The sequence below is a fragment of the Arachis ipaensis genome, chromosome B10 (assembly GCF_059453495.1).
Source record: "Arachis ipaensis isolate K30076 ecotype BB chromosome B10, ASM5945349v1, whole genome shotgun sequence".
Taxonomy (NCBI): Eukaryota; Viridiplantae; Streptophyta; class Magnoliopsida; order Fabales; family Fabaceae; genus Arachis; species Arachis ipaensis.
In genome coordinates this window covers 20744145-20816233 of record NC_142435.1, presented here as the reverse complement: position 1 = coordinate 20816233, position 72089 = coordinate 20744145, and the positions used below count along the sequence as shown (strand labels likewise).

Here is a 72089-nt window from a genome sequence, read left to right as displayed (position 1 = left end):
CATGACCTGCTAGTCTCTCTAGCATCTGGTCTATGAATGGTAAAGGAAAATGATCCTTTCTGGTGGCTGTATTGAGCCTTCTGTAGTCAATACACATGCGCCACCCTGTAACTGTTCTTGTAGGAACCAGTTCATTTTTTTCATTATGAATCACTGTCATGCCTCCCTTTTTTGGGACGACTTGAACAGGGCTCACCCAGGGGCTATCAGAAATGGGATAAATAATCCCAGCCTCTAGTAATTTGGTGACCTCTTTCTGCACCACTTCCTTCATGGCTGGATTTAGCCTCCTCTGTGGTTGAACCACTGGTTTGGCATTATCCTCCAGTAGGATTTTGTGCATGCATCTAGCTGGGCTTATGCCCTTAAGGTCACCTATGGACCACCCAAGAGCTGTCTTGTGTGTCCTTAGCACTTGAATAAGTGCTTCCTCTTCCTGTGAATTTAAAGCAGAGCTTATGATCACTGGAAAAGTGTCACCTTCTCCCAGAAATGCATATTTCAAGGATGGTGGTAGTGGCTTGAGCTCGGGTTTAGGAGGTTTTTCCTCTTTCAAAAGAAAGTTCAGAGGCTCTTTCATGTCCTCTGAATCCTCCAAATCAGGCTGAACATCTTTAAGGATGTCTTCCAACTCTGATTCGAGACTCTCAGCCATGTTGATCTCTTCTACCAAAGAGTCAATGAGATCAACTTTCATGCAGTCTGTTGATGTGTCTGGATGCTGCATGGCTTTGACAGCGTTCAACTTAAACTCATCATCATTGACTCTCAGGGTTATTTCCCCCTGTTGGACGTCAATGAGGGATCGTCCAGTTGCTAGGAAGGGTCTTCCTAGAATGAGAGTAGCACTCTTGTGCTCCTCCATTTCCAGCACAACAAAGTCAGTGGGAAAGGCGAATGGCCCAACTCTGATAATCATGTCCTCAATCACGCCTGATGGGTATTTAGTGGAACCATCAGCAAGTTGGAGACATATCCGGGTTGGTTTAACTTCTTCAGTTAAGCCAAGCTTCCTGATAGTGGATGCAGGTATCAGGTTGATGCTTGCCCCAAGATCGCATAAAGCTGTCTTGGTGCAATCACCTTCTAATATGCATGGTATCAGAAAACTCCCAGGGTCTTTAAGCTTTTCAGGAAAGCTTTTCAGGATGACTGCACTGCATTCTTCAGTGAGGAGAACTCTTTCTGTTTCTCTCCACTCCTTTTTATGACTCAAGATCTCTTTCATGAACTTGGCATAAGAAGGTATTTGCTCAAGTGCCTCTGCAAATGGAATCTTTATTTCAAGAGTCCTTAGATAATCTGCAAAGCGAGCAAATTGCTTATCCTGCTCCTCTTTCCGGAGTTTTTGAGGATAAGGTATCTTGGCTTTATATTCCTCAACCTTAGTGGTTAAAGAAGCCTTTTTAGAGGGGTTGTTATCAGCACTTGTGTGTGTCTGATCCCTCACTGGCAATTGAGTGCCAGAGTCAGAAGCTGGAGTGACGTTAGACGCCAGCTCACTGTCTGTTCCTGGCGCCTGAACGCCAGAAATGTACCCATTTTGGGCGTTCAACGCTGGATTCTGCCCCATTTGGGCGTTCAACGCCAGATTCTTGCCCATTTCTGGCGTTGAACGCCAATCCTGCCTTGTTTCTGGCGCTGAACGCCAGTTTTGGGCATGGTCTGGGCGTTCAGCGCCAGCCTTCCACCCATTTTCTGGCGTTTTAGTGCCAGAATTATTTTTCCCTGGGCTCTTACTGTCCTCAGGTGAATCTTTGGTGGGTCGCTCATTTCTTGAATTTTTGATGCCTTGAGGTGGGGTATTTAATGTTTTCCCACTTCTTAATTGAACTGCTTGGCATTCTTCTGCTATTTGCCTTGATAGCTGCTTCTTTGTTTGCTTAAACTGTTCGTCCATATGTATATTAGCTATCCTTGTCTCCTGTAGCCTGTCCTTGAATTCAGCTAGCTGCTTTGTTAGAAAATCCAATTGCTGATTGAATTCAGCAGCTTGTTTTACAGTACTGAATTCAGCAGTTACTGTTTTAACCTCTTCATTCATGGAAGGGTTGCTGCTTAGATACAGATGCTGATTCCTGGCAACTGTATCAATGAGCTCTTGAGCCTCTTCAATTGTCTTTCTCATATGGATAGATCCACCAGCTGAGTAATCTAGAGACATCTGAGCTCCTTCTGCAAGCCCATAGTAGAAGATGTCTAACTGAACCCACTCTGAAAACATTTCAGAGGGGCATTTTCGTAGCATCTCTCTGTATCTCTCCCAGGCATCATAAAGAGATTCATTATCTCCTTGCTTAAAGCCTTGGATGTCCAGCCTTAGTTGTGTCATCCTTTTTGGAGGGAAATACTGATTCAGGAATTTTTCTGTCAGCTGTTTCCATGTTCTTATGCTGGCCTTAGGTTGGTTATTTAACCACCTCTTAGCTTGATCTTTTACAGCAAATGGAAACAGTAATAGTCTGTAGACATCCTGATCTATTTCCTTATCATGTACTGTGTCAGCAATTTGTAAAAATTGTGCCAGAAACTCTGTAGGTTCTTCCTGTGGAAGACTGGAATACTGGCAACTTTGCTGCACCATGATAATGAGCTGAGGATTCAACTCAAAGCTACTAACTCCAATGGAGGGTAGGCATATGCTACTCCCATATGAAGCAGTAGAGGGGTTAGAATATGACCCCAGAGTCCTCCTGGACTGTTCATTTCCACTTATGTCCATGATGGATGTATGGATATAACTTGGACTGATTTATCTTTTTATTTATTTTATTTTATAAGAAGTAAACACCTAAATAAAATAAAATAACTAAAAAGAATTTGAATTTTGAAATTAAATTTTTTTTTTCGTAAAAAAAGATAAAAATAATTAGTAAAAAAAATAGAAATTTTTGAAAAAGAGGGAAGATATTTTCGAAAATTAGAGAGAGAGAGAGTTAGTTAGGTAGTTTTGAAAAAGTTAAGAAACAAACAAAAAGTTAGTTAGTTAGTTGAAACAAATTTTGAAAAGATAAGAAGTTAGGAAGTTAGAAGAGATATTTTGAAAAGATATTTTTTTTGAATTTAGTGAGGAGAGAGAAAAACAATAAGATAGTACAAGATTTAAAATTTTTAGATCTAATGCTCCTTGTTTTCGAAAAATTTGGAGGGAAAACACCAAGGAACACCAAACTTAAAAATTTTAAGATCAAGACACAAGGAAAACTCAAGAACACTTTGAAGACTCACAAGAACACAAGAACATGAAGAAAGAACACCAAACTTAAAATTTTTAGAAAACCAAGCCAAAATTTTCGAAAACCAAAGGGAAATCAACAAGAAAACACCAAACTTTAAGTTTGGCACAAAATTTAATAGAGAAAATATTATTTATGAAAAAGAAGGTTTTGAAAAGAATATAAAAGACTCTAACCCAATTACCAAGAACACAGATTAACGCTCTAGCCAAATGAGTTATGGGACTTTCAAAAATTTTAAGAAAGATTATTTTTGAAAACACCAAACTTAAAGTTTGGCACAGGATTTAATAGAAAAATTATTTTTGAAAAAGGTTTTAAAAATATGATAGCCAATTATCATGAACCTAAACACCACGTTCTAAATAACTGAGCTATAAGTTTAAAGTATTTTAACAAGGGATAAATAATAAAAGACTCTAAACCAAAAAAAGAAAGATTTTTCCTAATCTAAGCAACAAAATAATCCGTCAGTTGTTCAAACACGAACAATCCCCGGCAACGGCGCCAAAAACTTGGTGCACGAATTTTGTTACTCTCTTACAATTTCGCACACATGACTAGCAAGTGCACTGGGTCGTCCAAGTAATACCTTACGTGAGTAAGGGTCGAATCCCACGGAGATTGTTGGTTTGAAGCAATCTATGGTTATCTTGTAAATCTTAGTCAGGAAGTCAATTATGTTTATCAATTGAATTGTGAATAACCAGTAGAGCATAAATTAAAAGTTACTTGTTGTGCAGTAATGGAGAATATGTTGGAGTTTTGGAGATGCTTTGTCTTCTGAATCTCTGCTTTCCTCTGTCTTCTTGTTCACGCACGCTCGTCCCCCTATGGCAAGCTGTGTGTTGGTGGATCACCGTTGTCAATGGCTACCTTCCATCCTTCCAGTGAAAACTACGCTCACGTGCTCTGTCACAGCACGGCTAATCACCGGTTGGTTCTCGATCCGGTTGGAATAGGATTTACTATCCTTTTGCATCTGTCACTAACGCCCAGCCTTCAGGAGTTTGAAGCTCGTCACAGTCATTCAATCCTTGAATCCTACTTGGAATACCACAGACAAGGTTTAGACTTTCCGGATTCTCATGAATGCTGCCATCAGTTCTAGCTTATACCACGGAGATTCTGATTAAAGAATCTAAGAGATACTCATTCAATCGGATATAGAACGGAGGTGGTTGTCAGGCACACGTTCATGGTTTGAGGAAGGTGATGAATGTCACTGATCATCACCTTCATCACAGTTAAGCGCGAATGAACATCTTAGATAGGAACAAGCGTGTTTGAATAGAAAGACAGAAATACTTGCATTAATTCATCGAGACACAGCAGAGCTCCTCACCCCCAACAATGGGGTTTAGAGACTCATGCCGTCAGAGAATACAAAGTTTAGATCTGAAATGTCATGAGATACAAAATAAGTCTCTAAAAGTTGTTTAAATACTAAACTAGTAGCCTAGGGTTACAAAATATGAGTGGACTATGATGGATGATGCAGAGGTCCACTTCTGGGGCCCACTTGGTGTGTGTTGGGGCTGAGATTTAAGTGAGTCACGTGCAGAGGCCATTTGTGGAGTTGAACGCCAGTATTTATGCCAGTTTGGGCGTTCAACTCCAGTTTTTGATCCTTTTCTGGCGCTGGACGCCAGAATTGGGCAGAGAACTGGCGTTGAACGCCAGTTTACGTCATCTATCCTTGTGCAAAGTATGGACTATTATATATTTCTGGAAAGCCCTGGATGTCTACTTTCCAACGCAATTGGAAGCGCGCCATTTCGAGTTCTGTAGCTCCAGAAAATCCACTTTGAGTGCAGGGAGGTTAGAATCCAACAGCATCAGCAGTCCTTTTTCAACCTCTGAATCTGATTTCTGCTCAAGTCCCTCAATTTCAGCCAGAAAATACCTGAAATCACAGAAAAATATACAAACTCATAGTAAAGTCCAAAAATGTGAATTTAACATAAAAACTAATAAAAACATCCCTAAAAGTAACTAGATCCTACTAAAAACATACTAAAAACAATGCCAAAAAGCGTATAAATTATCCGCTCATCAGTCATCGGTGCATATGTGGTGTTCCATTGTAGCACTATCACGTGCACTTTACTTACGGATCTTGATGAAGTATTAATCTCTTAATTAGAAGTTTTGAGGAATTAACAAAATCTTAAAAATAAGTTCTTTTAAAATAATGAAATTGGTGAATAAAATCAATCAAGCATCAAACATTGTCACTTTGCACATTTTCTATTGTTGTTTTGAAACTTTTCTATAAGCTTAATACCAAGAACCAAATTTAAAAGTATAAGAAGTTCTAAGAAATCAATTTGATAATTAAATATTTTATCGAATTTCAAAGAATATATTATAAAGAGGATATTAACTCTTTTTATAATGCTTAATAATTTAATTTTATAAGGTTAATTGTTACATTATAACCATCATTCTACTATTAAAGGAGAATGTTACAACCTTGACTATATATAAATTTAAAAGCATCATATATATAAAGAGAGATCACATAAGAGAAGCTCATAACATCATAACCTTATAATATATACACTATTCCAAATACGTGCACTAAGATATGATCTCTAACTTAGTTTCTCTTGTGACCCATGCTAATTAGAGTGTCGGAGTCCTTGCAGGAACACCCTCCACTATCGGGACATTAAGAATTCGGAATAGGAGGATGGCATCAATATCGTTTCTCCAACCTACTCTCTACAATTTTGTTCAGGTAACTCCTAAATTCGGAAGAGCAAACATACTTTTAAATAATGGCACCATATATGGAGACACATCGCTTGTCACATTCTCTTCATTCTAAATTCTACTCCAAGATCAGTTTAACACAACACATGTTCACAAGATGAACAATATAGACAAAAGAATAGAAAATACATGGTCACAATAGACAAGTATTTAATCACGTAATATAAAAGTTTCACAAAAAAGATGAAAAGGTATACAAATTTCAATTTGTGATCATACACTATAAAGAAAACAGGAAATAGCGGCGGTTCTGGAAGTGATTTGCGGCGGTTTTAAGCCGCCGGAAAACGAAATTCCAGCGGTTTGTTAAGCGTCGCCGATTAGGGGGTAGTTATATGATTTTGCGGCGGTTCTCAGGAACTGCTGTCACAACCACCGCAAAACCGAGAAATAGCGTCGCAATGTTTAGCGGCGGTTTGAAACCGCCGCGATTTGGACAACAGTGATCCGCGCAAAATGACCGGCGGTTTGAAACCGCTGCTGTTTAATGGTTACGGTTTTGTTCAAATTTAATTACCGGCAGTTTGAAAACGTTGCTGTTTAACGGCCAATGTTTTTTGAAATGTAACTGGCTTAAACCGCCGCTATCTCCTAACCTAAATTTTCAAATTTCTAACGGCTAGTTCACAACCGCCACTATTTTTCGGTTGAATGGCCGCAAAAATACTATATTGTACACTGGCAATCCACTCTGTTTTTTATTTTAATGTACATTCTTTCTTCATTTTTTTAATCCTTCTTAATATTAGTAAGTTAAATTATTTTATATCCCGAAAAATAAATTCAAGGTAAACAGCAATAGCAAAACCATTAATTTAATTAACATAATTATCTGAATATCAACAAAGTGTACTCCTTACTAAGAGTTGCATAATCAACAACATAAAAGTGCATATCTGAAAGAAGAAAAGGTTCCATAATCCTAAGATCTACTTTCTATTCTGTCCCTCCAACGTACTCATCCATGCGGCGACGTCTGATGGTAGCTTCCTACCTTGCCCTTGAAGTAGACAAATCAAAGCACTCTCCATTGCCTGTATCCTGACCTTCCCAGCTGCTACTTCATCCTCCACTGCCTGTCTTTTTGTCTTCTCGGCTGCTACTTCATCCTCCACTTCCTGTCTTTTTGTCTTCCCAGCTGCTTCTATTACTATACGCTTCAAAGACTTATAATTGCTAAACCAATTAAATAGTCGATGATTTGGAGGCTTAGTAACAACTTAAAAGTTGTGAAGAAAAAATTTTTTTTCTCAAATTTACTACAAAAAAAAAATACAACTTGACACCCAAAGATCAAAATTTACAAAGTCGGAAGACGAAAACCCGTTCTCTAGCTACTAATGAAAAAAATGTTGAAAATCCTAATTCAGTTCCTTAAAGCCAAACCACATTCATACTTACACGTAACGATGTAATTTATTTTATTGAAATTTTTAGAGCATATTATTTTAAAAAAATAATATAAAATTTGTGGTAGAAATAAAGGAATAATCCAAATTAAAAATTTTCATCATTCAATTGTTTAAACAATTGCTTTAGATTGAAAAAAAAAATTATTTAGATAGATTGCACTTAAATGAAAAAATTTATCAAGTAATTATTTTAAGAGAAATAATTTCTTTATTTTAAACTCAGCATTTTCATGCATAATAAATTTAATAATTATTGATTTTGACAACTTGAATTTATTTTGATATGTCTTTATTGGAATCTTGAAAATTCGGACACTCAATACTACAAGCTACGAGTTGGGGTATCTACCACGGAAAGTCCATGAAACCGAATAAAAAAATTCAAGAAAAAATTACTTCGACATTCAAGGAATAAAAATGTCGACTCTTGATCCTAAAATCACAATATGAAAACTTTGATTAAAAAATCTAACTCCCAAACTCATAAATCGAGGTGGTAACCTACGATTGATAGAAGTTATAGTCAAAGTTCATATTTTATAAAAAAAATAAGCAAAATTAAAAGTTCCACCGTAAAGGATGAGACACTTGAGTTGAGATCTGAAATTCAAAAAATCTTTCTCGAAAGAAAGATATACCGATTTTGGAGGTCTATTTTGGAATATTTTTATAAGCTCGATACCAAGAACCCATGTTTAAGAGTATAAGAAGTTCTAAGAAACCGATTTGATGATTAAGTATTTTCTCGGATACCAAATAATATGTTACAAAGAGGATACTAACTCCTCGTAACTCATTTTAATTTCTAATAACTCAATTTTATGAGGTTAATTATTACATTATTACCATCATTCTACTATTAAAGGAGAACGTTACAACCTTAACTATATATAGGCCTAAGAGCATCATATGAAAAGAGACCACAATAAGGCATCAAGCATCTTATGATGAGAGTAGCTCATGAAAAGAGCAACCTACATAAGAGAAGCTGATAACCTCATAACCTTATAATATATGCATGCACTATTCCAAATACGTGCACTAAGGTATGATCTCTAACTTAGTTTCTCCTGTGACTCATGCTAACTAGAGCGTCAGAGTCCTTGCACGAACACCCCTCACCATCGGGACATTAGGAACTCGGAATAGGAGGATGGTGACAACATCGTGGCTCCAACCAACTCTCCACCACAAGAAAAACGTTGAGTACTGCCGGTAATTTGTTTATTGTCAGAATGCATTTCACGGTATAAACGGCGCCAAAAAATATTTACCGGCTGATTATTTCGTCCGACGCTAATTACTGGCGGATTTTGCGTCGAATTTTGCAACTAATACGACAAAAATAACTGGTTGGTTATCATCAGATTTTTCCGACAATAATTTTGGCACCAAATTATGTTTTTTGGCACGCATTTATCGTTGGATTATTCCGCCAGTAAATCCGACGGTATGAAATTATTTTTTTGCACAATTAGAAGTCAAATTAAAAAAATTTTCTACAAAATTAGTGCACAAATTCTAAATACCAGAAATCAACTAGGGATTTTATTAAATATCAAGGGTTTGAAAAAAATAAAAAGTCAAAGAAATAAAATACAATGTAATAGGCATAAAATAAATTAAATCCCTAAACCCTACGGATCCCGTTAATCGTCGTTATCGCCGGCTCCCCCCTGTTGTGGCGGCGGACTAGGTGACGATGTCGGTGATCCACTAGCAGCACCGCCACTAGTACCAGTAGCGCTGCTGCCTCCAGCGCACATATGCTCATTGTATACCGCTATCTGGTCTCGCAAACACTCTAACCGCTCCAGCTTCTTCGTCAACTCCACCCTTATGGCAACGGTGTCTCCTACGTGTGCAAGAAGTTTATTGTACCTCTCCTCAGATTGCTGAACTTGTTGGTGAAGCTCCTATGTGAGCTTCTGCACCTCCTCCCTCAAATCGACAACTTCCTCGGGATCGGCAGGACTACTGGCAGAGGCAGAGGCAGATGAAGCAGCCAATATGGAGGTGCAGAGGCTGCTGGCGAAGAACGACCCCAACTTGAAGACACGATTCTTGTAGGGCTCAGAGGCGGTCTCACGTCAAACCCTATCAGGATCTACGACTGAGGCATCTGAGCCGGGATCGTCCCCACTAGGCTGAGATTATTGGGTCGCGGCCTCCAATCCCTGCGTGTAGTCCTCCTATGTAACACACGTTGTTATTAGGATGATAGTTAATTGACTTTAAATCGAATACATTTGAAACTTAAAATTAATTGAAACTCTTATAATGAGTTACAAACTGCTCATCATCAAATTTCTCCTTAGTGGAGGGGCATCTGGTTGAGACACATTAGAGAATCACCCACCGCGGTCTCTGTCACTGGAGTTGGAGGGAGTGTAGTAGAAGGAGCCACATAGTTGGCGTTTAGGACTATGATAAACTACTAATCCGGTGGACCCGCCTGTGACATCACAGGGGTCGATGGGGTACCGGTAGAAATCCTCCCTCAACCACGACCATGAGACTGACTCGTGACACCTCTGTTACCTGTCGTCATGTCTACAAAGAGAATACCAATTAACACTAATCAGCATATATACAACATAAATTCTTCAACATTTATATTATTTCAAAAATATTTGGCATAACTTCCCCTAAAATTGGATACATATCCACTTCTACGGTTCCCACAAATCCAACCAAACTAAATTCACAACATCAGTAAAAACTCAATTAAATTCACAATATTTCTAACAGAATATATTAACTTGTTTTTACTATTGTATAAATTTATAAGGGCATCATATATATTGATATTTAAATCTCAAAGAATGTCATTGTATGTAACGTTAATCATTATACATTTATTTAAAAATATAGGGAATTAAGTTAAATTTCACCAAGATTTAAAAAATGAGTGTTAATTGTTGCCTAAAATAAATTATTTCTTCAATAACTATACATATGAACTAGAATAATCCTAAAAATAATGCACTTACATTGACATAGTAAATGTGTACAACCTACTACTTTAAATATAACCTATCTTAACAACTTAAATCCTCTAGTTAAAACTAAAAATTAAATTTAACTCGAGCATAATACTAATTATCAACTAAAACACACATTAGACATAGAGACATATAATCAAGCACTTGGCGTTCAAAAGCATCAAACAACAAGGCAAGAAGAACTATATATAAACTAACAGCAATTCTAATTTGAGAAGTCCTAATCATAATCTAAATCATCTAACTAGCAAAAAATAATAATAACCAATTTCTCTTACTAACTAGAAATTAACATATCACTAAATCCTAAATTAACTAAAATAGAGAAAAAAAGTGATCATAGAACCTGAGCTTTGAACAGAGCAAGAAGAACTTAGAGAACGGAGATGCAGTGGCAGCTTCTGGTGGAGCTGCTGCACAAGTGGTTACCGTCAGTGTTAAGGTTGCTGACGACGAGACAAACAGAAAAGGAGAGAAGGTTTTGCGAATGACGCTGGGTTGCGAAGGGGAGAGAATGAAAAAAGGGGCTGGAGGGAGGGTTAGAGAGAGAGAGAGAGAGAGAGAGAGTAGAGAGAGAGGGATTCGAAATGAACGGGAAGAGGATTCGCGCTTTGAATTTTAAGGCTAGTTACCATCGGATTTACTCGCGGATAAATTCGACAATAACGTTTTGCGAGTGACCAAAATGCTGCGTCACACTAAATTGAGTTACTGTCGAATTTATCTGCCAATAAATCCGATAATTACTAATCCGCGCCAAGTTTTCTATTTTCCCTCTAATTATTACTAACGATATTATCGTCGGAATAGCGAATCCGACGGTAAAAATTTGACATGGCAAAATAGTTCTCATTTTTGCCTGTAAATCCGACGGTAACACGCAACACTAAATTTGTTGATAAATTTGACAATACTTAATATTTTTTTTGTAGTGTTCTACAATCTTATTCAGATAACTCTTAAATTCAAAAGGGTAAAAATACTTGTGAACACTTGTAAAACTAACTTTGCATAAAAGTTATATAAAGGTACTCTCAAATTGATAACTCTATCTTTTATCTGTTAAAATTTAAATTTTCTTCCTAAAATACTTGTAATTCATAATAACCTTCAACCAAAATAATCTTGAAAATCAAAATACTAGAAACATGAACCAAATATATTTTATACTTGTTCATCTAGAAGGCTTCGTGCAAGCATCGACCCTCACCTTCGACACCAACGAGGCCTAGTCAACAGATCAAGTCAGCCTTTCGAGGCCAGTAACACCATCACGCTTCCTATATATCAAGAGAGACACCGACAATGTTACTTTTATTAATTTCGAGTGATTATAGATATAAAAAAAATATTTATTAATTGTTATTAAAATTAAATAATATTAAATAATATAAGTTTGATTTTTCTTAACATTATCGGATTGATATATATAATTTTTTTTTAAAAAAAAATTCATAGATAATTATATCAATATGTCGGTTACAAGCTTGCAACAGCATGGGCTTTGCAAACAATGTAGATATGTCAAGAGGAGATGACGATAAGCTTGAAGCGAAGAGGAATTGAAGTAGCAAATAGATGGAAAGAAAGAATGATGGGAGAACAGAAGAACGAATAACAATAGTATAAACTGGAACGGAAGGGTAAAAGGGGCTATTTTGGAAAAAAAGATATAATAATAAAAACAAACTTTATCATTTTCATTTACGTCAATAACTTGTTTTATATACCGGTAGGGCTGGCAATGGGTAGAGTAGGGTAGGGTTTGGACTCTACCCTAACCCTACCCGCGGGTTGAAAATTTTATTAAAACTCTACCCTACTCTATTTGCGGATTGAAAATCTCTCAACCTTAACTCTACCCGCATCCTAAAGTTCTAAATCCTACCCTACCCTACCCTACCCGCAGAAATATTAAATTTTTTTAAAGTAAATATAAAATTCAATCATTTCAAATTGTATACATATTAATAACATAAAAAATAAAAAATTAATATTTTAAATTACTAAATTAACTAACTAATTTAGTAGTTGTTCACTTATTGTAAGTCATTACATAAGGGAGGTTGTGGATTTAACTCTCACTTCCTTCACTATATACCTAATTTTTAATAAAATATGTGTTATATATGAGGTGCGAGTGCAAGTAGGGTAGGATAGGGTATACCCTAAATCCATACCCTGCCCTACCCACAGGCATACCCGGACCCTACCCTACCCTATCCGCAGCAAGTCGGGTAGCCTATCCTACCCAAACGGGTTGGACCGGATTAGATACCCGCGGGTAGGATATGAATTGCCAGCCCTATATATCGGTTCCACAAATAACAGTAATTTTAGACTACTAATTACTGAACTTATCATTTAAGTAATTGGGTCTAATTAAATTATGACATATATGCACTTTTAATTTTTTCCCTTAGACTGTTTTTATTCTTTTTAATTTTTTTTCCTTCTCATTTTTTATTCTATTTTTATTTTTTTATTTTTTTTCTTTTTTCATCATCATTATTAACATCATTTCCTTCTTCTTATATATGCTTTTTATTTATTTACTTATTTATTTATGTGTATAATTTTAAAAATTTTATGAAAGATAAAAAAAATAAAAAACAAAACACAAAAAATGATGATGATAATAATAATGAAGAAAAAGAATAACATCAAAAAATTTTATATAAAGCACGAAAATTTGTTATGTAAAATACAAAAAAATTGCCACGATTAATATAGAATTTAAATTAGTCTCTATATCAAATTATAAGATAGTTTGTTATTTAAAACTTAGGAGTATACAAATTCAATTTTAAAATAAATTTGGTTAGATAAAATCTTTTATTTTAAAATAAAACATAGAAGATATAAATTTTTTTTATTAATAACAAAAGATGAAAAAGAAGAATATGTTGGGAGGAAGAAAAAAAAGATAAAATATGAAAAAAAAAAGTAAAAGAAGAAGATATGTTGAAAGAAATTTCGGTGTCAGTTAAAAAATTTTGACATTATTTTATTTTTGATAACTTCAAATTGGTTAAGAAATTTCATATGTCATGGTTAAAAAATTTTGTGTCGCGATTAAGAAATTTTAGTGCTACTTTTGTTTCTGATAACTTTTAATTGGTTAAATTTTTTTTTTATCACAATTAAGAAATTTCTGTGTTAAAATTAAAAAATCGTCTGTGTAACCGTCAAAAAGTTCCAATATCATTTTCCTGATAAATTATGCACAATTCAAAACCTTCTCCTTCTTCTTCTTCTTATTTCACCTTGTTATAATTCTTCTTATTATTTCACCCTCTTATTTAACAAGAACTTGTGTCATAGTTAAAATATTTCGGTGCTATTTTTTAGATAAATTCTGCACAATTAAAAATTTTTCTCTTTTTCTTCTTCTTCTTTATCATTATCTTCTTCTCCTTCTTGTTTTACCTTCTCATCATTCTTCTTATTTCACCTTGCTAATAATAATAAAAATAAAAGAAAAGAAAATAAAAATTACACAAAAAATAAGAAATAAAAAATGTTACAATAATATCCGAACGAGAAGAAAAAGGAGAAGAAATAAAAAAATGCAGTAAAAAAAGCAGTAAAAGATCGACAATAAAAAAAATGCGCAAAAAAAAGTGTGTGATTCACTACAAGAAACAATGTAATTATCGACGCCAAAAATCGACGGTCAAATTTTTCGTCGATATTTTTCGACGGCTTTGTCGTCGATAAAATGAAAAAGAGATGATTAGAAATAAAACATTAAAATCGACGACAATGTCGTCTATTATTTTGGTAACTTTCTAACCTTCCAACTCTATCGTCACACTATCGACAAAGGAGTGGTTGAAAATTTTTTTTCTTTAAAATCAACGGATTAGTTGTCTATTTTAATAATTAAAATATCGACAATTTTTACCGTCGATAAATTTAGATGATAGAGATCTCCTTTCTAATATGGATAAACGGTATAGATTTATTACATAAAATAGACGAATGAAATGTTGATTTTTATTTTACCTAAAATCGACGAAAGAGCCGTCGATTTTTATGAACAAAAATATCACTCCCGCGTTTGCCTTCCCACGTCCCTTATTTCACTCATTTCCCCAAAATTTAACCCTAAACTTTCATAGAATCAGAGTTCAGACTTCAGAGTGAGGCTTCTTCTTCTCCTCCAATGCTTGAGAATAGAGACCAGAGGCGAAATTACAGTCACGTAGAGAGGCAGAGTGAGGCTTCTTCTTCTCCTCGTTTGGTAACTACTTACTTCTGCTTCTTCTTCTTCTTCTTGATTTTCATGTTTCTCTTGAGTTGAATCGTCATTTTGATTTCTTTTCGCTTTTGTAATCGCGGTAGTTTTTCTGTGAGTTTTTGTGAAAATCTGTGTGTTTATGTGTTGCTGTTGTAATACCCTAACTACCAAAGTTCACACTTCCGGCTGCGCGACTCTGATAGCTCGGACATTACGACGACACTTATACTACTTAATACTAAAATATGAGCCTGTTTAAAACTTTAAACCACAATACCGCTCCCAAAAATACTTTCGTTCGATAACGTACCTCCATAAATACCATTCAACTTACAACAACCCATAAAGAGTACATCCATATATATACATAAATATATACAGATAATATTACAAACATAATCCAATACGATTCCTATCCCTCTTACAGATTATATCAAGATAAAGGCGAGGGTGCAGTAAATCATAACTAAAACAATACAGAGCATCACAACAATAATTAAATAAGCTCTTCGTAACTTCTGCGCCCAAATCCTGAAAGGGGAAAAAATGTAGGGGGGTGAGAACATCATCCTCGAAAGGGTTCTCAGTAGAGGGTTTTTGGGAATTACTGTAATAGGACACATGAAGATAACCGCACCAGTGATTCATAACCGTCTTATGCCTCTTTTCAAAAACAACGGTTTACAATAGAAGTAAAGTCGGAAATCTTTTCGGAAAGAAGAACCGTTAAATTCTCAAAGACCCAAAAGCCTTTCAAAACGGTTATCTATACTGAAACAAAATAGCCTTTCATATCTTATTCCAAACCAGCAACACAAAAACGAAATCAACCATCGGTTCATCTCATTCCAACCACGGCCCTAGGCCCAAACAATCCAACCATCAACCAATCACCACAGTCCAACAGAGTCCCAGTAGCAAACACAAATAGGAAGATGCAAGCACAAACAAACAGTTATTACAAGTGGAACGATTAGCAATTAATCACATAGGCAAACCAAGTATAATATGCACACCCAAACAATGTCACATAAATGCACATGATGCATGCCTGTCCCTAGTGGCTGATGATATCATCTGTCGGTTATAGAGCCAACCCGACAAGTCCTGGTAGCTAACCATTGGACTGTCCCTCTGTCGTGCATCCCCAACTCGAGTTATACTCATCATAAACTTGATCATAATCATGATCCATATCCATCACCCTCACTGGTGAATATTTATCCATCACCGTCACTGGTGAATATTTATGGGGGCGAGCTCATCCGGGGCTTTCACAGTGCCCGGCCACACTTACGACATAGGGTCAACAGAGTATCAAGTCTCAACCTGGAGCACGTGGTGGCTAGCCACTGCTACTACCCAGGGAAACTCGTATCTCAGATAGTGGAAGTGCAACATTCACATTTATCAATGATTCAGCATAAACATGCAATCAATCTCATCCATGGATCAACATCCATCTCAGCCATCCGGCTCACGGTTCATTCCAGAACCAACCAATATTCATATCATACACAGCCATTCCGGCTCACGGTTCAATCCAGAACCAATCAATATTGATAATCACACACAGCCATTACGGCTCACGGTTCAATCCAAAACCAGTCAATATTCATAATCATACATAGCCATTCCGGCTCATAATAAAACAGCACTTCCACCATTCAAAATCATCAGATTTATGAAATCAGCATTTAAGCCATAAATCATTTTCTCAATTCATTTCACTTTGAAATCAAGTTTCAACTCTTTTCAGCCTTGGCTTTAGAAATCTCGTTTCTCAAATCATCTCAGGCTCATAAGCCAAATTTACTCAAAGTGAGTTCCCTTTTTAAAACAAAGCCGCTCTCAGCATCCTCATTCCAAGACTTCCAAAACCATGGGAAGTTAAAGATTCAATTTGGGAACAATCAAAATCACCCATCCCACAATGGGATTTTATAACAAGGTTCCTCGGCAGAGTCCCAAGTCTTTAGGGAAGGTCAACTTATATAAATTCCTTAAAATTCATTGAAACCTTTAAAATCATAGATTCCTGGTTCAAGTAAATAAAACTGAATTTATTATGAAACCGATCATACAAAATCACAAGTTCCAACTCGGTCCAAAAATCAACTCATTTGAAACGGAACCGGTTCATTTGAATCAAACCACTTTCAGGTTTCTTTTTGGAACCCATTTTTCTAACTCTTCCAAAATGCCTCAAACTTGATTACTCAATCAAAAGTCTAAATTCCTTTAAAATCACTAAAAGCTCCTTTTTATATTGAAATCAATATTAGAGCATCATTCTTTCCTTCAGTGATTCAAACTGTACAAATAGTTCGTTTCTAAATAAGCTGAACTCAACGCATAAAGTTCATTAAATAGATTAAGCTTGAAAACATAAATATTCTCTTAATAAATCAATTAATACAATTTCTCAAATCCAACCCTTTTTAAATAACTTTACAAACAAGAGTAGGATTTTGTAGAAATTTCGGCAGCACCTCCCCTAAAACTTGGACTTTTGCCACCCGATTCGGGTCCCAACTAAACCGTTTCTCATTCCTTTTCAACAGCTCAAAACCAGAAATCAATTCAAAACAAGCTAAATCCAACAGTCGCCTCAATGGCATACCTCAAGGAAACCATTTCAAAAATCAACTCAATATCAACCGATTTAACTCATTTGTAAAGCTTTAAAGAATCGGTTCAGCAATAAATCATTTATCAAAACCAGAGCAATTAAAGCAACCCAGGCTGAATTTCAAGAGCATTCTATCTTTCACATCATCAAAATAATTGACTCAATTCAAACCAATCCTCAACGGATTAAACTCATTTCAAATATTTAAAGAATCAACTTCAAACATTACATTTCACAAGCCACACAACAATTCAGCCAGGCCAACATCCATAATCATTCGAGTCAATCAAATAATACATAAGGCAGATACAATCACTAATTACACCATATCTCACATCAGTATCCATATGTAATAATTCCAATAATAAACTGTAGTTTTCGGAAAGCGCCCCTACCTTAGAACGCAATTCCATAACCCAAACGCTTCACAGGAACCTCCTCTCTTAAACCGGGATCACCAACAACCGCAACCTCGGCTCTAAGATACTCCCGCGGTAACCATAGCAACACTAATTGCAGCATATAACAATCAGGAATGACCCCACGTTACCAAAACTCATATTCATTAACCAAACACAACCGAATACTAACGTGAGGCTTTTCGAAACATAAATTACTTACTGAGTTAGCGAAACGAAGCAGCCGCGAACACCGAGCACGACACGCAAGCATCGATATACAACCCTGTGACAAATAACGCTACAACGCCTCAGCCGAAATTATCAGAACAGCGACAAAAGGCTCCTCGAATCAAAACGCTTACCAAGACCGAGGGAGAATGGCTGAACCGAATAGCGACGGTCTCCGAACCGGTTCGGCTGCAGCCCGGCAGCCACCTCAAGCGGCAGCAGGGACCTGAACAACATGCAGCGACAATGATGTTCCCAGAAGCTCAACAGAAAGGAGAACCAGCTTAAAAATCCTTACCGACAAAGCCGTCTAGCGACAGCAATGGCGTTTCCGGCAGCTAGGCGCGGCGGCGCGGTTGACTTCTCCTCCGGGAGTGGCTGTAACGGAAACAACTTCTCCTTCCTCCTTTCACGGTCCCCATGGTGGCAGGAGCTCTGGCAGTGCTAACCTATGCTTGGCGGCAACAGGAACGGCGGCGGTCGAAGTCCAGCCGCAACGGGAACCAGGCACGGCGACGATCCCACCCGCGACGGTGACAGCGACAGCTTCACCTCTTCCGCGCGCTCCCCTTTCTTCTTCGTCTGTGGTGGTGTCTTGCACTTCCTTTCATTCGCATTTCTGTTCTGACGCGGTGCAATAACGGTCGGCGACGACGGCGAGATCTCGTGGCTCCATGGGCGCCGGCGGTGAGGTACGAGCTCCCTCTCTCTCTCTCCGACGCGAGCTCTTCCTCTCTCTTCCCTTCTCCGCGGTCCCTTCCCTTGTTTCCCCCTTTCTGCCCGATCGCTTCCTCTGGTGGCACGGCTAGCAACGACGCCAGTGATGGTATCGACGGTGACCAGCTGGCGGCGACAGTAACCCTCCTGGCCGGCGCACTCTCCTCTGTGGGTGTGTGTGTGCGTTTTGGGGGGAGAAAGGGGTTGGAGGCTTCTGCTGCAGCTCGAGTGTGTGTTGCTAGGCTGAGGGAGGATGAGGCTGCTGCCTCATTTGGGGGAATGAGCTGCGGCGGCTAGGTTTGGGGAATTAGGGTTTCATTATTTTGAAAATTTGGGTTAGGGGTAAAATGGTAATTTCAAATGAAATTGGGAATAATCTAGTAATTGAAACCCAAATTAAATCCAACACTAATTATATATAGAAAATACTATTTGCTCATCAATTTCACAAATTATTTTCCATAAAATGCCCAAATCAAAATAATTAGAAATAATATAATTAAACCCCTTTATTTTTCCAAAGTAGCAGTATTAATATTTAAAATATTACTTATCTAGTCCAAATCATATAAAATCTTTATTATTTCATAACTATCAGCCTTATACCTGAAATATAGAAAATAATCCAATAATTATAAAATTGGATAAAAATCATAACTTATCTCAAGTTCAATAAATCAAAACTTGCCTTAATTATCCTTAATAAAATAATCTCTGAAATTAAGGCTATAAATAACCATATGATTTGAGACTTGATCATAATAAGACTTTTTAAAAGTTCTGGGTCTTACATTCTACCCACCTTATAAAAATTTTCGCCCTCGAAAATTGATACAAAATGAAAGAAATTCCATAACAGTTCACCCTTGGACACATTTAAGGAAGAAGCAAAAATATCTCAAAATATAATCATATATACGATTTTTCAAATACTTTGATTGTCATAAGCATAAGGATGTAAAGGTAGGAGTATGGTTGCAAAGCAAACATTACAAGACAGGCTCAAGGCAAAAAGGTGACATGGTTCGACATGTGGTAGAAGAACGAGGCATCGAAGGCTATAAAACAGGATGGAGTTAAACGACGTGCTCAACATCCGCACACTAATCTCACATCAACCTCAAAGCTTCAACTTTCCAACTCCATCAAGCACTTTACGATCCCCATATCCGGTCATAAGCCTAACGACCTGCAAACCCGTTCGCAAGGAATAAAACACCCACAACTTATAACGTCGCACACCTACCGCTTCAACTTCCATATACACATATCACGTCTTAAAGAACTAACGCATCGCACTACTACGTCTACAAGTCGCACGTGATATCAAAATAATTCTCGAGTCTACTCAGAAGGATACCAGATTTAGAACGGAGAAGCAATTGTCAAGGGTAATACTCATAGATTTAAGGGAATGTATCCAATTCCCAGATAACAAAGACGCTCAAGCAATGAAGTTTGCTAAAAATAGATCAATTGACAACTTCAAAGATAACCCTTGGATCAAAGAAGTTCAATAGGGTCAATAGGAAGAAAACTAGCGCATCCGTTTGAAACAAACTCAAGCTGAGTCGAAGAAGTATGAGGTCTACAGAAGAGAATATCTCAGACCCAAGACAAAGCTCACAGAACTCAAGAGCACGATTACAAATACTTTCGAATACATTATCATGAAAGAGTCGAAAACTTGCAGAAAATCACTTTGCAATTTAGAAGAAAAGCTCAATAGCAAACATTCCTCAAGAGGGCAACAAAAGCAATAACGTGGCCTTGCTCTAATTCAACTTCATGTTGAAGTAGATTATGCAGAGTTTTAGAAAAACAAAATGCACACAAGTTTGACTAATAGCTAAAATATTTCCTCAAATATTTTAGAAAGATAGTTAGGTGCACAACCTGACCAAAAGCAATTCATAAAACTCGGAATAAATTAAATGCTTGTTCAAAAATTTCCAAAGTCCATATTCAAACAAGCGTGTATAACATTCATAGTAAGGACGCAAGAGAAAATTAAGCTCTTTTTAGAAAAGAAATTCCGAGATAAAAATTTGCTTACAATTTGGTAAAGAAAATAAGTGGTGCGTTACAAACAAACCGGTTTCCACTAAACAAGGAAACGTTCCAAAACCTCATTTAAAATAGCGCATGTCAACTTTAAAACAATTTTGTCAAAAATTGAACAATGGTTTCAATCTAAATCAAGCAACGGAAAATAAATTCCGTTTAAAACTTCTCACAAGAGAATTCAAAACTTCTTTAAAAAGTTCAGAACAAGATTCCCAAAAGTGTTCTTAAAATCACCATCTCAGAAGAACATTCAACAAGTTTAAGATGTACTAAAAAGGAGTCAAGCCTTGCAAGAAAGGATCTTAAATTAAAGTAGTTCAAACAAGATCCACTAAACATGAAACATCAAACAAGTTTCAAATTGATCCAAAAGAATACAAAAGTCATAGAAAAAGACAACTCAATCATTTGTAATTTCTCAATGATAAATCTTTGACTAAAAACTCTTGTAGAGATAATGAGAGAATAAACAATGCACTAATTTGAAACAAATCAAACAGACTCATACAAGAATGAGATTCACCAGAGAAGAAAAACCAAGATCAATGGAAACCTTTACAAAATGTAAAAGATTAGTTAAAAACAAAGTCAAGTATGACATTCATAGAGATGGAAGGTTTAATAGAGAATTTAATCCATTCATAAGAAAGAAAGCTATGAGTCCAACATTTTCAAAAGAAACAACAATGGAATAAACCATGTAGTGTGCTAAACCAAACTCAATTCAAAATACGTTAAGTAAAGCTTATCAAACGAAACTCAACCGGGATAAAAGCGAAAAATCCTTTCTTTCCAGAATTTCGGAAAATATCCAAATACACAATCAAATAAAGATGTCCATTGGAACTATAGTAAAATTACTAGAATGTCAAATTTACTTTTAAAGTAAGTGCAATTGCGTAAACCAGTAAAAGTACAGGCAATGTATTAGAAAGAAATAGTTGTTAAACTGTATAAAAAAATTTCAAAGTCTCATATATAGAAAAGTATATATCCAATCAATAGCAATTTTTATAAAAATCTCAAAATTAGCTGTAATTACTGTTAAATAAGAGGAAAAATGAATCAACAAGTCCTCTAAGAATGAACTCGGAACCCGGAGTTAAAAGTCACAGCACATTAAGACAAGTTCAGGGCTACATCAAGGAACACGTGAATCAAGAAGAACTCAAACAGAGGAAGATAGATGCAACAAGGATTCCAAACAAGCCTATGCAATTAAGATCAAACAAGAATGGATATGAATAGAGGAATAAAGTTGAAAAATCAAACTACTTTTCAAAAGGATTAACAACCAAGAACTTCAAGTTAGGATACGAAAGAACATATCGACTCGAACAGAATTCAAGACACACAACTGAATAGCCTCGAGAAATAGTTTTTAGCGTTCCCAAAACCCGTGATTCGCTTTACTCAAAACTCGTATAACATCTATGATAACCCATCAGTGCCTTCATATACATAATCCACTAGTATTAAGCTGGCCAAACTTAATATCAGGAATTATGCAATGCAAGACTAACAGCGTTAATCAATAGACCGTCATGTGCATAAAGCTCTAATTCTCGTTATACGACAAGACATAATACATGACAAACGCTCAGAGTATGCAATTGAAGCATAGTCGGTCCGTTCCTCAGGCTCTACAGGAAGGACTGCTCTGATACCATAATGTAATACCCTAACTACCAAAGTTCACACTTCCGGCTGCGCGACTCTGATAGCTCGGACATTACGACGACACTTATACTACTTAATACTAAAATATGAGCCTGTTTAAAACTTTAAACCACAATACCGCTCCCAAAAATACTTTCGTTCGATAACGTACCTCCATAAATACCATTCAACTTACAACAACCCATAAAGAGTACATCCATATATATACATAAATATATATAGATAATATTACAAACATAATCCAATACGATTCCTATCCCTCTTACAGATTATATCAAGATAAAGGCGAGGGTGCAGTAAATCATAACTAAAACAATACAGAGCATCACAACAATAATTAAATAAGCTCTTCGTAACTTCTGCGCCCAAATCCTGAAAGGGGAAAAAATGTAGGGGGGTGAGAACATCATCCTCGAAAGGGTTCTCAGTAGAGGGTTTTTGGGAATTACTGTAATAGGACACATGAAGATAACCGCACCAGTGATTCATAACCGTCTTATGCCTCTTTTCAAAAACAACGGTTTACAATAGAAGTAAAGTCGGAAATCTTTTCGGAAAGAAGAACCGTTAAATTCTCAAAAACCCAAAAGCCTTTCAAAACGGTTATCTATACTGAAACAAAATAGCCTTTCATATCTTATTCCAAACCAGCAACACAAAAACGAAATCAACCATCGGTTCATCTCATTCCAACCACGGCCCTAGGCCCAAACAATCCAACCATCAACCAATCACCACAGTCCAACAGAGTCCCAGTAGCAAACACAAATAGGAAGATGCAAGCACAAACAAACAGTTATTACAAGTGGAACGATTAGCAATTAATCACATAGGCAAACCAAGTATAATATGCACACCCAAACAATGTCACATAAATGCACATGATGCATGCCTGTCCCTAGTGGCTGATGATATCATCTGTCGGTTATAGAGCCAACCCGACAAGTCCTGGTAGCTAACCATTGGACTGTCCCTCTGTCGTGCATCCCCAACTCGAGTTATACTCATCATAAACTTGATCATAATCATGATCCATATCCATCACCCTCACTGGTGAATATTTATCTATCACCGTCACTGGTGAATATTTATGGGGGCGAGCTCATCCGGGGCTTTCACAGTGCCCGGCCACACTTACGACATAGGGTCAACAGAGTATCAAGTCTCAACCTGGAGCACGTGGTGGCTAGCCACTGCTACTACCCAGGGAAACTCGTATCTCAGATAGTGGAAGTGCAACATTCACATTTATCAATGATTCAGCATAAACATGCAATCAATCTCATCCATGGATCAACATCCATCTCAGCCATCCGGCTCACGGTTCATTCCAGAACCAACCAATATTCATATCATACACAGCCATTCCGGCTCACGGTTCAATCCAGAACCAATCAATATTGATAATCACACACAGCCATTACGGCTCACGGTTCAATCCAAAACCAGTCAATATTCATAATCATACATAGCCATTCCGGCTCATAATAAAACAGCACTTCCACCATTCAAAATCATCAGATTTATGAAATCAGCATTTAAGCCATAAATCATTTTCTCAATTCATTTCACTTTGAAATCAAGTTTCAACTCTTTTCAGCCTTGGCTTTAGAAATCTCGTTTCTCAAATCATCTCAGGCTCATAAGCCAAATTTACTCAAAGTGAGTTCCCTTTTTAAAACAAAGCCGCTCTCAGCATCCTCATTCCAAGACTTCCAAAACCATGGGAAGTTAAAGATTCAATTTGGGAACAATCAAAATCACCCATCCCACAATGGGATTTTATAACAAGGTTCCTCGGCAGAGTCCCAAGTCTTTAGGGAATGTCAACTTATATAAATTCCTTAAAATTCATTGAAACCTTTAAAATCATAGATTCCCGGTTCAAGTAAATAAAACTGAATTTATTATGAAACCGATCATACAAAATCACAAGTTCCAACTCGGTCCAAAAATCAACTCATTTGAAACGGAACCGGTTCATTTGAATCAAACCACTTTCAGGTTTCTTTTTGGAACCCATTTTTCTAACTCTTCCAAAATGCCTCAAACTTGATTACTCAATCAAAAGTCTAAATTCCTTTAAAATCACTAAAAGCTCCTTTTTATATTGAAATCAATATTAGAGCATCATTCTTTCCTTCAGTGATTCAAACTGTACAAATAGTTCGTTTCTAAATAAGCTGAACTCAACGCATAAAGTTCATTAAATAGATTAAGCTTGAAAACATAAATATTCTCTTAATAAATCAATTAATACAATTTCTCAAATCCAACCCTTTTTAAATAACTTTACAAACAAGAGTAGGATTTTGTAGAAATTTCGGCAGCACCTCCCCTAAAACTTGGACTTTTGCCACCCGGTTCGGGTCCCAACTAAACCGTTTCTCATTCCTTTTCAACAGCTCAAAACCAGAAATCAATTCAAAACAAGCTAAATCCAACAGTCGCCTCAATGGCATACCTCAAGGAAACCATTTCAAAAATCAACTCAATATCAACCGATTTAACTCATTTGTAAAGCTTTAAAGAATCGGTTCAGCAATAAATCATTTATCAAAACCAGAGCAATTAAAGCAACCCAGGCTGAATTTCAAGAGCATTCTATCTTTCACATCATCAAAATAATTGACTCAATTCAAACCAATCCTCAACGGATTAAACTCATTTCAAATATTTAAAGAATCAACTTCAAACATTACATTTCACAAGCCACACAACAATTCAGCCAGGCCAACATCCATAATCATTCGAGTCAATCAAATAATACATAAGGCAGATACAATCACTAATTACACCATATCTCACATCAGTATCCATATGTAATAATTCCAATAATAAACTGTAGTTTTCGGAAAGCGCCCCTACCTTAGAACGCAATTCCATAACCCAAACGCTTCACAGGAACCTCCTCTCTTAAACCGGGATCACCAACAACCGCAACCTCGGCTCTAAGATACTCCCGCGGTAACCATAGCAACACTAATTGCAGCATATAACAATCAGGAATGACCCCACGTTACCAAAACTCATATTCATTAACCAAACACAACCGAATACTAACGCGAGGCTTTTCGAAACATAAATTACTTACTGAGTTAGCGAAACGAAGCAGCCGCGAACACCGAGCACGACACGCAAGCATCGATATACAACCCTGTGACAAATAACGCTACAACGCCTCAGCCGAAATTATCAGAACAGCGACAAAAGGCTCCTCGAACCAAAACGCTTACCAAGACCGAGGGAGAATGGCTGAACTGAATAGCGACGGTCTCCGAACCGGTTCGGCTGCAGCCCGGCAGCCACCTCAAGCGGCAGCAGGGACCTGAACAACATGCAGCGACAATGAAGTTCCCAGAAGCTCAACAGAAAGGAGAACCAGCTTAAAAATCCTTACCGACAAAGCCGTCTAGCGACAGCAATGGCGTTTCCGGCAGCTAGGCGCGGCGGCGCGGTTGACTTCTCCTCCGGGAGTGGCTGTAACGGAAACAACTTCTCCTTCCTCCTTTCACGGTCCCCATGGTGGCAGGAGCTCTGGCAGTGCTAACCTATGCTTGGCGGCAACAGGAACGGCGGCGGTCGAAGTCCAGCCGCAACGGGAACCAGGCACGGCGACGATCCCACCCGCGACGGTGACAGCGACAGCTTCACCTCTTCCGCGCGCGCCCCTTTCTTCTTCGTCTGTGGTGGTGTCTTGCACTTCCTTTCATTCGCATTTCTGTTCTGACGCGGTGCAATAACGGTCGGCGACGACGGCGAGATCTCGTGGCTCCATGGGCGCCGGCGGTGAGGTACGAGCTCCCTCTCTCTCTCTCCGACGCGAGCTCTTCCTCTCTCTTCCCTTCTCCGCGGTCCCTTCCCTTGTTTCCCCCTTTCTGCCCGATCGCTTCCTCTGGTGGCACGGCTGGCAACGACGCCAGTGATGGTATCGACGGTGACCAGCTGGCGGCGACAGTAACCCTCCTGGCCGGCGCACTCTCCTCTGTGGGTGTGTGTGTGCGTTTTGGGGGGAGAAAGGGGTTGGAGGCTTCTGCTGCAGCTCGAGTGTGTGTTGCTAGGCTGAGGGAGGATGAGGCTGCTGCCTCATTTGGGGGAATGGGCTGCGGCGGCTAGGTTTGGGGAATTAGGGTTTCATTATTTTGAAAATTTGGGTTAGGGGTAAAATGGTAATTTCAAATGAAATTGGGAATAATCTAGTAATTGAAACCCAAATTAAATCCAACACTAATTATATATAGAAAATACTATTTGCTCATCAATTTCACAAATTATTTTCCATAAAATGCCCAAATCAAAATAATTAGAAATAATATAATTAAACCCCTTTATTTTTCCAAAGTAGCAGTATTAATATTTAAAATATTACTTATCTAGTCCAAATCATATAAAATCTTTATTATTTCATAACTATCAGCCTTATACCTGAAATATAGAAAATAATCCAATAATTATAAAATTGGATAAAAATCATAACTTATCTCAAGTTCAATAAATCAAAACTTGCCTTAATTATCCTTAATAAAATAATCTCTGAAATTAAGGCTATAAATAACCATATGATTTGAGACTTGATCATAATAAGACTTTTCAAAAGTTCTGGGTCTTACAGCTGTTCAAATCAGAGCTGAATTGTTCGAAGATGATGATTGCGAGAATTTTGACTTCGATTTTTTTTTTTAAGGTTTTGGTTAGTTTTGTTTTTGTAGTATATTAAGACACTGATTAAGCTGAATTTTGTGTTTGTTGTGATTTTTGAAGCTCGGTGTTGAATACTGAGACTAATGAGCTGGTTGCTGTTAAGAAGATAGCGAACGCGTTCGATAATCACATGGATGCAAAGCGCACACTCCGTGAGATTAAACTCCTGAGGCATCTGGATCATGAAAACGTGAGTCGGCTGTCCTTTCTCAAGTTTAATATAGTTTAGATATCATATACAGTGACGCTTATCTCTCTGAATTTTGTAGCCAGTTGTTATATATACATTTTTTTTCCAGAGTGATAGCTTATGATTTTTAGAGAAAAGTTACAAAGACACTTAGCAGTGTGAATTTTGTAGCGATTTTTTTTGGCGTGATATTATTTTTAGAGCATTTGGTTTGTCTCCTTGTTTGCACTGTTCCCACTAATGTTTCTTATAATTATGTTATCTTTAGGTGTGAGGATTATGCAATTTGCTTTTTGCTTTCAACCAGAATGGAATCACACAATTACATGGCAAGTGCCAAATCTGTATCTCTTTATTGTATAAGTTCAGGAGTTTCTCAATCTGCCATTGCTGCACTCTTTTGTAAATTCAATTTCGGCCAGAAGCAATTCTCTACTTGCTGTTTTGGTTTCACTCAACCTTGTTTGATTGACAAGTTCAGGTAAGTCAGTGGTGGCATTTCGATTATCCTTATGCTTGTTGATCATATGGATAATCTGGGAATATATGTGACAACTTTGTTATGCCATTTTTTATTTCTGTACCTGAATGAGCTTCTTTTAATCTATTTGGTTAAAGGAAAAAGGTGCAATTCTTTTGGAGAATTCCGGTAGTTTGTACAAGGTGAAATCCGAGATGAAGTATGCCATGAAAAGTTACTACATGGAATACTATTTTGAGACCAACCCTGATGATATTTGACATTTTCCCATTTCTTTTGGCTGTGAGTTGTTTGTAAATTTAGGTTGCAGCTCAGGAGATAGTTGTTGTTTAATGTATTTTGGTTTCTTGTTGTTACAGTAAAAGATGGGGACTGGAATTTTGATTTGCATGATCTGCAGTTATGTTTCGATGTAAAAGAATTCTTGGTATGGTTTAATCCTTATGTTTTATTTTTTCCCCAAAGGATAAGGAATCACCTATTTCTAGGTTATCACTAGGTTATTGCTCCTCAAAGTGCAAGTGGTGTGCTTCTTGATGCACCTGAAGCTAGCAAGCTCTTGAGTGCTGTCGCAATTGCTTTGTCAAATTGTTCAAGGTAACTCTTCTTACTTGTTGTGTAGTGTTTAGTAAGCAATGAAAATCACAATAACTTATGTTCATTGGCATTTTATCTTGGTCTAATTGTAAATGATAACTAGTAACTTCTTGTTCACTGTGATATTTGTTTTTATGGCATGCTTGTTATTTTCACTGGAGAACTTTAAAAAGGGAGCATTTGTTTAAAAAAAATGCTTTTAGTGAGGGACTTTTTCAGCTTTTTTTTTCCTTCAGAAGTTACTCTTTCTAGCTTATAGGAAAGCACTAATTGCCTCTTCTTTCTTTTCATTTTGGAAAGCACTAATAGATTCGGATGTATGCTTTAATTTGTTTAATCTATGGATATATCTGTACAAAACGCTGCCAAACATGCAGATGGTGGCTGAGTAATCCTATTCTACCCAAGCCTGCTTGCAAAAGGGGTTTTAACAAATTAAAAGTACCGGTAGTGCTGCTGTTTAATTTTCTCTATTGCAGGTTTTGATTTGCGTCTGCTTTTCTCATGTCATACACTTTGGCTTATTGAAAAAGAAACACAAAAGCATAAAGCAAAACGAAAATCAGATTCTCATTACATGAAGGCCCAAAGTGCTGGTCGATTTATGATTTATGTGCATTCCAAGATGATGATAGATAAGTTTGGAACTAATTCAGAATATTTTCTTTATATAATCTAATCTTTTAAATGAAGTTGAGAAGGAAATCCATTGACCAACTTTTTATCTGCCCTCAGCTCTCTTTAAATTTTATTTTTATCTCACAATAACTTTAAAGTTGTAATATATGTTTGAAATTGAAGATAGATTTTAATATGCCCTGCTACGACCAAGTGATAAGTATTATTCTTTTGTTTTTGGGCAGTGGATGATGAATACATAATCATTGGATCTGCTAATATCAACGAGAGATCAATGAATGGTGGAAGAGACACTGAAATTGCTATTGGAGCTTATCAACCCTCCTATTTGGCAACCAATAAAAATAGTGCAAGGGGCCAGATCCATCGCTTTCACTTGTCCTTGTGGTACGAGCATCTTGGCATATATAAAGAAACTTTCCTCAACCCTGAACTTGAAGGTTGTATTAGGAGGGTCCATCAACTTGCTCAAAACAATTGGAACAGATATACAGGACAACCATTATGCACTTGTGGCCACCTCCTGCGTTATCCCATTAACATTTCTCTTGATGGAAGTATCACACATGATCCTGAAATATTCCCCGACACCTATGCAAGAATTCGAGGTAGTCAACACTTAGATAGTTGGGTGGTTCGTAATATAAGGTGGGCGGGCACAAAAGCTGAGTTTAGTATTTTGTATTAGATAGTGGTTGAATATTTTGTATTATTAGTGGATTGCAATTTTAACGAATATAAGTCTAAGTTTAGTTATTTATTTTGTCTAGAGTCTTTTATGTTAGAGAATTATTTATTATTTTGATAAGTTTGTAAACTCATTATCTAATATTTAGTATAAATTTTATTTTTATATTTAAAAGTTTATTTGTTTTGTTATTTATACTCTATATAAATTTTATTTCTATATTTATTTGCATTAATTGTTTACTATTTTTCAAATAAAAAAAATAATTAAAACATGTCTATTAAAATCGACGGAATGGTTGTCGCTTTTTAATTTTAAAATAGACAAGAAAAACCAAATATAGACAAAAGAATTGTCGGTATCTAAATAATAAAATCGACGGCAATTGTGTCGATTTTATTGGATCCAATATCGACGGTAATCTTGTCGATTTTAGTAAGCATATTATAAACGAAAACGTTGTCGATTTTATTAAATCAAATATCGATAAAAGTGGCGTCGATTTTATATAATAATATCGACGGCAACATTGTCGATTTTAGTAAGAAGGTAAAATTCTCAAACTCATATTACAGACAGTAAAGCCGTCGATTTTATTAAATTATTATCGACGGCCAGGCAAGCCGTCGATTTTAATAGAATTTTAAAAAATCGACAAGCTTTATAGCGACCACCTCCGCTGTTTATTTTGCCGTCGAAATTTAATATTATCGACGGCTAAGCCGTCGATTTTGCCGTCGATTTTAACGATGTTTCTTGTAGTGATTTATGTGCATGCTGCATGCTTTAATTTTTATCTCTAATATTTTTGAATTTTTTTAAAGTTATTCCTAACGTTTAATTTAATTCAATTTTATTCTTAATATTTGAAATATTAAAATTTTATCTCTATTGTCAATTTTTTATAGTCAACTACTACTCAACTTTTCCTTTTCAATTTTATCATTGATTATTTTCATTCTCTTTAACACACTCTATCTTCATCTTAAATCGTATCTCTAATTTTCTAATTGTAAAACACACAACAGTAATTATAAACCAAAATAAAAAATAGAAAGAAAAAGAAGGGGGAGAATGAAAAAATGAAAGAAGAGAGGAAGCAGAGATGTATACGAAAAAGAAAGAGATGTAAAGTAAGAAGGAGAAAAGAGGATGAGTCGCCGATTAGACAAAGAACTATCGTCGACGCTGTAAATGAGGCAACAGAATGGAGAGAGAGAGAGAGAGAGAGAGAGAGAGAGAGAGAGAGAGAGAGAGAGAGAGAGAGAGAGAAAGGTTTATTGGAGAGAAGAAGGGGAAGGAGACGATGCCGATTGAGCAAGTGAAAGCCGCTGCTATTGCCATTTCTGGTCAGATCGAAAGAGAGGAAGAAAGGGTCAGGCGAGAGAGAGAGAGAGAGAGAGAAAGAATATATATATACCACACGCGATACGGACACAACAAGACACGGATACGACGATACGTTATTTTGATAAAAATATAAGATATGATACGATATGATACGTCATGTAATATAGTAGAATGTATAAATAATAATTAATATTTTATCATTATAGATAATAAATAATAAATTATAATAAAAAATAACATTTAGAAATGTGTGTACATACACGTATCAAAAAATAAAAGAATAGATCAACATGGATATAAACATTCTACACTTATGTATCTAACTTATTGCAAGAGTATCCGTGTCGTATTCGTTATGAACACAGATACATTAAGATTTCAGATGTGTCCCTATTTATTAGATGAGAGTAGTGCTGTTGATGATGTTGCTACTACTTGGAGTCGTCGCCAGAGCCAATGTTGTCACTGTGGCCGAGCTACATTGCCGCCAAGCTCTGCCTCTATTCTACCACCAAGCTCTATACCTCTATTCTACTTGTGATACTCATGTCGTGGTTGTTGTTATCGTCCTTGTATAGCCGTAACCTCTGCCATTTTTTAAGCTATCATGAGTTACTATTGCTACCACTTCTCTCTTTCTCTCTCTCCCCTTCTCTCTCTCTCCCTTAATTTCTAATTCAATCTCTGTTTTGTATTTTTTCTTTTAAAAAAATCTATACGACGTGGATATTGTTTTTTATGATGGCAATGATTTTAGATTTGAAAGATACAGTGTTGATTAGGTTTTGTAGGTGGTGACAGTAGCAATGGAGATGTGTGAATGGTTGTTACTGTTGTTTGTTGGGGAAAGTAATAATAGAGGGGTGATCGTAACGGTGGCAACATAAGAGGGAGAGAGTTTGAGATTTTTAGGATATGAAAAAAAATAAAGAATGATAAAAGTTAAAATTAAAAAAAAATTAACTAACAGTTAACTGTCAAAAAAAATTAACAGTAGAGATAAAATTAAAACTATTTTAAATATCGAAAAAGCTCTACATCCATGTAAAAATTACATGGATGTTATCCAAGTTCTTTTCACTCCACGCCCCACACAGTGGTTTGTGTGACACGCACCTAAAACAAACGTATATAACCTAATCCTTATTTTGCATCACTAACCTTTCTCAACGTAAACCTTTCGATACAACGTCAACCTTCTTCTTCTTCTTCTGTTCTCCTTCTTCTTCTTCAACGTAATTAAATTTGTTGCTTTAATGTATTCGCGTTATTCTTCTCTGCATTATGGATTTGGATTGACTTCAACGTAATTAGCTTCGTCGTTCATCTTCTTCTTCGTTTTCTTCTTCGATCTACACTTCAGAATTGAAACAATGAATGAATCAACTTCAAATCAGTTGAATGAGTGCAATTTGGACAATTCTTCCAAAACGTATCAATTTGATGAGGTTTGGATTATTGAATTTTGAATCTAATTCAATGGAATAAAATTGCTAATTTTATTTGATGACAATTGAATGGACTGAGGTGATCTTTATCTGAATTGAATTGATAATATGTAACTGTGAGTGTGAGTAACTGTGACTAACTATGAGTAATTGTGAGTAACTTTTCGGTTCGGTGAGTACTAAAGAGTTGGTTCACCATGTTCATGTTTTCGGTTTGGTAAGCAGAAATGAGTCTACAAAAAAATTGGACGAATATATTCTGCTTTGTTCGCTAAGCACTATATAATTGTTTCACCATAATTAAGATTTCGGTTCACCATAATTAAGATTTCGGTTCACTATGCAGACCAGCTGTGTTGTGGATGAAATATTGTTCCAAGGGTGGGAATGATTTTCAAGACATTAGAAGAAGCTGGAAAGTTCTACAAACATTATTCCAAACTTACCAGTTTTTCTAACAAAATAAAGAACACGACTCGGGACGGAGACAAGATTAAAAATCAACTAATTGTATGCTCGAGATAGGGGAGGTGGAAATCAAAGATATCTCCAACTTTGAAGACAAACCCTTCAGCTGGGTTAAATTGTCCGGCCAGAATTTACGTACACATAATGAAGGATGTTGATCTTTGGATAATTTTCAAAGTTATTTTGAATCACTCACATCCTTGTTGTCCAAACCAAGCTGAGATGCTCAAACAACACAGGGAGCTTAGCATGTTCGTGCGTCGCACCATCAAAACCCACGAAGAAGCCAAAATCAGACCGAGCAAAACTTACCAATCATTTGTGGCAGCAGCTAGCAGCCACCGTGAACTAGGTTTTATAGAAAAAGACGTAAGGAATTACATTACAAGGGAAGTACAGAATATTTCCAAAGAAGACGATGCCAAAGAATTTGGGAAGTACCTAGTTAGAATGAAAGAGAAGAACCAAAATTTCTTCTTTGAGCTCAACCTTGAAGGCGATCACTGCAATAAACATGCATTCTGGGTTGATGCAAGAAGCAGGGCTGCATTTGATTATTTCAGAGACGTGGTCTCATTTGACACCACCTATAACACAAATAGGTATTCGGTTCATTCAAACATATTTTTGATGTTCAGTGAGTGTATATATTTTGGTTCACCATCTTGTGGTTGTTATTTATGCAGGTACAATTTGGTTTTAGGTTCTTTTGTTAGCGTGAATCACCACGGCCAGTCGACACTCTTGGATGCACGCTGATAAAAAATGAGGACATCTAATCATTCAAATGGCTATTTGAGTGTTGGTTACGTTGCATGGGAGGGAAGGCACCAAAAGGTATTCTTACCGATCAATGCGCATCGATTTAAAGGGAAATTGAGCTGTGCATGCCAACAACAATTCACCGCTGGTGCATCTGGCACATTATGAAGAAGATTCCAAGCAAATTAAATGGCTACAAAGGGCACATCGATATTGAATAAGAGATGAGCCATGTTGTTTGGAACTCTTACATAAAGGACGCATTTGACAAAAACTGGAACGATTTTCTTACAAAGTATGGCCTCGTAGGCAACAAGTGGCTTTCAGGTAATTGAGGTTTAAATTCGAATTATTTTTATGCTCATATTTATTTTTCCCAAAGGATGCACTGTTTTTGGTTCACTAGACCTTATACTTTCGGTTTGGTATGTAGAGCTGTACGAGGATCGCCATATATGGATTCCGGTTTACTTGGATCACCACTTTTGGGCCGAGACGAGAAGCACGCAAAGGAGCGAGAGTATGCATTCATTTTTCAACAAGTTTATCACACGGAATAGCTCCTTGAGACAATTCGTGAAGCAATACGACAATTGCCTAGCAAGCAGAGAGTAAGCAGAGAGAGAATTTGATGCTGCAGATTTTCACACCGTGATACCGTGTGCAACAAAATTAGCAATAGAGGCATAGTTTCAGCATGTATATACCCATGAGAAGTTCAAGGAAGTTCAAGCTCAATTCAGAGGTAAAGTGAAATGTATCACAAGATCAATACATTCCACCTTAGGTTTCACAACATATGAAGTAATAGAGTAGGTTTCCAACTCTAAATTCAATAAGTTTGTCGTCACCTACGACGCAGTATCACGAGATGTAAAGTGCCATTGCTTGCTGTTTGAGTCTAGGGGCATATTGTGCCGCCGTTCCCTAAGTGTCCTAAGCTTTGAGCGAGTGGATAACGTATCACCGAAATACATATTAGAACGTTAGAGCAAGAACATAAAAAGGAGGCATACACACATTAAGAGCAGCCAAGATGAACCTCTACTAGAGCCAAGAAGTAAGAGATTTGACGAATTGGTGTTTCGGTCACACAATATATGTGAATTTCCATCTGAGTCTGAAGAGTTGACCAGAATTTTGCACCGAGCATTTGACAAGGTCATGGCGGAGATGGAAGAATATCAAGGGAGAAGCAAAGGAAAAAGTTTGTTAAACCACGAAGAAGCGACATTAAGCAATGTGAATGACCTTCAAAGCCCACCACGTGTCAAAATAAGAGGTCAGCCCAAGAACAGACTTGGATCAAACCTGGAAAAAAAGATCTCAAATGCCATGAAGAAAATGAAAAAGATAGCTCCAAGTGAGGTAAAATTGACTTGCTTTTGATAAGTTAAAAATTCAAATGTTCATTTTGCTAATACACAATTATGTCTTTTGTAGTTGAACCTTTTAGACTCCAGATCATCGATTCAGTTAAGCTCCACTCTTTACAATACACCAGATATGAATTATCCAAGAGAGGATTTTACAAGTTTTAGCTTTTATTAATGTAAATTTTTGTTCACCCATGAGCAAATTTCGGTTCACCATGGTTATAGCAGGTTTAATTTCTGAATGTTGATAGTCTTTAATGAATAATCCCTTTTTTTGTGAAATTCTATATTGATATATGCAGTTTCTCGATTCATCTAGTGTATTAATTTCTAAGTTGAATAATTAGAATTTGTTTTTTGGTTCAAGGTTCAGAGTTCAGATTTAAGGGTTTAGGGATTAGGGTTTAGGGTTTAAGGTTTAGGGATTAGGGATTAAGGTTTAGGATTTTAGAGTTTAGGGTTTCTGGGTTCAGGGTTCAGTGTACAGGGGTTCAGTGTGTTTCAAACTTTCGGTTCACCCCATGTATTAGTTTCGGTTCACCGTGTACATGGTTGAGGGTTTAGGGTTTAGGTGTCTTGGGTTTAAGGTTCAGGGTTTTAGGGGTTTAGGGTTTACGGTAGGGTTCAGGGTTTAGGGTTTAGCATTCAGGGTTCAGAGTTTAGTGTTCAGGGTTCAGGTTCAGAGTTTAGGGTTTGGGTTCAGGGTTTAGGGTTTAGGGTTTATGTTTTAGGGTTTTAGGGATTTAGGGTTTATGAGTTCAGGGTTCAGTGTTCAGGGTTCTGGTTTTAGTGTTTAGGGTTTAGGGTTCAGCGTTTAGGGGTTCAGTGTGTTTCTACCTTTCGGTTCGGCCGGTGTATTAATTTCGGTTCATTGTGTTTTTGGGGTTCATAATTTTTTGGTAAACACCCTGATTTCTTTCACTGTGAACCTGCGACAAAATAGCAGCTAGGCAGTTCCAACAAGTATATAACAAGACAAGGAGTAATCCATCTTAAATCAGTATATACATTAACATTAGATCTATACATTAATATTACCATTTACATTAATGTTGACATATATACATTCAAAAGAAACAGTGTCTGCTTTTTTAAACAAGTTAAACAAAATATTGTTAATTAGAACCATTCAAACTGTACTGAAAACAAGTTATAAGAAAATATTGTTAATCAGATTCACTTGATGTTTCTGAATCCGTTGAAACAACTTTTTCTTTTTCATGAGCCTCTTTTGTCTTGTTCTTTCTGCCAACGTTATATTGTCGAATTCTGATTCTGATTTGGATTCTGAAAAAGATTCTTCTTCCGAAGAAGAATCCACAACAACAACTTTCTTTTCTTCTTTCTCCCTTTTTATTTTCTCTTTTCCCTCTTTTTGCTTTCTATACAGAAGTCCCTAAAACACAAAATAATTTAGTTAGCAGAGTATTCGAAATGAGGAAATACAAAAACAATCAGGTGAATCAAAACGACCACAAACACTGAACCGAATGCAATTCATGTGATGAATAATACGTGATAAACATTCAATTATCAAGAAAAATATTTCTGCATGCACAATGATTCAAATCAACACATTACCATTGTGTCTGTTGCTTCCTCATAAATCCAGTCGAGCATTATATTCTTTGTCCAATAGGCCACCCACGGTGCCGGGGGAGCATCAAGTCCATCCAAGCGAGGGAACTTGGTTTCATGGAAGTATATCAGCATCAAAACAAAAACACAGCCCTCAATGGATTGTTTTTTCCCCTTTCTCTTGTTTTCGATTCCATTCCTCAAGAAGCTTAGCATATGACTTGCTTAATCCCACTGTCGGATGTTGTCCACACAAAAGATAGGCGGCTTATGGATTGCGGAGGCCATGCTTACCGCCATCCGCAGCAAGAAGCACTTCTGTACGAAGACGACAAAAGTCCTGCGGAATTTTTGCCGGTTCTCCTCCCCTTCAACACTCATATTTAGGACAAACTTTGTCAAAGTCGCCAATGTAACACAATTGAGGCTGTCAAATATTGCCTTGTCTTCCTCATTCAGTTTGCGATAGTCAACTTTTTTAGGAAAACGATCCCCTACAATATTTTAATAGCAACAAATGAGCCAAAAAGGTTCAGTTTAAATTTTTATATACCAAGGAACCGAAATTAAAGGAAGCAATGAACCGAAGTTAAAGGAAGCAATGAACCAAAATTTAAGGGAGCAATGAACCGAAAATAAGCAAGAAGTGGAATGTGTATTACCGCCGTGGCTTATCCCCAGCGCAGCTTCTACCTTGGCAGGTGTTATGTATATTTTTCCATGGAGAGTTTTCAGGCAACCATGATACTCATCATAGCAATCAATCAATTCTCTTAAGAGGGCGTGAGATACCTTCATTTCTGGGACATGTGCCAGGGCACCGAATCATATTTCTTCAACTATATCTTTCTTTTCTTGACTCATATTCTTGAACACTGTTGCTAAATGATAGTATTTCTCCGTGCGAAAGAAGTACTGAACAGTGAAACGACCAATTTCAAAGCCCTAGTTACACTATCCACTGAACTGATTGAAAACAACAACAAATTTCATTCCAAGCCCTAGTTATACTGTAAAAATGCATTCACAATAGTTCAATCTTCTAAACGAAACAAATCAATCAAGTAAACCTAAAATGCAACTAGGAGAAATGCGATATTGCAAGATTTCAAGTGAACAGTAGTTTTCTCATACTTTGGTAGTCTCTGTTGCTGTTTTTGTTCATTTGTGGTTGTTCGTTGCCAAATCTTCTAGCTATTCTTCTGCAATAGTGGTTTTCGCAGAGAACGTGACTGAAATTTCAGTGATTTTGAGAGAGATTCGAAGAGAAGGATTGGTTTTGTGCATTTGAAGAAGAAGGAATGTTTTATTATAATGAAGCGCGTGGAAGTCACGTTTATTTTAGTGACATTGGAGGCGGTTAAATTGATTTGGGCTTGGGTCAACTTGTGATTTAGGGTTTATGGGTTCAGCGTTCAGTGTTCAGGGGTTCAGTGTGTTTCAAAATTTTGGTTCGCCCCATTTATTAATTTCGGTTCACCGTGTTCATGGTTGAGGGTTTAGGGTTCAGGATCTAGGGGTCTAGGATTTAGGGTTCAGGGTTCAGGGTTTTGGGGGTTTAGGGTTTACGGTAGGGTTCAGGGTTCAGGGTTTAGGGTTCAAAGTTCAGTGTTCAGGGTTCAGGTTCAAAGTTCAGGGTCGGGTTCAAGGTTTAGGGTTTAGGCTTTAGGCTTTAGGGTTTATGTTTTAGGGTTTTAGAGATTTACGGTTTATGGGTTCAAGGTTCAGTGTTTAGGGCTCTCGTTTTAGTGTTTAGGGTTTAGGGTGGGTTCAGTGTGTTTCTAAATTTCGGTTCGCCCAGTGTATTAATTTCAGTTCACTGTTTTTTTTTGGAGTTCTAATGTATTGGTAAATACAGTGATTGTAATCACTGAGAACCTGGAATAAAACAGCAGCCAGACAGTTCTAACAAATATATAAATGTTAACATTTGATACATACATTGATATTAAGAATGATATATACATCAACATTGACATATATACATTTGAAAGAAGCATTGTTTGCTTTTTTAACAAGTTATACAAAATATGTACAACTACTATATGCATTGTTTGATACATACATTGACATATATACATTTGAATTATGCATTTTTTGCTTTTTAAACAAGTTAAACAAAATATTATTAATTACAACTAGTATATGCTATTTGCTATCTAAATTTCCAGATGTGTATTTACAATAAGGGCTAGAGAGGAAAGCAGATGGCTTGGTGAGTCTTATTGCTTCAGATTCCGAAATCACTTTGTCTCTGATTTTGTTCATTTTATGCAACAGAAAATTTGGACCATGTTGGTATCTGAAGTCATCAATGTGTTTCTGCATTTCAATTGAAATGAATTAGTTACATAAGAAAAGAACCCAAATGAAATAAGAACAATATCATTCAAAGCCCTAATCATAATGTAAAAATACAATCACAATAACCCTAAACCCTGAACACATTAAATATCAAGTAAATTAAAATCACATTAAATAACAACAAATTTTATTCAAAGCCCTAGTCATACTGTAAAAATACAATCACAATTACCCTAAACCCTGAACAAATTAAAAGGAGTCCACCAAACCAAAAAAAATTCACTTGGTGAATCAAAATTATATGAGCTACCAAACCGAAAATTGTTTATGTGGTAAATTTTGTTGATGAAATTTCAATCAACAATAATAGTATTTATGCATGGAAAAAAAGTATTGAACAGAGTAACAACCAACTTCAAAGCTCTAGTTACAATATCAACTTAACTGAATGAAATAAGAAAAGAAAGAAGTTTATTAATTTAGAAAGTACTTATTTGTGTCCAAGCTTTATATTTATATCCCTTCTTGCTTTCTATTTTTTGTGGATCTATTGTTTCGAGCCATTTCACCACGAATATTCCACAATCATAGCTAAGCAAGAATTGAGTATAATACGATCAATAGTATATAAAATAAAATACATTAAAAATAGCACTATAGAAGAGAAAGATTCTTACTTTGTACATTGACCATTCAATTGGATATACTCTGCTTCCTCTCCCAGTCCATCCTCCATTAAGGGTTCTGCCCCAGCGTACACCCTCATCTGGAAAATTTTTAAACCCTGAAAGAGACAAAAAAAACTAAATAAATAGAACCAACAACAGTCAACCAAACTCCTCTCATGTACAGAATAATTTGAATAATTTACAAGAAAATAACTTACAACAAATTTGTTTAGTTCCTTTCTCGAATCAGGTATATCTTCTGGCTTCTTGTTGATAGGGTCAAGGACATAGAACTTCTTGTTGTTTACATCAGCAATCCACAACCACCAATGCCCTCCATTGCAAATTGGGACAAATAGCTGAAGTTTTGGAAAATTATAGAATATTTCAGTCGAAACAATAGCAAACAAGAGAATTATCAAAGAATTTTTAGAAATTACAACTTACAAATGGATGCGATACAAGTTTCCTTTTGTCAAGAAACTGGCGGTGGTGGGCATACTGGTCAATATCAAACCTGTAGGATTTGTTTGTCCTCTCATCAATGTACTCCACGCCATATCTTCCCAACATAAAATTCTGCAAACTGAACATCAGTTAAATCACATTTCCACTGAACCGAACAGAAATCATATGAATAGGGAAGACATAAAAATCAGGTGAACCAATATTTACATTCTGACCGAACCGAAAAGTAATCAGCAGTGAATAGGAAATTTAGCTTACCACAATATCCTGTGGCACAATGTATATTTGTTTCTCATACCGCTTAGTTTTTATTTCGTTGAGAATCATGCTGTGTATACTAACCACCTACAAGATGAAAATTTATGAGATATACTATATAAGAGTGTTTAAAAAAATCATTAATGTTAATGCAATTGGAAAAGAATTTACTACAGCATGCACATCTTCTTTGGGCATTAGAGACATGAAATATTCTCTTAATCCCTTGTAGAGTCCCTCATGTTTCAAGACAAATACAAGTTCATATTCATTGGTACCATCTTTTGTCTTTTTCACATGTGTCATTCAATGATAACACTTTTCGATAAGCTCATTTGTGATTTTTGTCTTTTTCTACGGGGTTTTGTAAACTTGAGCCGCTGTTAAGGTTGGTTCTGAAGATGTTCCTTTAGCAAATTTTAATGCTGCTGCCACTCCAGCATTTACCACCGCCTCTACCAGGATTTCAAACTGTGAATTACTCTCTTGAGAGGGCTGAGTTGGTTGAGATGCTGGTGGACTTATCCCACGGCTAAAGGAAGGCCTTTCATCTTCCCTTTCCTTAGGTTGAGCAGCACTGCAGGATGATAGATATTTAAAAATGATATTAAAAAAAAGTGATATTTAATCACTATAGTGAACCGAAATCCAAACAAATAGTGAACCCAAATCCAAACGTACAGTGAACCGAAATTATATTAAACAAAAATGATATTAAAGAAAAGCAAGTAACATACCTGTCAAATGATGACAAGATTAGAGTTTTGTTTTCTGATTGTCGTGCCACTTGAGGTTCTTGTGATTGTTCTTCATCAAAAACTTGATAGACATCGGCATTCTTGAAAAACTCTTCAATAACAGAGCTTGTAAGAGACCCTGTAACAGCCTACTTTTTGGGTTCTAGAGGGCATCTATAAGAAACAGAAGAGAGTCCAAAGACAACAACACATTGAATTCATTCTAGTTTCAACCGAACCATAATTAAACCATGTATAAGCAGTAAACATTATCGATATTTATATAAGAAGTAAAACTTACACATGAACAGGTTCTTCTTGTTTGGATTGTTGCGCTGTTGGTTCTTCGCAGGGCTGTTCCAGAGATCTGCTTCATTAAACAGTAAACATTTCTATAATTATCCCAAACTATTATCATATTTAACAATGATATTTAACAGAAATTACACTAATCATAATAGTGAACCAAAAACCAAAGTTATACTGAACCAAAATCCAAACTTACAGTGAACCGAAATTATATTAAACAAAAGTGATATTAAAGAATTTAATGCTTACACATTAACAGGTGCTTCTTGTTCTGATTGTTGTTGCATCGGTGGTTCTTGGGCTTGTTGCTGTTGTTCTTTTGCAGGGTTGTTGCATTAAATAGAAAACAGTTCAATAACAACCATTAAAATTAATAAAAAGATTTTTTTTGTGAAACTTACTCTTTATTAGAAATTTCATACACATAGTCATCTTTGAATAAGTCTTCAATTACAGAACTCATAAGAGATACTGTAATACCCTGCTTTTCAGCTTCTTGAGGGCAGCTATAATAATCAGAAGAGAGTCCAAAGATAAGAACATATTGAATTTATTTCTGGTTTCAACTGAACCATAATTAAACCATTTATAAGCAGTAAACATTGAACAAGATTCATGTGGTGAATAAATATTTATTAACTTACTTATTATTAGAAGTTTGTTGTTTTTCCTCTTGTGGAGGGACATAGATAAAGTCATCCTTCATCAACTCTTCCTAAACTGAACTTGGAAGAGCCAATGCAAGAGGAGGTCTAAGGAATGTAAATAAAAATAAAGTTAATGTTGGATAATTAGAATTTGTTTTGAAAAATAGGAATTTGCACATTGAAAAACTCACACTTCCAAAGATTCCAAACGAGTTTGTTGTTGAAACTCAATGATTTGTACTTCAGATTCAGGTGTAGCTCTAGTGACATTTAAACACAATTTTCTTGTGATTAATTAAACAAAAATTATTAACTAAATCTAAAAGAGTAACATAAATATTTTTAACTTACACTCGTGGAGTTTTAGACGTCTTTCTTGGAAGATTTTATTTTTTCTAAAATATTTGACCGGACTTTCCGGGGTATTTTTTCTAAAAAAATAAGAAATTAAAATTAGAAACCAAGATTAAAAGCAGAGGTCTAGAAAGACATTAAATTCATTTTTGGGCAACCACCGAACCGAAAATACAATATGCAGTGTACCAATTTACCTGATATTGCTCGCAGCATTTACAGAAGGTGTAGAACTTCCTTGAGTCTGTAAGACTTGTTCACTATCCATATTTATAGTCGGCACCCTAAGCAATATAAATAAATATTAGTAATTGTATCTAGAGGAATTAGAAAAGGTGGTAGCAAAAGTAAGCAAAGTAAGAAAAAGAATTCGGAAATAATAAACTTAATCTTACGTTTGAGAGAAATTATTTTGTGCCTGTGGAGAGTCAAACTGATCCAGAGCAATGTTTGTTGACTGAGCTCCATCATTTCTTTTCTTTGATCTTTTTTCCCTTATCATCTCCAATGCTCGTTTTCTTTTTTTGGTAGCATTGTCTTTTGCTTGTTCAATTCTGAAAGTTCATAAAATAAGTATCAAGGAACCTAAAATATAAGTATCAGTAAAAAATATATGATTCGAGAAACTTACTCCTTGTCAGGTTGGGTTGGTATTTTTGCCACCCTTTCGGGTTGTTTTTTTCTTTTTATTATGGGTGTTTTCTCAATTTCATTTTCTCTGTAAAATAGATAAACACGTTGAATTTATACCGGAGACACGACACTAACAATGAAGTCAACCAAACCCACAGATACCACCGAACTGAAATAAATTAAATTGCTAAACCGAAACTTAGAAGCCCACCGAACCGAAAATAAATATATATGCAATCAACAAAACGTCTCACAAAATTATGCAATACTTACCCGTTTTCAGATTTGCTTGTGCTCTCTGAATCTATAGGCAGAGGCTTTTTTTTTTTAACCACCTTCAATGGTTGTTTTCTTTTTTTGTGGTGGTTTTTTTTATTTCTTCTTCCCTGCAATACATAAGAACAAGCACATAAGAACAAATTTAAGCAAATACAAATTAAATAAAATTGATATGAAAATTAAACTTACTGGCTTTCATATTCAGATTGGGAAAGTCTTTCCTCTTCTGAAGAAGAATCTGTCTCAACAGTTTTCTTTTTTATTTTCTTTCCTTTTTCTTTTTCGTCCAAGTTACTTATTTTTGTTTTTTATTTCTTTTTTTCTTTCTATACAGAAGTCCCTAAAACAGAAACAAGGTCTCAATTATTTAATCATCAAAAGAACAAATTAACAACACGGTGAACCAAATGAAGTAATCCTACCAAATCGAAAAACATTCATTTGGTGAATAGTACATGATAACTATTTATTCATAAAAAAATATTTCTTAATGCAGAAACATTCAAATGAACAAACTAACAATTGCAAGTAGGACAAATAATTTAATTATAACCTAAAAGCATTTCAAAGCAATTTTTTTGGAAAATTTTAGTATAGTACTTACCAATGGTTGTGTTGTTTTGGATGAAATCCGTTCAATGATCTTTTCCCTTGTCCAATAGGCCACCCATGATGCAAGGGGAGCATCAGGTGCAAACAGGCGGGGGAACTTTGTTTCACGGAAGTATATCAACATTAATACAAAAACACAGCCATCAACAGACTGTTTCTTCCCATCTCTCTTATTTTCAACTCTTTTCATTAAGAAGTTGAGAACATGCTTTGCCCAATCCCATTCCCTAATGTTGTCCACATGAAAGATCGGTGGCTTGTGGATTGGGGAGGCCACACTTACTGTTGTGGGGAGCAAGAAGCACTTTTGTATGAAGACAACAAAAGTCCTCTTGAATTTTTTCCAGTTCTCCTCCCCTTCTATACTCATATCCAGCACATTCCTTGCCAAAGTCACCAAGGAAATATTTTTGACGCTGTCAAATATTTCCTTGTCTGCTGGATTCAACTTGTTGTAATCAACCTTTTTAGGAAAAAGATTCCCTACAATATTTTAATAGCAAAAATCAGACAAAAACGGTCATTTTAATTTTCCAGACACCAATGAACTGAAAATAAGCAGTAAGTAAAAAATGTATTACCTCTGTTGGTTATGCCGATGGCAGCTGCTACTTTCTGAGGAGTTATGTATATTGTCCCCTGTAGAGTTTTCAGGCATCCTCTCTCCACATCAAACCGATCAAGCAATTCTATCAACAGTGTATTATAGACGTTCATTTCTGGCACATGTGCCAGGGCACCAAATCCCATTTCTTCCGCAATATCTTTCTTTTCTTGACTCATTTCCCTGTACACTGTTGCTATTGCCTTTGTTTGGCATTTGCAATAGTGAGTTTTCTGCAAGTTTTGAAACAGAATGTGAGGATATATTTATAATACAAAATAGATATTATTCAAATGAAAGTGGATAAATATATTTAATCTACTTATGTTATAAGGTGCCTTCTCCTTCATTGTTGCCATTTTCTTCTTGTGTTTTGGTGTAATAAAAAATTTTGGTCAACATTTCATTCAATATATCAACAAGCACAAGCATGTATATGTTAAACAAGTCAATTAAAATGTCACAACCCACCGAACCGAAAATTGTTCACTCACAGAACCAAAATTACAAAGGCTACTGAACCGAAAAATGTTCATGTGGTTAATAAATGATGATCGACTTTCAATCAACAAGAATACTATTACAGTAGTATGGCTTATCAAAGTTAAAGAGTTGTCTCTAATGTGAATTGTCCTAAACAAAACTTATTCAATACATCAACAACCACAAGCATGTGTATGTTAAACAAGTCAATTAAAATGCGACAACTCATCGAACCGAAAATCCTTCATGCACAGAACTAAAATCACAAAGGCTACCGAACCGAAAATGTTCATATTGTTAATAAATGATGATCAACTTTCAATCAACAAGAATACTATTACAGTAGTATGGCTTATCAAAGTGAAAAAGTTTTCTGTAATGTGAATTGTCCTAAACAAAACTCATTCAATACATCAACAACCATAAGCATGTGTATGTTAAACAAGTCAATTAAAATGTCACAACCCATCGAATCGAAAATCTTTCATGCACAGAACCAAAATCACAAAGGGTACTGAACCGAAAAATGTATATAATTATTCATACAAATAAGAACAACCACATATATCTTAATCAAATATAATGAGACAATTTTACAGTAGTATGGCTTATCAAAGTGAAAGAGTTGTCTCTAATGTCAATTGTCCTAAACAAAACTCATTCAATACATCAATAACCACAAGCATGTATATCCTAATCAAGTTAATTAATATGCCACAATCCACCGAACCAAAATTCTTCATGCATAGAACCAAAATCACAAAGGCCACCGAACCGAAAAATATTCATGTGGTTAATAAATCATTATCAATTTTCAATCAACAAGAATAGTATTCTTCAATGAAAAAGAAGTACTGAAGATATTAACAGAGCTCTAGTTAAACTATCCAAACCAATAAGAACAAGCAACTATATTTTAAAACCCTAGTTATACTGTAAAAATCATTCACAATAGTTCAATCCATTAAACGAAACAAATCAAACCAGTAAAAATAAAATGAAACTAGGCGAAACGCGACATTGCAAGATTTTAAATGAACAGTAGTTTTCTCATACCTTTTGTAGTCTTTGTTGCTCTTTTAGTTTGTTTCTGGTTGTTGCTTGCGAAATCTTCTTCCGATTCGTTTGTAGTAGTGGTTTCCGCAAAAAATGTGATTGAAGTTTGAGTGATGTTCAGAGAGATTCGAAGAGAATGAGTGTTTTGGTGTATTGGTTTCGTGTTAAAGATGTAACGTTCGTTCATAATGAAGCGCGAATGGAAAATGAGACGTTTTTTAGTCTGGCGCTTGTTTCTCACTCTGCATTTAATGCGCTTGAATCAATTTGGGCTTGGGCCAACTTGGTTATATGGTTATATGAATGTGTAGCAGACCTGTTTAAATATTAAGGACAAAATTAAATTGAATTAAAATATTAAAAATAAAAAATATACTTTATCTTTTTAAAAATTAAAAACATTATTAGAGAACCTCTATAATGACAAACAATAATGTTATCAATGAGTTTGATGTGAAAAAGAAAGAAAGCATATATGCACTGTAATATATAGGTCCAAAAAATGATTTGATGAATGAATTTTGTTCCCTTAACACAACCACATTCGGAACTACATTCTTATAATGCATAACTTCATAAAGAAGTGAAACAAATTATAGAATAAGGAATCAAACATTATGACTTGTCGTTCATGTGATTCATGAAATTTGCAGTTATCTGGTGGTGAGGAATTTTGCTAAAAATCGAATCATCATCTTATTAAAAAATTTGGAATAAAGTTTTAACTCACATAAATGCATAAATGTTGAAGAAAAATGGAATACGGTTATCAGTATAATCATGCAATACCCAACAACTGAAAAGGACAAGGGGTGAACCCAAAAAGAGGGTTACACATAAAACCCAGGGAAAAAGGAATAGAACAATGTTTCTTGTTCATTGTTCGTATGGAAATTCTGTGGGAGCATGTAGAATCAATTTTGGTGGAGGAAAATTGATTTTAAAAAAATAATTATATAATTCTTTTTATGGCATCTAGAGAATTGATGCTATTTGTAAAAAAAGATATAATTATTTTATCTAAATTATTTGCAGAAAAATTGTCAAAAAATAAATTAAATTACTTTACCTTAAAAAAAACAAGCACACTAATAAATAATAATTATTATGGCATGTGCATGCTGTAGAGCAAATATATAACTGAACAGTGGGAGGCCCCATGCATTGCCATGGGAAGAAAAAGGTGTTTTTAAAGTTTGAATAGTCCAACTTTCTCAATAATGATTTTCTTTGTTTTTTTACATGGAAACTTATAATTGCTTAATAATTTTTAAAAAAAATTCAATTTTTAAAAGCAATAATTTCTTTTTATCATAAATAACCTTCAGTAATTTTTATTAATTTTTCTAAAAATTAATTCTTAATACATTTATTTATACGACTATTTTATTTTATTTTATTTTTTGACAAAATGAAGTTATTATATACCATTTATACGATAACATAAAATAAAATTAGATAAAATAAAATTACAGAATTCTATGTAACTCACCACATTTGATTGTCAAAAAAATTATACAATATACTTTTTGTATTAAAGTATTAAATCATATATTATTGGATTTAGTATTATATTTAACTTTATTATTCTATGAGAGATACCAAATAGAACGTAGAAACAATGTAATTATCACTACAAGAAAATGTTGAATACTATCGGATTTACCGTTGAATTTAGCGACGATAATAACCATCAGACTTAGCGTTGGATTTAGCGATAGGTTTGATGTGAAATTTGTCATGTCAAATAATTACTGGAAGATAGTCTCCTCCGACGGTAAATCTACCGGTAACTTTCGGCCGAAAACCACGACAAATTGACGACAAACTTTAGCATTGGAGTTACAGTCGGATAGATCTGACGGTAGAGACGTTTAATGAAATGTAACACTGCATTTTGGTGATCCGCACCGCATTACCGTTAGAAATATCCGCCGGTAAATCTGACGGTAATCGTGCCCTAAATTAGAACCACGAACCCTTCCCCCCCCCCCTCTCTCTCTCTCTCTCTCTCTCTCTCTCTCTCTCTCTCTCTCTCCTCTCACCCTCCCACTCTCTCTCTAACTTCTCCCCTCCCCACAACCTCCTCTGCCGCCGCAGTTGCTTCCAGCGCTGCCACCGCTGCCTCAGACGTTGTTCTGCTGCTGAAGATGTTGCTGCCGCTCCTGAATGTCCCTGTCGCCACTGCTGCAACGCTCCCATCGCTTCTGCTTCTGCTGCTACTGCACCTCCACTCCTCTTCAACTTTTTTTGTTTGAACTCTAGTTATTTCAAATTCTGTTATATCAAGTTAATTAATTAGTTAGTAGAGATTAGTTAGTTTAATTTTCTGTTTTAGTGAATTTAGGTGGTTAGGATAGGTTAGAATATGTTAGATTAGACTCTGAGATTGTTGAAAAATGTTAGATTATTGAGCTGTTTACTGATTCTTGCTGTTGAAATTATTAGAAAAATGCTTGATTGTGTTAATAATGATTGAGCCGTTTGTATGTTACCTTAATAATGATTGAAAAAATAAACCAGTTGAGAGGGGTTGATGGATATTTGGTTTGGATCAAACATTTGAAGGGTGGAAAAATCCAAAGGTTAGGGGAAACTCTGTCAAAATATTTATAAGATTTTCAGCGAAATCGGAAAAACTAAAATTATGTTTTCGAAATTGTTATAATTAATTGTTAGGTTGCTGTATTTTTGTACAATTTTTAATTTGAATAATTATTTCGATCTTAGTTTACGTTTTTTATTTTGGTAAGTTGGTGAAATGATAAACATTTATGACATTTTCAAGAGAACTATATATGTATATATTCATTTTGGTTCTTATGAAAGAAATTTTTCTCCTTTGCAATTAGTGTTTTAGTGCTTTATAGGCACTTGTTAGTTTGATAAACTAACCAAAACACTTATTCATTCTAATTTAATTATTTTGAAACTAAAACATTATGTAATTTCTTTTTTTTTAAATTTACTAAACTAAAACATTTTTAGAATTATTTATTACTTCTTTAGTTTATTCTTATGTTATTATTTATTGGTATTTGTTATGTTATTAATATGTTACTAATATATTCGCTGTACAGATATGACGACAGGTAGCAGAGGTAGGTCGAGTGGGTCACGTGGTCGTGGTAGAAGGCGGACTTCCACCGAATCCCCCAGGGCTGCCCAGTCATCACCCTCTACCCTGGCTACCCCTTCAACCTTGTGATGTCACAGGCGGGTCCATCAGACCAGCAATTCATCATGGTCCTAAACTCGAACTGGATGCCTCCTTCTGCTACACCCACTGCAGATGCAGCGATGACGTCGACAGAGTCCGCGGTGGGTGATTCCTCCCATGCCTCAGAGCAAGATACCCCTCCACCACCGTTTGTCATCCGGCTGCGGATTTGGCCCGATGGCATGCAGTCGTGAGTTCAATCTTTTAATATTAAATTTGTTTATTTTAAGTTTGTTTATCTTATGTGTTTGTTAATGTGATATTTTTTCTCTAATAGGTTTGAACGAAACCCCCAATGCGTGAACACAGGAGATATTTGAGGTCATTAAGTTCATGTATGACTGCCCGTGGCCGACCTACACACAGATTCCGGCTGATGTAAGAGAGCAGTGATTTCAGAAGTGGGCGGTAAGAACCCAATTTTGTTTGAATTACTTAACTGTATAGGAACTATATTTCATTCTGACTAACTAATCCTGGAAAAATTCATATGGGATGCAGAGCACAATGCATGATCAGGAAGACCTATGACCATCGCGCCGCCAAGCGGTTTCAGCAAATGATGAGCGACGTTCGTCAGGGGAAAGACCACCTGACATCGTGGATCCCTCTGAACATCAAGCGTGACTTGGAGGCTTATTTTAGAGATAACGAGGGGTTCAAGCGTCGCCATCTAACAAACGTCGCTAACAGGGCTTCGCCCAGGTCGATGAGGTATACGAGTGGGTTGGCGACCTTCATGAAGACGAAGACCAGACTGGTAAGAATTTTATCATTCTTTAATGTTTTAGTAGTTACTTGAATTAGTTTTTTACTTTCCTTTTTTATTATCAATTTATTTATTAGTTAGTAGAGTAAATGTTAGTTGAATTTTCTATTTTAGTGGATTTAGGTAGTTAGGATTGGTCAGAATATGTTAGATTAGGCTCTGAGATTGTTGGAAAATGTTGGATAGAACCCTTCAAGGGTGGCTAAATTCGAGTTTTAGGGGAGTCTCTGTCGAAATTTTCATAGCATTTTCAGTGAAATTAAAAAAAATTAAAATTATGTTTTCATAGCATTTTATTTTATTGGTTGGTTGATATATTAATTTGTAGTCTAAGTCGTTAGATCGTAAGGCGACACTGGCGAAGACCTTCAAGTATACCCATACTTTGAAGGCAAACAATAAGGGATTTGCTAACAAGCGGTCTGCGGCCCATTATGTGAGTTTAAATTAGGTTTAATTACTCTGTTGGTCCCTATTATTTCTTGAAATTTTCAATTAGGTCCCTATACTTTTTTTCTTTTAATTGGGTCCCTATACCAATTTTCTTTTTCAATTAAGTCCCTCTTAGTAGTAATTAGCTTAATTTTGTAGGGACCCAACTAAAAAAAAAGAATTGGAACAGGGACCTAAATAAAAGGAAAAAAAAAGTGTAGGGACCCAATTAAAAAAAATTGGTGCAAGGACTCAATTAAAAGAAAAAAAAGTATAGGGACCTAATTGAAAATTTTACAAAACTATAGGGAACAGCAGAGTAATTAAACCTTTAAATTAATCTTATGTTTCAACTTTATTCGGTTTAAAGTTAATTATTTAACTATTATCCTAATCACAGCTAACGTGTGTGACATTGGAGGAGTACACGCAGAGGTTGGAGGTCGCGACCCAGCAATCTCAACCACTTAGTGGGGCCGATGAAGCCGGCTACGAGACCTTCGTGGTGGATCCCGATAGGATTTGGCGCGACACCGCCTCTGAACCCACAAGAATCGCCACTTCGGGTTGGGCTCGTTCTTCACTAGTGGCATCCGCTCCTCCGCGTTGGCGGCTTCGTCTGATTTTGCCTCTGCCACTAGCCCTACTGAAAGTTGTCGACCTGAGGAAGGAAGTGAAAAAACTAACACAGAAGCTTCAGCAACAGGCGGAGCAATCTGAGCAGAGGTATCGAGAGATTCTTGCACCTATTGTCGTCAGCTCCGACCTGACAGAGAAGCTGGAGCATCTTGATCAGTGGTGACGCTGCCGGTGGGGCACCGACAATAGTATCTCCTCTGTCGCTGCAGCATGGGACCACGACGCCGACGACAACGACAACATTAAAAATTACCAGGATTTATAGGATTTAGGGTTGTTTGTATATTTGTTTGTCTACTTCATTGTATTCTATATTTGTGACATTTTATTTCATTGAGACCATTTATTTTTTAATAAAATAATTTCTTAATTTCTGGAGACGTTAAATTTCTGCTAATAATTTTGTTAACAAGAGTCTCCTAATTGTGGCTTAACTGTGCCAAAAAATTTAGGGTTTATAAAATTAACATTACCATCGGATAAATTCGACAGTAACATGGCGCCTAAATACGTGAAACGGACAAATCCATTGAAAAGACCGACCAAAAATCCGTTGGTAATTAGCGTTGGAAAAATAAATCCGACGGTAAGCAGTTTTCGGCAACGTTTATACCTTCAACCCAAGGACAACGGTAATCTATTTTGCGGTGGATTTATTTTATAGATCCGACGGTAAATCTAACGGTACTCAGTATTTTTCTTGTAGCATATCTTAATCAAATTGACGAGTGACTAAACGACGACACAAACACCGTTGCAATATATACTTAGTAATAACCATCATAAAATTACTCATTCCAAAAGTTTAAATTAATAAGAGAAGATAATACTTTTTCACAAACAAGAGTTTTTTTTTTATTGAGTTTGCTTGATTTTTTTCATAAACCTTCTTTTTTTTTGTTATTTGCTTTATATTTTTTTTAAGGTTTAATAAGGATCAAATTCTCGATCTTTTAGATATAAAACTCTGATACCATATTATGAAATCGAATAAATTCTTATAATAGTTCCTGAAATTCAGGTCATTACCCAATGTGTTCTTCGAGATCCCAATTTTACCATTGTAATTACTCAGATACAGCTCCGGATACCATAGTGGTCCTTTGGTATCTTTTCGGTAATGAGTCAGCTATTGTCGCACTAACCTGGCATCACATTGATTTTGATTTTTTTTTTTTTGTTGTAGATGGAAGAAATGTTGGACATACATCATGTTTTATCATAAGGTGACTTAAAAAAATAAAGGGATAATGGTATATTCTCCAAATAACAAGGCTTGTTTAGGTGATCTACTACTGTCTTGGTACATTCCATGAACAAACACAAATACATTCAATTCATAATTAACCAGATTTTTATTCCATCATCAAACACCAGTCATCATTTTTTTTATTTCTATAATCACATTTTCATTTTTTCATTCATCATTCATTCAATGAATACAGGGTAGGCACCATCAACTTTTTTCACTCATGATTTATAATACAAAATCATAATCAGGGCTATTAATATCGACACAATTAGTATTAACAACTAGAAAATTAATTTTTGATATCGGACATCTTTCTCTAATCTCCCAAGTCTCCAATCAAAGTTCATTTTCACTTCATGATTGTCTCCATAAGATTGTGGTTCTCAACCATTTCATCTTGCCTGTTATTCGCCCGAACAAAAAGTTCATACCATCTCTTTCCACTTATCTGTAATCAAGTAAAGATATAACATGTTCAAGTCTCAGAAAAGAACAACAAAAGAAAAACAGTGAGAGAAGAACAATGATAAAGAGACAGGTAATAATGATGACTCACATTATAATTGGAATAACCAAAAAATATTTTGTTTGGATTTGAATCTATCCCAAACTATTTAAAAACTAGATGACAGCTACAACTATACCATTCCGATACCTGTGATTTTTTGCTCCTAAATATAGAGAGAGACTGAATTGATTACAAATTGAAATCTTGTCAACTAAACCAGTTGTTGCACTATTCAACGTGGCAACGTGATATTAGGTCAGTGCGGTAATAACTAACTCATCACTTAAAAAAATGTCCAAGGACTATTATGGTGTCTGCAGCTGTATCTAGAGAACTACAATAATAAAATTAAAATTTTGATGATCATATTGAATAATGACCTAAATCTCAGATATCATTATAAAAAATTATTCTATAAAATCACCTATCTTAAAAATTTAAATTGATAAAAAAATAACAAATAATTATATCTCCATCAATAATAAATTTTTTAGGCTTTGTGCTCTATCATTCTCCTTTTATCATACACAACTGTGAAAATTAGTAATTCATAACTTCATATATCTTTAATTCTTAGAGAGTTAAAATAAATAAAAAATAAAATCCCAAATCGTATCAATCCTTATCCACTAACATATATACAGTATTGGGTAGGATCTTTGTTGGAGTCCTCATATATATATATATATGTTACAATGGTTCCTATTAGTGCCCTATGAGTCTATTGTTACCTATTCGTTAATCCCTTAAGTCATTGTTTGCTTCCAACACGGTTAAACTTTATTTAATTTCACTTGATTTTGAACTTAATAATTTATGGAAAATAAAAAGCATATGTACCTCCCAGTTTGGAAGACTGTAGAAATAGCAGCACTTCTACTTGACATAATTGCTTCTAGGATGATAAGAATTTATTATTTTCAATTTTGATCCTCTTGACTTTACTCTCCACTTGTCCCTTAGCTTATAATATCACGCTTTTACAATTATATGGTATTATTTATATTTATATATTAATTTTGACGTACAGTGTTCTGAAAAGTTTACATTATTATTCAGGGGTTTTTTTATTTAAATAAAAAATTCTTTATTTAATAAGGATATATAAATTTACCAATGTGTATCTTTAGTTGTATTTTCACTGTCTTAGACTATGAAAACAAAATTTACAAAGATTTTGGTGGCTATACAAGCAAAAATTATGAGAAATTATTCTAAATATCTATCTTGGCATATTTTCATAGTTTAAAAAAAAATAAATATGGGTTCATTTTCACAGCTTCAACATGTGAAAATAGAAGGAGAGATGTGGTTCATATATATATTTGCAGTCTATATCTGGTACATTTTTTGCAACTTTCAAATAGTCAATACAAAAATAGCTTAAATTTTGAAGTTTTTTTTTTTCATTTTTGCAGCCATAAGTAACAAAAATGCAATGTATAATTTTTGCATCCTATGATTATTGCAGAAATATAATTAAATATATAAATTCATAATTTTTATATTCTAATTTAAATTAATAAATAAAAAATATTTAAATAAAAAAAGCCTATTATCTAGTGATATATTTTTATTTATATTTTTTTAAAATATTTGATAATTGAACCATAACCATTATTTGAATTTTTGTCGTTAAAGTAATAATTGTGTTGTAATTTCTAAGTTAAACTATATAAAATCAGAAAACCAAATAAAACTATATATATTATAATAATAAAAATAGAATTATTAAATCTATGCTGTCGTTATTAATAATTGCGCAAATTTTATACGTAAAGATCTATTAATTCGTCTCTAAAAGTTGTTGGTACATCACACATAAAATTAAAATGTAATATCAAATGTATTCATTCCAAGAGATATTAGAAATGGTTTTATCTTATTCTTTTATTAGTTTAAGTTTTTAGAATAAATAATTTTATAATATAATATTAAAATTTTTATAACTTAAAGGTTTAAACTTTGATTTTTATTGATCCAAAAAAAAAAAAAAGAATGTCAACATAAAGCAAATAACAAAGAAAAAAAAGACCTATACAAAATATTTACACAAATTAAAAAAAAAATATATTCTCATATAAAGAGATATATTAAAAATATAATAATAATTTAAATATCTCTTTTTATCTGCATAAATTTTTGGAAGAAGTTGTTTTGTACGACAGAAATCAATATAGGAAGAACTTTGTAAAAGATAAAAATGAGAATCAAATAGTTTTTAATTTTTTGAAATAAAATAATTAAAATTTTATACTCTATCGAAAAAAAAGGACTAGATAATCTTGTTAAAGGATTAAAATAATGTTAAATTTTTCAACAATATTGCCATCAGTTAACATTTGAAAGACATGCATATATTAGGTGTTAAAAAAAGTTTAAGCATTAAATTTATATCCTATGAATGAATCTTTTATAATTTATAGAGTAAAAGATATCTGCTTAATTAATTATCAGTTTTATGGGATTTGTATACTTATTAATTTCTTTTATTATTATTATTATTATTATTATTATTATTATTATTGTAGTTTTAGAAGAATTCTCATAGGATATAACCATTAAGTTGTTTTCTATGTGATTCAAAGATTAAGAGTTAAAAAAAATGAAATCAACTGTCATAAAATAATTTATCTTAAAATCTTAAATTATTAAAAAATACATAAATAATTATATATTTAATATCAACCATTAATATTTGTATGAGATTATATTATTCACATTATACCATTTAAGTTTTTTCTCTAAATTCTACATCATGTGAGATACTTTACACTGAGCTGTCTTTTTTATTATTGAGGTTGTACTTTCGGTGGGAATTGACCATAATTATTTACCATCTTATAAGTATAAAAACATATATATAGGGGAAACTCTCTAGTCCATTCTCCGACCAAGTTCCATGAACGAAAAATTTGAGTCAAAAATTAGACTGTCCTGTTTGATAAGTCACTTTTCTTCTGCTTCTTGTTTGGTTTGGTGAAGTCTTTTTTGGATGCAAAGAATAAACCTCGAAAGGCATAATAAGGACAATAATATCTATATCTAAATAATGCATAATACACACTCACACACTTGTCAAGGTTGTGCAGGACTCATAATAATGGTAATAATTTTTCTATTTTTAAATAAAGATGGACTTTAAAACAAAATTTTAGCCGGTGACTTTTAAGAAAGTGAAGGCACAAAAGTCTTGATCTATGGGAAGTAGATCTAACCTTTTGTGATTATAATTATCGGATTTGAATTATTCTTCACATAAAATGCCAAATTGCCAGGTCAGTTGGACTTCATATATGCCCTATTATGTGTGTTTGGCAGCCAATATTTTTCCTTTTTCAGGATTAAATTTTTATCACTTTTATTATTGTTTTGGTCTAGAACTACCAATCAATGGTCACTTCGGAGCCGATGGGGTATAACAAGAATTTTAACAATTAAATTAGTCTAAAATTTAAGAGATATTAGAATTAGGGTTAAAAAATATACATGAGAGAGATCTTGTCACTAGTATTTATAATTTTTGGTGGTTGAGAATTTAACTAATTCTGTTCTATTATACGGGATACAACCCTAATTTGGGCTCGTATCTTGACCTAGCATGAGAGTTGAAGCATAACGGTTATAAAATTAAAATATTTAGTCAATGTTACAATTTATGCAGAATACTTTTTAATTTTAAATATGACATATCTCTGTTACTCTTTTCAAGAACTAGGTTAGAATTTTTAGAGTTTCTTGCGGCGGTTTTTTAAAGATTTTGTGGCAGTTTCAAACTTTATTGTTCTAGTTTAAGAGTAAATGAGAAAAAAAAAACACACACACACTTTCAAACACACACAATTTAAATTTGTAATAAAAAAGTTAAAATACTTATCTTCTCAATTTTATATATAAGTGATTAAATTTGTATCACTAAGTTAATTACTAATTAATATTATTATATGTCATTTGTCAACTTCAACCTTATTCTATACGCTAGCTTGATTTAATTTGGAGAAACCGAATAGAGATTTGAACATGCGTAGTTTGGTTTCGCAATGACCAATTAATATAACAAAATGGTCAATTTGAATAATGGGTCAATTGCATTATCCACTTTGTATAGAATGTTCGTCAAGCAAGAGTCTTTTTCATTTACCAACTTCTTATAACTAAACAGTTTCTCACTTTAATTTCTTGGGGTTGCGGCTTGTTTGTTTCAAGATGATATTTTATTTTATTTTATATTATAAAAATTTGACTAACTCGTGATTTATGCCATTTATGCCATCTTATCGAAGTCCTGTAAAAGAAATAGGAATTTTCTGTTCTTTTCATTTTCAAGAATCAAAGTCATCATTATACTAATTAAAAAGATTAAAACACTTATCATATTGACTTATTTTATCTAGGTGAGAAATATAAATATTACTAAAAGAATTCAGATAATTATGCCCCAAAATTATTGGTTAATTAAGACTTTAATGATAGAAATTGTTATACCTATTACTAATCTAAAATTTTTAGTTATAAATTTTTATTTTAAAAATCTTGTAATGTTGTAATATTGATTTAATATTTTGTTTCTTTGGGTAATGAATATTGAATATAGACTTAACTTAATCCTTATCATTTTCATATCTATATTGATTAGGAATTATATCTGAATGTGGGCCTATATTTTATATAATGAAATTTACTTGAAGAAAAAAAAAAATCCTCATCTATCTCTTAAAATTTACTGTGCTCTTATTACTTAAGTAAAAATTAGGATTACAATCTCACATTGTGTATATAATAATTTATTAATAGACTCTTAAATAGAGTTTAAATTTATAATAGATTAATCCTTAGCCTAATTAGGATATATTGTAGGAAAAAAAATTCACCCAAAGAAAACAAGTGTCCATGTTAATTAGCAGAAACCCACACGTTATAAACTTTTGATACGTCCAAAATAAATTAAATGTAAACGGTTAAAATAGGACACAAATTCTACAAAGGCTGCTAAATAATATAACAAATGGAGCTCAAATAATCGTTAATAAAGTTGATAGTTACAGTAGCCGTATCCAGTGAACATTAAAATATTGGCGCTATAGAATCCTAACATTATTTTTATTATTTAAAGAAACGGCCAATTTTTTTTTTTTTTAAAAAAGAGAAACGGCCAAATTAAAATTTAGTCTATGGGCATGCAGACAAGGAAGGAGAACCATATGTCAAAGGTTTCGGTAATTTCGTAGGAAAAAGTTTTACTGTTACCGTGGAGTGGTTTGAAGTTTTCAATTAGGGGTAACAATCAAGCAGGAATATGCTGTAGGCTTATACCCACACCACAAGCTTTGTTAGAAATTAGAATAATGCAATAATATGTAACTGTTACATGGCATGCTATCATATATGTAGTTTTCATAAAATCGTTTAATCTAGATGTTGTGTCTCAATATCACTAGCTAATCAATTAATATACAGTTTTTTACCCTAAAGAGGGAAAGAGAGACAACTGTCTCCATGTAAAATAAATGACTCAAGTTTCTATTTAGTTCTCTCTTTCCTTCATTGTTTTCTTATTTTAAGGAGAGTTATAAGCATCATTATTATGTTTTTATGATTTGCTTCATTAACCCCCTCTTCTTATATCCTTTTTTTTTTTTTTTGTCATACACACTCATACACTAAAGGTTTCATCACTACCCAGCCATAGCTGGGATTGGAACCTGGGATGCGGCTTCTATGAGGCCAACATATTGGCCATTGGTGCAATGCCTCTGCCACGTTCACCCTTGTTTATCATCATCTTCACTCTTTTTTTTTTTTTGGTGTTTTTGGGTTTTCTCCTCTTTTTTGAAGGTAGAGAAGCCCAACAGACGCTACTGGAAGCACTATGTGATAAAAATTGATAATGATTGGAGACAACAATGTTTGCCCTTTGTTTAGGCCCACTCCTTCATATTCTTCTACTTCTAGGCTGGCAACCTAAAGGCCCAGTATCACGAAATAGTTTAGCTAAGCTAATATACAAGATTTTTACATGGATAAAATAAAATATGCCCAAGAAGAAAATAGATAATAATAAAATAATAATAAATGAACTAGCTCTTAGCCAGACTTATCTTTATTAATTTAGTTTAGTTTAAAAAGAATCAATAGCCCAACGCCAATAGCTTAAAAGACAGTATACTATAGGGTCTAGAAGTGAGTCGAGATGAGTCGAGTTAGACCAAACTCAAGTTTGTCTCACAAAAATTGAGCTTAACTCACGGCTCGATTTATTAACAATCAAACTTATTTTTTAAGCTCAAACTCGGCTCACCGAAAGCTCACGAGCTGGCTCAAATAATAGAAATATAATCTATAATTCTATAACAGTGTGCAAAACTATTCTCTAAATGTGGGAAGATTCAAGGGGCTAGTGATCACCATTGCGGAACCAAACTCCTTCATTTTGAACTTCAAAAGTTAAGATGAAGCAAGAAGAGCGCATCATAGAGGACCATAGAGAATAGAAGGTCATATGTTGAGCCTTTAATAGTGGAGTCCTAACCTACCCATTGATGAGGTAAATTATAATTAGCTTCCTATTTGGGTTCAAATATATGGGTTACCTTATGATAAAAGTAATATAAACAATGCAGATAAAATAGGAGCCATAGTTGAAAGAGTGATAAGTGTTGAAAATGATCCTTGATGCATGAGCATCATAAGTGCCTTTTCTTCATGATTTATATGGTGATTGTTGATTTTCTAGAGAAATTAGGTGTTTTATGCCTTGATCGATGCTACTTTGAGTTTTGTGGCCTTTTTATTATTTCAGGTAGCATTAGATGAAGATTTAGCAAAGATGAAGAAGGAGAAAAGCAAGAGGGGAGATCTCACAACCCTCTCTAGCATTGTGGTGCTAAACGCCATTCTCCCGGTGTTTAGTGCCGGACTTAGAGCCCTCTCATCCCCCTCTGCCATGTTGGCGCTAAACGCTACATCTTCGGCGTTTAGCGCCGGACCAAGGAAACTTCTCATTCCTCTCGGGCATGTTGGCACTAAACGCCACACCACCGGTGTTTAGCACCGGACCAGGAACGCACACAAATCGTCTCGAGAAGGGTGGCGCTAAACGCCACATCATCGGCATTTAGCGACGGTAGTGCTTCAAACCCTAGGTCCCACGCCGTCATGCAATCAACATGGAAGTTATTATATTTTATTTATATTCAAATAGAAAATAAGAAAAGATATGATTAAAGAGAAGGTGAACATTAAAGTGATTTTATGAATGACAACATGGGACATACTAGGTAAATACTTAGGACTACCAGCTATATGGGAAAGACCTCAAAACAGAGATCTAACATGGATTGAAGAGAAAATTATGAACAAATTAGAGGAATGGAAGGAAAAGCTTTTAAATCATGTAGGCAAGAAAACACTCATTAAATCAATAATTCAAGCAATGTCTTCATATGTCATGAACATTATAAAGTTTTCTAAGAGTTTTTGCAAGAAGATTTGTGCAAAGGTTGCTTGGTTCTGGTGGGCAACACCAAGGATTGAACAAGGCATTCATTGGAGTAACTGGGACACCATTACAAGAAGTAAGATCGATGGAGGTTATGGTTTAAGGACCTTGAAACACAGAGTACTGCCTATCTTGCCAAACAAGCTTGAAAGGCTATGAAACACCCAAACTCAATTTGTGTGTAGATCTTAAGAAAAAGAGGCAAGCGGATAATAGGCTATGGTTCTAAAGTCAGTATTTGAAGAGATAACTGAACTAGTAGGAGTAAGGCTCTCGATGCAGAAAATATGGACACAACAAAGGTTAGGGAGCTTATTGTAAATGAGGAAGGCTGGGACAAAAGAAAAATTGAAAGCATGTTCTCCTATGAGATCAATAAAGTGATTCTAAGCACCCATATTAGTGTTGTAAACGAAGAAGACTACTTGCATTGGCTATGGAGATAGGATAAAATTTATACAACCAAAAATGGGTATTATATTGCCAAAGTGGCTAGGTAGGATAAGAATCATGAAAATTCATCAACAAGTGAAGATAAAAGAGAGTTATGGAAGAAAATATGGAGAATGAAAGTTCCACAAAAAATAACAACGATTTTATAAAAGCATGCCATGATATATTTCAATAGGTTATAATTTGCACAATAGAAAAATGGTACAAGACCCAATTTGCTAAATATGATTAGAAAAAATGGAGACAGTAGAGTGCACTTTATTGCTATGTGACTAGGTGAGAGCAACATGATTTGAGATTGAATGTTAGTGCATTCCAAAAACAGAGACAGTTAATTCAATTGAGAGTTAGATATTGAAAAGCATAAGAAAAATCAGAGTAGTAGGTGGAGAGGACCAAGAGAAAAGGTAGCAAGCTTGGATTTCTTATGTGGGAGACGTGGAAAATTAGAAATGACAAGCTCTTTCAACAACAAGAAGCAAGTCCAAATTGGACAATCAGTAGAGCAAAAATACTAGAAAATATTTGATGGAACTTAGCAGGAACACAAAAGACAAAGGAACTAAAAGATAATAGAAACAAAACTACCTGTTGAGATTGAGACCTCCTCCCGAAGATTACCTGAAAGCAAATGTTGATGCAACTTTTAAAAAGGAGAATAGAATGGGTGCAATAGCTGTGGTGATCAGGGATAACAAAGGAAGAATTGTTCTAGGATTTTCAAGAAAAAAATCAAGCCAACTCAAGTATTGGAGCATAAGTTCAAGCAATCAGCCAAGTATTAATCATAATGAATAATTTACAAATGTAAAAAACTCTTGAGACCATATGAACTTATTCAAGCAATTTAATCAAAATCTGCAATAGGAGAAGTTTGGGCTATCCTACAAGATATTTAGATACTAATAGAGCCGTTGCTTGAAAAAATAGTGACTTGAACTCCCAGGTACAGAAATCATCTAATTCAGTGGCTAAGGTAGTGGAAATAAGGAGAGTAAATACCCATAGTCGTCCCTGAGATTCGCACAAATACTCAATCTAATCCTCAAGATCCCGATTTTTTCATTGTAGTCCTCCAGATAGAGCTCCGAGCACTCAAAGTGGTCCCTGGCCATATTTCTGGTGATGAGTCATCACCGGAGCACTGATGTGGCCTCAGTTTGCCACGTGGGAGGGCTCCAAAACGTCATCGTTTTGGTTTGGCGCCCTTGATAGCCAAAAAAGACGCCATTTAGATGAATGAGTTGGTGGTTTAGGGTTCCCTGTTGGCAGCAGATGTAAAAAAACTGCTTGTTGATGGAATAAAAATGTTGTTAACTATGAAACTATTGTTATTTATGTTTGTGCATGAAATGAACAGTAATCAGTAAAGGCCGAATAAGGAAAGAAAAGTGATTGGTAAACCACAAAGCATAGTGTATTAAGATAAATTCTATTGTTTATAAAAAAAAAACAAAAGACAAAGATAAAAGGCAGCCAAGGAACATGAATGCTGCTATCTGTAGTTTCATCAAAAACAAGGCATCTCAAAAAGGCCTTTGGATCACAATTCACCATATAGTTATTGTATGATGGAAAAGACTAATTACACAAAACAGAAACTCCTAAGTAGATTTATCTAAAGTATTCAGTTCTTCTTTGTTGATGGCTTAAATCCTGGCGTTGGGATGAACTTCATCAAGTTCGCAAACTTTGTAGCTGTTGCTGAAGATGTACCCTGCAAGGGGTTCATTGTTGGTGAGGTTGGCGACAGAGAGGATCTTCTTCTTGGTGACAGCTTCGAAGGTCTTTTCAGTCCAGGATCCTATATGAAAAAAAGTTGGCATTAAGTATAATTGATCGACGGAAATAATAAAAGCCTAAAGATATAAAATTTTAGTTACATTTTGAGAATCCTCTTGCTCAGAAGCAATAGGCTGAGTTATCTCGATCTCCATGGGATTGCTTTGCACATCTGCTTGGCCACAATTGTCTTCCAGCTGCTCAACAGGCTGCTCAGACGCAGGATCCTTTTTCTTCTTCTTAGCCACCTCGGCAGCAGCGGCAGCATCAGCATCCCTCTTCTTTTTGCAACCTCTCTTCGTATGCCCCTTTTCACCACAGAAACTGCATGTAAAGGCCCCTAGCTGTCTTTTCAGGTGTATACCATCTCCAGTGTTGCCCAACAGTTTTGGGTCAACTTTAGGTTTCTTAGTTCCAAAATCACTCTTCTCATCTACATCCATCCTCCTCTTCATCTTTAATTTTCCAGGTTTTGTCTTGATTTTAGGGGCATGTGGCCTGTTACAGTCCTCTGTTTGCTCCCATAGTGGTTTCCCCTGAATTGGATTAATGTGGTGGTTATAAGTTTCCATGTATGATTCCATGGTCAGCCATCTGTGACAGAAGTCCTCTAGCTGCTTATTCACACGAGAGAGGGCAGCACAAGCGTGCACACACAGAATACCTGTAGGTGCCAAACAGTGGCATGAACCATGTTATACACAAGCAACTTGAAGTAACTAATATGCATAAAGACAATTGTTATACACAAGCAGCTTACTCGTTAGCATCCAAAATTGGCAGGTGCACAATCTTTTTCCTATGTCAACAACATGGTTAGTTGGATGTCCGTGCACCTCAAATTTCTCGTATCCGTTATCCCAATCCAAATGGGCTTCCAATGCTTAGATTCTTTCCTAACCTTTTCCATCCTGCTCTTTATAACCAGTGTGAGCTTCCCAGTGTGATTCTTCAGTTTTTCCTTGTTCTTCGCTATGGTGCGCATGATAAACATTCTTACTTCCTCCAGCAATGTTATGATGGGTTTGGCTCTTGCATCTTTGATCTTAGCATTGAACACCTCGCATGCGTTGTTACATATGCTATCCAACTTTGTCTTATGTGTTGCTACCCGTCGTTTTCATGCAATATCTTCTCCTTCCCTTTACCTAGTGGATTAATATTTCTAGATCTCACCTCTGTATGTACCATGTTTCCCCTAATCCTACTCCTAGTTTCAGGATCATTCCCTGCAGTCTCAGACTCAGAAGAACTACCTTTATCCGGACCTGGCTTAAACAGGCTATCCTCTTCACTGTCAGAGGAATCAGAAGATACATCAAATGGAACTTCAAACACTTTGCTTCTGAATCCTCTAGCAGCAGACCATGTACAGGGTCTCCTAGAAATACTTGATCTCTTGGATAGTTTCTACTTGTTGCTCTTATCTGATTTAGTGCTCTGACTGGGCTTCATGGGCTGGCTGATTTTGGTGGGCTTGGTGGGCTGGATGAATCTACTGGGCTTCGTTGCCTTTGGGGGGTTGGTCTTCTTGGAAGGGTTGGTTGTCTTGGGAGGATTAGTGTTTTTTGTAGGCATCTTGGTTTTGGAGTGTGATGGTTGTGATTGCCGTGGAGATGTTTTATTTTTTTTTTTTTTTGGGACTGGATTTGCAAGAACTATTGGGTACAACCTTCGGGATAGGAGCAACTATGAGTGCATGAGTCTCATTGAGTGGGGGACTCACATCAGCATCTGTACTTGCATTCCACCCCTCTCCACCATCGTCATCCAAGTACACAAATGTGTTATCTCCCTCTAACACCTCCGGCACTAACACTCCATGCTTGAAATATACATCAATCAATCCCTCATTTGTCCTAGTACAATTTACCATCTCTCTTATTTCTTTGTCACTGTTTACATTTCTCAACCCATTATCCAAGCCTTTTCCAAGAACATGCCACCAGCACTGTTTTATGTCATTGTACCTAAGCTCCTTGTGGTAGTTCCATATATAGAAGACATCTAGAGTATCAGTGTCTAGATCACCTAAACAGGCCTTGTTGTCTGGAGAATATACTATAATTCCTTTTGCATTTTTTTTTTGAAGTCACCCCCATGATGAAACATGATGTCCGACTTCTCTTCCATCTGCAAGAAATTTTAAATTTTCACTTAATACAGGCAGAATTTGAAAGCCTACTAATGCATTAAAAAAATCACCACAAGAACACATTTTTTTTCCAATCCTGCATACATCTCCCTGTTTCAATTGGGTTAAATAGAGCAACCCCACAAACCCCAGCCAACCTTTAAACCCTAGACACTACAATGACACCAAAACTCCAGAACCTCAACTACACTAACAATTTGCATATCATCAACCAACACTGTATTGAAAATGCAAAGTAAAAAAAAAGGAAGGTTACCTTGAGTCCGATCACAAAGTCAGAACCTCGTGCTTCTCGTGAAGGAGGGGAAGAACAAAAACAACTTTCGGATTACTTCTTCTCTCAACTTTTTCAATCCAGCGAATAGAACCCTACGGCTACGCCATTGATGAGGAAATGAAGATGAAGTCAGAGGGTGGAAGAAGAGACGAGTGAAGTAAAGTGTTTGTGTTGGAGAAAAAACTGTTTTTCATACTAAATAACATCTAAATGGCATCGTTTTTGGCTATCAAGGGCGCCAAACCAAAATGACGACTTTTTAGAGGCTTCCCACATGGCAAACCAAGGCCACGTCAGCGCTCCGGTGATGACTCATCACCAGAAATATGGCCAGGGACCACTTTGAGTGCTCGAAGCTCTATCTGGAGGACTACAATGGGAAAATTGGGATCTTGAGGATTAGATTGAGTATTTGTGCGAATCTCAGGGATGATTATGGGTATTTACTCGAAATAGAGACGTTATGTTCGAATTAGATCACTCAACTACCTGCAGATATTTAAAGAATTATCAAAAGTGAGGTTCATATGTGAATTTGGAATATTACGGGATTATAATTGAAGATATGAATGTAGAGAAAAGGGGAAGAGGATTATAACTTTATCAATATCACTGGCAGCAGAAAGCACAGTAGTGTTAAAAGTATGGATATTCATCTCTGCAATAATAGTGGAGGGAGGTTTTGTCAATTTAGAAGGGTCAAAATCCTATGTCCATCATCTGACATATGCAACCTATGAAGTACGGACACTTCTTTAAGTTGTCGTATCTGCATGTCAAACACATTTTGAACATGACATTCATCTGACACACGTGTCTTCCGTTTCTTAATAAAAAAATACAAAATGCCTCACCAAACATGATTAGGCACACCTAAATACCATCGCATGTCAGCTGTGTCCAACTTTATTCTTAATCTATATTCTTGAAATGAAATTAGAAATAATATATATTTTTATTAACGCAGAAGATTATTTTAAATACTTTATATGATTAAAAAAATATTAAAAATAATTAAAATATTATTATGGCTACGAATTCATTACTCCTATTTTTATGTGTGAGTAACATTAATCATCCTAAAAATATTTATAAATAGCACCTCGTTTTTTGGTTTTTGGAAGAATTTATAATTAAACATTTACTCCTGTATTTTTTCTTTTTACACATTCTTCCTTTTTCTTTTAATCATAGTTTCAAAAGAGATGAGACATTTGTTTCTGTTAGGGTTCTTGCCTCCTTCTACCACCGTCACTTGTTCTCTATTCCTTTCTCTCTGCGGTCGCTTGTCCACTATTCCTCTCTCTCTATGGTTCCTCGTTCTCTTATCATCGTGCGCCGTCGTTGGCTCTCTGCTCCTCACCGTGCGTCGTCACTACTGCTCTGCTCCTCCCCGTGTCTCGCGGTCGTTGGTGGGTGGTCTCGCCGTGTCTTGCTTCCGTGTATGCTCGAAATCGAAGCAACATTTCTTCTCTTGTCTGGACTCACTCCAACTCTCTGTTTTAGTTCGGTAGTTCAATTCAGGTATCTCTCTCAATTTAGTTTCTTCTCAAAGTTTCAATTTTTCAATTAAGAAATGGAAATAATATGAAAGAGTCTGCTGATATTGTTTTTTGACATGTGTGGAACTATAATATTGGTTAGTTTTAGCAATTTTGGTTAGTTATGTTTTTGTTAGTGGAAGATAAAAATTTTGCAAAACCGTTTGCATTTATCGTTGAGAAGCATTGCTATGTCATTATTATGCATGGACTAGGGTTCAAGTTCGGAAGATATTGTAGTGGATTCTTAGAATTATTACATGTCAATTCGATCGATTGTGTCCATATTTTATTTTATTACTGTCAAGCGAGTACTTGGCTAGGGAGTGTGCTGTTCTTAATTCTTGTATCTGACATTGTCCTGCCAATTGGGTGTATCATTAATTCATTATGTTTAAAACACAATTTTTAGCCTTTTCACGTGTTTATGCAGATCAGATTATTAACATTGTGATTCAGTATCTATTTTCTTTTGCTTGGCCTGGAGTTGAAATTGTCCCGTCTTCGTTGGCCCAATTTCATACTTGTTGCTCTCCAAGTCTACAAAAGGTGTTGAGAAGACCTCCTCTCATTTCTCTCTAAGATCCTCGTTGTATACAAGAACTTAAACTTTTGTATCGTGACTATTGTTTTTATGTGAGATTTATATGCGTGCATATCTCGAACTTGCTCGTATTTGTAAAATCAGGGAATTCATTGCTCTTGAAGGCATTGTTGGCAAAGGTAGTCATTGGTGCACATTCTATATGAAATTTTGGGAGGCCTTTGCTTCTAATATAGCCACTTAATATGTCTATTTTCAAACTGAAACTCAAACTTCAAGAAACTCATCCCCAAGAGTGACTATTGAAGCTGTTTAAAAGACTGTAAGTGCCTGACATTTTATTATGTTCATTGCTCACTGGGTTCAATTCGATATGTTGTATAAATTATTATGCTTGTACTCATTGCTCTCATTATTTTTCTCTCAGGCTGCATTGAAGGGTTTTGAGACTGATGCACTAGAAGAACCAAATTAATTTCATGTTTCGATTTTGATTGTTTGTTATATAACAAAAGAGTGCTTTGATGTTTCTTAGAAAAATAAATAAATAAATGGAGCCTATTTTCCTTGTTAGACTATTTTCTTTTTTTACTGTTATATTATCATCATAAGGAGATTTTTTAGACATTTCTTAAGAAGTTTTGTAGAATAAATATTAAATAACATGAAATAAAAAGAAATTTAGTCATATTACAAGTTATTTTGTAATATTAATTTTATCCTAATTTTAATTTTTACATTTTAACAATTTTATCTAAATATCTTTTTTAAAGTAGCTGGTGGTGGACGAAATCATGAAACAGATAACAGAGAAAAGGATTAAAAGAATACGTTACAAATTATTTTTTATAAAGACCATTTAATATTCTGGTTCTTTATTGAAGTTAGCTCCCAGTCTCCCACAAAACTTTACCTAGAAAAGAACTAGCTCAATAACCATTTAGACCCAAACAAATTTTGTGAAAGATAGATATGTAAACAATCAAATTAGGTAATTACTTAAAAGCACATTTTTGTTTCTCAACCATAATGTAATTACTGCAATTCTCACCAATGCTTTAAAGCAACTTTATAAACTAGTATGATTTCTACAATAATTACTCTTATATCAACACTATTTGGTTACATTGCACAAAATAGTAGTTTATATTCATTAGACAGATCAACATGCTATGAATTGTGTGACACAAATTCTGTTTTATCATTATATTCTTTCGTCATCATTTCATGCGATATTATGAGTACAGATAGTTCAGTTTCTTGATTGAATTGGATTTTTTGGTGATTTAACACAACCTTATATGGTCATGTTGTACATAATTACAATAGCATCTATTAGATATATCTAAGCATAAAAATAAGGCAGTATTGCTTCACCATTTACCATCACCAAGCTAATGAGGGTAAACAACAAATATAAATAAAAATTACATATGTCCACCAATACAGCCAAAATATTATTTATTTAAGACAATCATATGCTACAATAGTGCAATCAATGCAATATTGCTGAAACTAGACCAAAAATGTCACAAGTTAAAGAATGCTTTCCATTTCTTAGGGAGAGACTATCTATTTTCAGAAAGGAAGCAACAATGATGTAAATATAGAGTGAAATATAATAGTCAACCGTTGTTAATGATATGTAAACACCAAGAAGGAAGGGCAAGAACTTGAGTAGAGGCGACTGTCCCATCTCTTTGAATTTGTGATTAAAAGGAAGGGATTGTGTGTAAAAAAGCCAAAATAGAGGGGCAAATTTTTAGTTATTAAGTTTTTTAAAAACAAAAAAACAAAGTTCTATACATAAATTTTAGGATGGTTAATGTTACTCCCACATAAAAGTAGGAGTAACAAATTCGTAGCCTATTATTATAATTTATCTAAAAAATATTTTATATTTTATAGATGTCCAATGTTGTGTCCTGTTCTTTGCCTGTATCCATGCTTCATAGGGTACAACCCAGGCATTGGAATTAACCAACTTAACGGTGGGTTGAAATTGAAACCAAGGGCAGATCAACAATACATGGAGCAACGTTAAAAAGGAGAAAGCAACGAGATGGTCAAAATTGTAGGGCAAAGCACCATATCGAGAAGAGGCATGAAGGAATCGCTGCGGGGAGCAAGAGGGGAGGCGCTCATTCGTCCCGGGAAAGGGCAGTGTCGTCTTCACCTTATGCGGCGTAGCTTCTTCAAAAATTGTGACCGTGGAAGAATCCCTATCCAAGTGTCTAACAATTTCGCCTCAGAACAAGATCACCAACAGTCAACAGATCGAGAGAACTTTTTTCATCCCGAACTTGGATAGTTTATCATCATTGACGGTGTTGGTGCCAATCGCAGCATCATTGCATTCGGGGGCAGCACGAAGGAGATGGGATTCTACTAGGGGGCGAGTTCCGAGACAGGGAAGGGTTCGGACTTTGGATAGGGTTATGGGCCTAGCCCACGACCAAAAAAGGCTCAACTTTCTTTTTCTTCTTGTTTACTGATAGCATCTTTCCCCTTAAAAATAGTACCTTCTAATAAAAAATACTTTTTATTAAAAAATTAACAAAATATTCTTTTATTTTAAATAATATATTGATTATTAAAAAAGTACTTTTTTATTAAAAAGCTAATTAATTGTCTACCGGAAAAATACTTACTTTGTTTTATACAAACACAATTGCTTTTTTTTTTTTAATCAAAAGCTAATCCAAACTCATCCTAATTCAAAACTAACAAAAACATTCCGTGCAAATATATCTCAGGCTATCCTGTCCACGTGAATTAAAAACCTCATAACATTGCTACTCTGACGGTATTTTGGATTTTGTCCCAAAACCTGATGAAAGACTAAGATGCTTTCTTGGGAGGGGACATGTTATAAAGAAGGGAAGTAACTGCTTTGATGGTAATAATCTTAAACAACAATAGTGTGAATATATATACCAGCAAACCTGCAAGATGCAAAATAGCCCTGTAACTATTTGTCTTCATTTAGTGTTTGGAAATTACGTTAAAAAAGAATAATTAAAAAAATGAGTGATTATGGATATGTTTAAAACATGCACTAAATATGTTCCTGGAACATGCAAGTATTTCTCCAATATTATTACTATAAAATCCAATTATAATTCCAATTGCCAAATGCACAACATGAACACTATATTTAGGATTTGAAAAGAAAACTCACCAACTTGAAAGCCAGGAAAGTTATCAGCATCAAACATGCTTGTTCCTTTCAAACCAAAATCCTGGATGGCCTACAGAGGAGTCAAATGCAAACATTAGGTCACCCCAGAAGATAATAATCAACTTCATACCATATACCTACTTTATAATTCTATGATTAACCTAGCAGTGGTGCTTTACAACAAATTACAGTAACCTCAGGAGGTTTAGTGTAGGCATGAAAAATCAAACGGTACATTATACAATATTATTTAACCATAGGTGAGGTTGGTGACTTGGTGTAAAATACCCTAGAACCTATTACCCTTTCATAACCTGTCTTGTATAGTCATATGCTGGTGCACTACAATATATACATGCCAATGTCTTCTATAATACTAACATAAGTCTAAGATTCAATATTTAATATGCCTTCATAAGATCAGGATCCTCTAAAGTAATAACTAATAACCTTATGGAGTAATATGAGTTTAGGTGGGGCTGTGCAGGACGGGACAAGGGAGAGGAGGAGGAGGAGAAGAGGAGGGGGGGGGGGGGGGGACAACCTAAAAAATACATTGATTTCATAAATATAATACAAAAGGAAGCTTTTCAGTGCAGAGTTTCAACTTTGAAGTTAACTTTTTTACCTCTGGTGGAGAACTTGAATAAGAGGCTTATAGAAGAGCAAGTGATAGATGGAGAAGCTCATAAAAAGAAATTTTAAAAATGAAGTAACATGGGAAATCAAACTGAATACCATAGTAATGAACTAATATTTAAAAAAAAAAGTGGAAACTTAACAAACTCCCCAAGTTATTGGAAACCAATTTCAAATTACTGATAAAGCATGCACACAAATAATTCCCATGCACCTTGGTAAAAATGACTAATATCAAGTACAAAGAAATTATAGTATCCAACTACTCATCATAACTCAAAAAATAGTAACTACAGTGTGCACATTAGTTGATGATTCATGAATCTCCAGAAAGTAGTTTCTAGTGTTCATCCAGTTTCTCATGATTCCCTTATATAAGTTCTTCAATTTTTTCTTATAAATCAATCTCCTAGGAAATTCAGCAGATATGATTATGTGATATATTTACCTTCAGCAGAGAATACTGCTTAACTAGAGACATGGTCAACGAAATCACAGCAAGAGATGATATCACACTATAAAATCTCAACAAACTGGCCCGGCTTCGTCTTCGACCTTATCAAAAAATTCAAAAGAGATATCTTATTTAAAAGGTCCAAATGCAAAGCTCAATAGAATGATAAAGGAAAATAAAGAAATCTGTTTTGGCAACCTATTTCTGCAATGGCAAGAGAAATGAAACTAACAAGAGCGGAAGAAAGGGCAACTCTATTTGGAGTATCCTTTTTCATTGCTGGCAAAACTGCAAATATCACTCCCATTAATAAAAATAGACCCTGCAATGCAAAATTCAAATTATATATCAGACAAAACAAATATATACTCATATAAACATTTAAAGGATACAAAAGTAAAGTGAAAAGCGAAAATATTCTAACACTACGCATAAAACTCAATAACCATTCTTGTCGTGACAAGCTTACCAAGTAAAATCCAATGCACGAAAGTAAACATTTGTTGTACTTCAGTTTTCAAGAATAAAATCATTGCCAACATAAGAAAATTATGTGTTCACATTCTCTAATGATGCTGTGTTTGCAGAAGATGCTAGAAGACAGTTAAGCAAGGTTATATGGTGAAAACCAAAATGGAAAGTGGGTTGCAACAGGT

At 35.1% G+C, this 72089-nt stretch overlaps 5 protein-coding genes across 6 annotated transcripts in view; 1 reads left to right on the top strand and 4 right to left on the bottom strand.

Annotated features, from left to right (window-relative positions):
• Positions 1–33105: 33105 nt before the first annotated feature.
• Positions 33106–33720, top strand: LOC148579362 (protein FAR1-RELATED SEQUENCE 5-like). The gene is made up of 2 exons (XM_088489693.1): positions 33106–33563; positions 33648–33720. The coding sequence occupies exons 1-2, from the start codon at positions 33106–33108 to the stop codon at positions 33718–33720; spliced, it is 531 nt and encodes a 176-aa protein (XP_088345819.1).
• Positions 33721–38941: 5221 nt separating this feature from the next.
• On the bottom strand, positions 38942–40681 carry LOC107620298 (uncharacterized). The gene is made up of 6 exons (XM_021114140.2): positions 40547–40681; positions 40376–40462; positions 40097–40228; positions 39868–40008; positions 39659–39765; positions 38942–38999 (listed from the first exon to the last, which is right to left on the bottom strand). The coding sequence occupies exons 1-6, from the start codon at positions 40679–40681 to the stop codon at positions 38942–38944; spliced, it is 660 nt and encodes a 219-aa protein (XP_020969799.1).
• A 2948-nt stretch (positions 40682–43629) lies between these two features.
• On the bottom strand, positions 43630–44729 carry LOC148579361 (uncharacterized). The gene is made up of 3 exons (XM_088501646.1): positions 44528–44729; positions 43939–44429; positions 43630–43674 (listed from the first exon to the last, which is right to left on the bottom strand). Exons 1-3 carry the CDS (start codon positions 44727–44729, stop codon positions 43630–43632), a joined length of 738 nt encoding a protein of 245 aa, XP_088357772.1.
• A 17758-nt stretch (positions 44730–62487) lies between these two features.
• LOC148579360 (uncharacterized) lies at positions 62488–63097 on the bottom strand. The gene is made up of 2 exons (XM_088486828.1): positions 62744–63097; positions 62488–62664 (listed from the first exon to the last, which is right to left on the bottom strand). The coding sequence occupies exons 1-2, from the start codon at positions 63095–63097 to the stop codon at positions 62488–62490; spliced, it is 531 nt and encodes a 176-aa protein (XP_088342954.1).
• A 6533-nt stretch (positions 63098–69630) lies between these two features.
• Positions 69631–72089, bottom strand: part of LOC107623856 (jagunal-like protein) — a 6421-nt gene continuing 3962 nt past the window's right edge. Inside the window, exons 4-7 of one of the 2 annotated variants that reach the window (XM_016326252.3) lie at positions 71632–71755; positions 71428–71534; positions 70341–70410; positions 69631–70104 (exon numbers count right to left, since the gene is read on the bottom strand). In XM_016326252.3, the coding sequence (XP_016181738.1) occupies positions 70001–70104; positions 70341–70410; positions 71428–71534; positions 71632–71755 (405 nt within the window). In that variant the 3' untranslated portion in view covers positions 69631–70000. The remainder of the gene's footprint in view (positions 70105–70340; positions 70411–71427; positions 71535–71631; positions 71756–72089) is intronic. The other variant, XM_016326251.3, reaches the window with a different exon arrangement.

Bases quoted from the DNA above. Each gene is read 5' to 3' on its own strand.
- LOC148579360 (XM_088486828.1), bottom strand. From the start codon at position 63,097: ATGAAGAGGAGGATGGATGTAGATGAGAAGAGTGATTTTGGAACTAAG. The intron at 62,665-62,743 runs GTAACTAAAATT...TTTTTCATATAG, and splicing joins AGCAAGAGGATTCTCAAAAT to GATCCTGGACTGAAAAGACC.
- LOC107620298 (XM_021114140.2), bottom strand. From the start codon at position 40,681: ATGACACATGTGAAAAAGACAAAAGATGGTACCAATGAATATGAACTT. The intron at 40,463-40,546 runs GTAAATTCTTTT...TTCATCTTGTAG, and splicing joins AAGAAGATGTGCATGCTGTA to GTGGTTAGTATACACAGCAT. The intron at 39,766-39,867 runs GTAAGTTATTTT...TGTCTCTTTCAG, and splicing joins AGGAACTAAACAAATTTGTT to GGTTTAAAAATTTTCCAGAT.
- LOC148579361 (XM_088501646.1), bottom strand. From the start codon at position 44,729: ATGAGTCAAGAAAAGAAAGATATTGCGGAAGAAATGGGATTTGGTGCC. The intron at 44,430-44,527 runs GTAATACATTTT...AAAATATTGTAG, and splicing joins CATCGGCATAACCAACAGAG to GGAATCTTTTTCCTAAAAAG. The intron at 43,675-43,938 runs GTAAGTACTATA...TTTCTGTTTTAG, and splicing joins CCAAAACAACACAACCATTG to GGACTTCTGTATAGAAAGAA.
- LOC148579362 (XM_088489693.1), top strand. From the start codon at position 33,106: ATGAAGGATGTTGATCTTTGGATAATTTTCAAAGTTATTTTGAATCAC. The intron at 33,564-33,647 runs GTATTCGGTTCA...TTATTTATGCAG, and splicing joins ACCACCTATAACACAAATAG to GTACAATTTGGTTTTAGGTT.